Here is a 60,948-nt window from a genome sequence, read left to right as displayed (position 1 = left end):
TCATATTTGGCGAAATACAGACCTGCACTGTGCCCCAGTCCCGCATTCCATGCAAAGTTAAAACGGGACGTGCCATATTTCCGTCATTAAAAATATTTTCATCATCAATGATAGATATGCAGTGCAAAGAACTATGGCCATCGGCAAGTTGATGTTCTTGCTCGACGCAATCACGAGTTTGAGAGCCTGTCCCGGCCTCTTAGGGCCGGGGAGTATGCGGGGACTTCGAACATGGTGCCCGGGGCTAGGGGGCAGGGACTTGGTCGGGGATGTACCCCGGGATGTACATGGAAATAGTGCCCCACCCTGCAGGGACTAAGCCGGGACTGTAACATGACTGTAACAGTTTCCAAAATTACATCCCCGGGTAGGTCCCCGCTATCCCCGGCCCCTGGGGGGCAGGGACTACAATTGATTTGTGCATAACAATGCCTATGAAATTCACTTACTCTACATAGGGTAGCCAAATCAAGAATAATTGTAAAACAAAACTTTAAAAAAAACTTTAGTTTTTTCCAATTGAGGTAAAATGGAAAAAAAAAACACTTAGCTGCTTAACTGTGAGGCTCTGTGGAATTAAGGAATAAAACCGGAGATCCCAAATTTTACTATGCAAATTTGTTACTGAATTAAGGCACTTCAGGCTTAATCTTTAACATGGTATTTTGGTATACAATTGAGCATTACAATCATGCAAAAAGTAGAACTTCAAGAAAAATCCAGGGTGTCGCTGTGGAGCAAATCACACATTAAGGCTTTAAGTGACTCCTGTTTCAGAATCGTCCTCATTCCGCATTCATTATTAATGAAATATTCTTTGTGCTTCAACTTTCAAAAAACAATGAACTAACAAATTATAGACGTGATCTCAATCAATTAATTTTTTTCTTGTGAATAATTATAACAGTAACCAAACATCTGCCTCAATAAATTGATGTAGATTTCCTATTATGCAATTTTGTTTTCAAAAATATGCCCAAAAAATACATGTTTTGGTCAAAACGGACTAAAAATCAATAAGAAATTATATTTTCATCTATAGATCAAATTAGTAATATTCAAAAACAGTTACCGCTCCTGCACTAAATGTAAAGCCCAGTGTTTTTTTTAGAATTTTAACTCTTACAATCCTGGCAAAATGTGTACAAAAAGCAACAGCCAAACTACCAAAAAAAAAGAAAGACACCTTTGGATCGCCATACGATACTGAAAATATATATATATAGCCAATACGTAGCGTTATGCGCTTAACTGAAATTCACATAGCAATGCGCGGTTGTCTGAGACAGACTTTTTTATTTTTTGGCCTAAAGCCACCAACAGGTCTGTGAGACCCTCCAACATTGAAAGCTGGGGTGTGGGGAAGGGTCAAATACAGGGGGGGGGAGTTTGTGCTTCACATACATCTAATGCATGTTTCAAATTGCCTTTCCTGTATTTTTAATAGGCCATGCATTTCAATTGTTTAGTACTTTTTTTTTTCAGCATTGTAGTTAAAATGTGACATTTTTGGATTAAAAAATTTTGAAATACTGTGACTGTTGTCATGGAAATGGAACAGAACGTGCGGGTTACAAATTTGGCAACATAGAAAAGATTTTTCAGACTCTTCTGAACATTTTGATATATGATTTGTTCATTTCAAATCATCTGTCCAACAATGCAGAACTTCACAAGGCTGGCCTGAAGATATTACTTATTTTTCTGTCCATGGACCTCGCTGATATTATGTGAATCAGCCACTAGTTCGTTGTGAATAGGCATCAAATCTTTGAAATACTTGACCGTTTTCACACGCAACTCGAGCGTCGCATCCTCATCACATATGATGATGGCTCGAGGGTGCTGTTGGAAAGCTGATACTGGCCACATGTGATTGACCCCTTCCTCCACTGCTTTGTACAACGCAACGGATTTGCGGGCTCCAGTTACCATAACCATTACCTGTTTGTGATAAAAGTTACAGAAAACAGAAAAGTCTTATCTTGTGACAAAACCACAAGTAACTAAATGAAGAATTTAACTTTTCACAACACATAAAGTTGTTCACCTGAAATTTTCAATTGTTTACACTACAACCTTCGTCAGCAGAATGATGCAGTTCGTTGATCGATTTGACGACTCTTGACTTGTGACGTCAGAACCGATTTTTCTACCCATTTATATGTACACAGGTGGATCTGGATTTTTTTGTATTTTCGTTTCTTTTTAAATAACAAATTCTGGTTTTCCAGTGCATGGTGCCGCCAGGGTGATACTAATTTAATGCTTTTAAAAGGTATTTCTAGTATAATGGCTCTCCATTCGCCTTTGGAGAAGCCCATCCCTGCCAATCGAAACAAAAATCAAGCTGTTTGAGACAACTTGTGTTACTGTCCTTCTGTACGGGTGCGAGTCATGGGTAATCACCAAGGACATGGAAAACAAGATCAATGATGTGCAACATCTTGCTACAGAATCATGTTAAACATCAAGCGTGTGGATCGGATTCCAAATGAAACCATCTACAATTATCTGACCAACACCACTCCACTGGTTGCCAGAGTTAAGATTCATCAACTCAAATTTCTCGGCCATATACTGCGTCTTGAAGACAACGAGCCTGTGAAAGAATACGCCCTTTATATTCCACCTCATGGGAAGAGGAAACCGGGACGGCCACGCACACTGTACTTACAGTATGTACAGCACCTCCTGGGAAATACTGAAGGGATGCTGCAGCCAAACAAAATTGTTTCGATTGCCCAAGATCGCAATAGTTGGAGAAAGCTTGTAGTCGCAGCCGACTGATGATGATGATGAATGGCTCTCCATACACAAATGAACAAACACAAAGGAGGGGTCATTTTGCCATGCTTCGGGAGGAGTGTCACCCGCCTGCTATAACGTAGATGCATATACATTGGTTTGCCTGAAGTTCCGTAGTGACGTAGGTGCGTATTTCGATGGGCGTAGTATCAAATCGCACATGTAAATATAATTGCACAGAACATATACACACATGGTTTGTCCACACGCTTGTAATGCAACTGCAAAAAAGTATCAACGTCACTACCTAACTTGAGAGGAACTAAAGAACAGCATTTTATATTTGAGTGCCCCTCCCACTCACCTCTCTGGCATCCATGATTGTTCCCATACCAACAGTAAATGCCAATGTGGAAACCTCTCCATTAAAGAACCTAGATTGGGCAGCAATTGCCTCCGGACCGTAAGTAAGTTTCGTCACTTGTGTTCTGGACACAAGGCTAGATCCTGGTAAATTGCAAGATATGTAGCCATCTGGTCCAACTCCTGTAGTATCAAAATAGGGTACACTTACTAGGATCCATCCACAACATACTCATCCATCAAGGCACAGTTCTTTAACCCCAATACATTTGTACATTCATTGAATGACCTTTGAAAATTTGGGTACAAAAACTCATACTCTGAAACTTGAGGTCAAATTTTGCACTATGATTGTTTAATTGAGGTTATTGAACTATGCCATTGGGATGAGGCCATTGTGGTCCATAGTAACTCTCAATTGTGACAAGGTCAAGGGAAATGAGTCAAATGTCACTAATATTGATTTTGAGATATTGGCAAAGAAAGTGTTCAAATTCTTTTGTTTTATATTGTTTTCAGTGACTGGAAAATTGGTGTAACTTTGCAAAGAAAAGTCGTATCAACATGGGGTTTTCAGTTTCTGACAGCTCTAAATGCCTTCTTGAGAAATGTAATGTAAAACTCATTTTCGACCCGGATTTACATGCGATTAATTAATTCCCCTTGATCATGTCACAATTTATTTTGGATCTCATTACTATTCGTTTTGATGAGATATACTGTTCATTTTTGGCAAATAGTGGGGAGCAGGCATTTGCTTTTCTAAAATTTTAGTTCTTTTATGAAATTTCATGTATATCTTCAATACAAAAGGTCAAAATTTTCAATTGATGGTCGGCTTTTCATCCTAGTTACATACACTTTAAGTATAGATTATTAGATTTACAAAGTTTACTTCGAGGACTGTTAAATGTCAAAAATATCAATTGTCAGTAATTTGCCATAAAATTTGTATTATATTGCAAATGTTAAAAAAATCCAATATCAGAAAGGCAATTTGGTGTGTCTGATGTGCCCAGGGGTACTCAAGTTTGGTTTGGGTAGGGGCCGGGCATGCCACTCAGAATTTGAAGTGGACCCATCAAGTTTTTCACGAAATTTGGACCAATACCAAAATTCATGACTCATGCTGCCATAAGACACTCCTTCAGATGACCTAAAATCATTGGAGTAAAATTACAATACTCTAACGCATGCTGTTTTCTTAGACAAACTAATTTTTGTACTGAGGGTCATTTTGAAAGTGTCACCAAATAATAGACCAATCTGCCAGCTGTATTATTTGGAATATCCCTTGGGACTACAACCCGTCACAATATTCATCGGTTAAAGGCAAAATGTTTGAATTTTTCACAATACCCTCTTAGCCATAGGCTTCAACATAAAACATGTCAAAAGTCCCAAGTTATGAGATATTTTTCTCAAAATATCAAGAGTTAAATTAGGAACCACAAAACCAATTGTTTGTATTTATTTTTGTGCATTTTTGTTACCAAATATGGTCATGAAAATTCAGATATTTTTTTTTTCATTTTGAAACTTGTCGTCTGCAGTCGACACCTGTGTGGAGATGGTTATTAGGGAGGTAGAACTCACTAAAAATTGGTGACTTGTTGGGAAAATTTCTGATAATCTCTCACCCTGTTTTTTCATAATTTTTCATCAAATGTATCAAATTTGGATGAATTTTTGAAAATTTTGTATCAACTTTTATATTTTGACACAAAAGTTTTCCCAGTCTCACTGAATGACCCCCTTTTCTGGAAAGATTTTCCCAAATCTCATGGAAAGACCCTTTTTTGGCCTTCTCACTGAAAGACCCCCCCCCCCCTGTTTCGGTGTCTAGGCTCTCACCGAAAGACCCCTAGTTTCATACTGCTGTCCGCACATCCCGTCACTTTCAAAGTCAAGTCCCCTGGGGCCATTTACTCACCTGTAATACACAATTCAATTCCTCCAGCAGCCTCAATCTTTTCTTCATATTCCTTGCATTCTTTGTCTAGATCCGGTGCATTGCCATCAAAGATGTGAACGTTCTCAGGAAGAATGTCTACATGTTTGAACAAGTGATCCCACATAAAATAATTGATGCTTTCTGGGTGATTCTTAGGACAGTCTGTAAATTAAATGTGGAAGTGATAACAAGTTAACAAAAGACTTGGATTTGATCAGGGCACATCATAGATATTTGGTGTATGCTCCCCCAGAATTTTGAGGCGTCGGGTCTTTGGGAGCTGACGGCTGGGGCTGTCGAACCGGTAAAAGGGTTTCTTAGTATCTTAGAGTATCTTAGTATCTTAGGCGAATGCTGTATATGCACTGAAAACATAATGTCGTAAGTTCTACTAAGTAAAAGTTAGTAAAAACGATGTCTCGTTCTACTAATCAATGATTTGTACGGCATGACAAGCGATGCTATATATTGGTTAGGCCTGCTTAACTAACGTGCCTTACCAACGAAATGATTAATACGGCATGGGTTTTGAATTTCAAACCTGCCGTACTAACCTATAGGATCGTAAAAACGATGTCTCATCCTACTAATATTGGTTAGTTGGACAGGCCAACTAACTAATATTGGTTAGTTGGACAGGCTCAACAAAGATTAGAACTCGTGTGACTGGCGGAACGAATCAGTTGTACAAATGTGAGGTACGATGGTTGTGAAGGTGGAAAAGTATGCATACAGGTAATATTTCAAGTTATTTCTCTCAAAATGAGCACTAGATATTGTATTGATGGTGTAAGCTTCTTTTCTGTATGATCAGAAATGCTGTGCACATGTGCATTGTGGTCGTAGAGACTAAAAGTCATAACTGCGTCACATCGCATGTAAGCTTATACATGTAGCTTTAAGCTTACATGCGATGTGACACAGCATCGTGACTTTTAGTCTTTACGACCACAATGTACATGTGGCACAGCATTTCTGATCATACAGAAAAGAAGCTTACACCATCAATACAATATCTAGTGCTCATTTTGAAAGAAATACCTTGAAATATTACCTGTTAGCATAGTTTTTCACCTTCAAGTTTGTCGCTGCACAACCGCTACTCGGTCAGTCGTCTGCAAGCGTGGTCGAGTGCAGAACACATGATCGAAACAGCGGGAATGTTTAAAACATCGTAAAACCACCAGAGCTTTGTAAAACCAAATGGTACAACGAGTTCGTAAATGCTGCGATGACAGGGTTTACGAATTATCGATGCTGTACTAAATGTTGCATTGTCGTAGAACTTCCAAATCCAATTGGTAGGACCCACTCAACAACTATTATTCCTTCATTTACGAGTCTTGCATACGTCCGCTTAGTTACATATATCGTAAGACATCGTAAAAATTGGTAGAATGCGCTCAAGCAGTTTATTTTACTAATTTAAATTAGTAGAACACAACGAAAAACAAGCTTTTGTTTTCAGTGTGGGTGTTTTACTATCTTTACCCAAAGTTTGTTGAACCCTGTATCTTTTGTAAATACTTCAAAAACATTTTGTTAGACTATTTTGCAGCAAGTTTTTTAACCTTTAATCTATTAACATTTAAACATTTTGTACTCTTTATGTACCATTTAAATGTGTTTTTTTGTGTGTAAAAACGTTTATAAATCGTTTCAATTGCAGTGGTGTAGCGACGGGGTGAGGGTGGCTCGTACCATGGACGCTACCTTGAGGGGCGCACCGAATTGACGATTCAGCATCAATTATGCGCCTCCAAGTCACAATTAAAGACCGAAATTCATTGAACTTCATTTAAACCAAAATTACTTGGTGGTATTTGTGCAATGTTTCGCATGCTCAAGAAATTGGGGGGGGGGACACCATTATGTATCCCTGGCCCCGGCCTGGTTCCACAACCCCTAGCTACGCTACTGGTCAATTGAAAGATGTTGCGAATTGGGCTCTTCCATACAAAATCCCCACTACCCCTGTGAAAGATTTAGTTAAAATCTCCCACAGAGGGAGTATGAGTTATGAATAGAATCGACAATTGGATAACTTCCATTCGAAATACTCACACCAGTAGTGAAAGATATAGGTAAAGCCATAACACAGAGGGAGTGTGTGTTTCAAAATAATTAACCCGCACCAATTACATTAAAAAAATATACTCCCTCTGTTTAAGATATTTCCAAAATCTTCTGCAGGGGTAGTGTGGATTTTAAATGGAATAGCCTATTACAACTTACTGACATATTCATCCATGTTAAATGTCTTGACATACTTGAAGGACAGCACACCTTGTTGGTAGAATTCAACCAGCTTCTTGTACATACGCTTTGGAGTACGACCTTAATAATCCATAACAAATTGGTACAAATTACAAGAAGTGAGGCAAATAATTGATAAATTTATCATTTAGCATGTTTAGAGATGAACTTAAAACTGCATTATGGTTCAGCGCGCGGTGGAGATTTCGGTCCGTGATGGAGTTGGATTTTGTTCAACTTTATAGCATCGCGCTGTGATATCGCAGCCATGCACGCTTGTGATTGGCTGCTGTAAAATCAAGGTCGGCAAAATGACCATAAAAGGAGATGCAGACCCCACATGCTTTTAAAACCTCGCAGCATGACGCGATGAAATTAAAACGTTCATTTTAATATCATTGCGCGATGCTGCGAGGTTTTAAAAGCATCGCAGCATCGCATCGCGCTGCGATGTGGAGTAAGAATCGGACTTAACACTAAAACAACTTTCTCTTCATCCTCTTTCTGCCTTCCACTTAGGCAAAAGTTGGGCTTTATATTCAATTAGTACAAGAGATAAGAAGTAAAGAGAGAAGACATGAATGATACAGAGAGAGAGTAAAAAAGAGAGAAAGAACGAGAGAGTGAAAGGAAGAGTGACAAACAAACAAATGAACAAAATAAAATGATGGAAAGTCAAAAACAAACCTGTTGGAACTCCGAGGACAAAATATTTGTCCGGACCTGGTTTGAAATCTAAGATGCGATTCCTCACATATTTGGCTGCCCATTCACTGGTTTTGTCATAATCGTCTAAGATGACTAAATGCATGATGAAGCCTTACTTAAATCTGTTGAAAAATAAATAATATTATTTTGATCAACTTTCTATTTATTAGCTCAACCACCAAGTTTCAACCATTTTTATTGAAATTGATCAACAAAAAAAAAGCATTTTGAGCATTTTTGCCAAAATATGACCTCACAGATGAATTGTCAAGCTTTTGTCATCCTCAATGTACACTTTAGACCAATAATTTAGTTAGCAGCAGGGCCGTCGCTAGAGGGGGTGTGACACCCCCCAATACACAATTTTGTCGGCAAAAATTGACTGTTGTCGTCAAACATGAACCATGTGATTGTCGGCAAATGTAGTCAAAGCTATGTGTGATTGTCGGCAAATTGCAAGAGTCCATCTAAAATGTTAATGTGTTACAAAATTGTGCTGTTGTTACGTAAGATACGTAATATAGCTATTGTTAATGTGATTGTAGTTACTCATTAATAAAAAAATTGTCAAACAATTTTTTTTTTGGCCCCTACGTTTTAGGTTTTTATTTTTTAATTTTTTTTTTTTTTTTTTTTTTTTTTGCTCTTCACTTTTTCAAATCAGCGGAAAAAAAATGGGTCAACCTTTTTGGGCTGTTGAGGACGGGCGGCAAAATTGATTTCTGTCGGCAAAACATGCTCTACACCCCCGAATCATATTGGTCTAGCGACGCCCCTGGTTAGCAGTTATGAGTGCCAAAAGTTTCCGTAATTCCAGGGTTAAGGGAAGGGGTATGAACGTTTGGACAGTAGAATTTTGAACTCGCCACTTTTGAATTTTTCAATGAACTCATTAACTTGCACAATGGGCAATGATCATCAATTCATACATACTCACGATATAACGACGTTTCTGATTGGATTTGCGCTCTTTTTTGCTGGTCATAAATACCGTTTATGACCAGTACATGAGGGCATAAACAAGCTGCGCCACGCAGCGTTGGAACCCAATTAACACGATCCACGATTTGCTAGTGTTGCGTATCGCAAGATGTCACCGCGCCCATCTCACGCTGGCGCAAAAGATGACGCCAGCGTATCACGCGTTGACTCCCGGCCGTTGACCTCATGAGCCGAGCTGCTCCTGCAAGTAGGCCTACTCATTTTCTTCCAATTTATGAAGGAAAACGGTATGGAAATGTTATTTAAACTTGTAAACCCTTATTATTTTCATCTGTATTGAATTGCTAAGAATGTTGGCGAGGTATGGACGGGGTTCATTCATAGGATTTCGGGCATGATCGCTGTTTATGCCCTCGGCTCACGCCTCGGGCATAAACAGCGATCATGCCCTCAATCCTATGAATGAACCCCTAATTTGCTTCCCGTGCTACCCCTATTATCTATCCCAAACCTGTACAGAGCATTACATACAGTCGAAATGAACTTTGGAGACTCAACGCCGCCCCTCACAGTCACACCATCAACTCTGATCTAAAATGTAAACTGTTGGATCTTGGCATCAAAAGGCATGTTAAGAGGTCGCAGAGCTGGATCTCACATGCGTAAGAATATCCCAGTGCATATAAATCCCCATCGTGCATTTAATGACTCAGTAGACCAACAACACAGTTCGTGGTCTAGAACTTTAACGCCCATTCCCAGAGCAGATAGAGATAACCCTGCGAGTGTCCAAGGTACCGATACACAGTATCAGCAGAGCTGTTTTGACTCCCGGCATTCTTACTAACCAATGCACAGTCTTTGGGCAACAAATCTGATGAGTTTCAGATTCTGCTTCACCACCATTCCATTGACATTGCAGCGGTCAGTGAAACCTGGTTCCACCCTGACATGCCAGACAGTAAGACTAAGATTGATGGTTATCAACTGTTTTCAAACTGTCGCGAGCACATTAGAGGGGTGGTGTCGGAATATATGTTCGATCGGATATTTCTGCTCAGGTGATAAATGACATCCAAATCCCTGATGAGCTTGAATGCCTTTGGGTTATGTTACGACCAAAACGTACACCTAGATCTGTGTCTCTAATTGCAGTTTGCTGTGTTTACATTCTTACCGACTCCCCCTACCAAGATCTACTTCAATGCCATCTGAATGAATCAATGGACTACTTGAAGACAAAGCATCCAGACATGGGATTCGTTGTGCTTGGGGATTTCAATAGAATGAATGTCAACAATGTTTTACATGCTCATGACTTGAAGCAATTAGTTACCTTTCCCACCCGTGGTGATGCAATTTTAGATATAATTATGACCAACATTAGTTCTTATTTTGAAAACCCTCTTGATGTGAGTCCCATTGGTAAGAGTGATCACACATGCATTGTCTGGAAGCGAATAAGATGTATCGCCAAGATAAAACTAAGACCGTCACTAAAAAGGTTCGTCCCATGAAAGACTCTCAAATTAGAGAGTTTGGTAGTTGGGTTCAGAGTCAAACCTGGGATAATGTCACCAATGCCTGAGGCACTCAAGACAAGGCTGATGCACTTTATGGCTATCTAGACAATGCGGTCGAGTCACTCTTTCCAATGAAGACTATTAAAATACATAGCAACAACAAACCATGGGTGAATTCCAAAATAACAAAATTAATTGAGCTACGACAAAGAGCCTTCACACCGCAACGAGCTACAGAATGGCGTCGGTTACGTAATCGTGTTCAGCGGGAGATTTTCAAAGCAAAGACTAATTATTATGCAAATCGTGTCCGTCATTTGCAAAAGACTGACCCCATAAATGGCACCAGCAGGTCAAACTCATGACTAATAATAATAAATCTGAAGTCAACATACCCATCCCTGGTGTGGAAGATGGTGACCATGTAGGCATTGCCAATGCTATCAATAACAGATTTGTTTCTGTTTCAGATCATTTGTGCCCTCTCGATATCACAAAGCTCGAGGCCTATCTTCCTGCTCCTACACCGCCACCCATTTTACACGCATGGGATGTATATGCTGAACTTCAAAAAATCAAGCCATCAAAGGCATGTGGTCCTGATGGAATATCCCCTAAATTAGTCAAAGAATTTTCTTATGAATTAAATACCCCTCTTACTGACTTGCTCAATTGCTCGTTTACTGAAGGTGTAGTCCCAAAACAGTGGAAAAGAGCTGTGGTTGTTCCCATCCCTAAGACACACCCACCTAGGGAAGACAAATTACGCCCTGTCTCCCTGACGGATTGTTTTGCCAAAGTCAGTGAGAGTTTTATTACCAACTGGGTGCTTGAGGATGTTTCAGAGAAAATAGACACTCGGCAATTTGGTAATGTGAAGGGGGTGTCTACTGCCCACTACCTTGTTAGTCTTTTACATTTCCTACATACAGGTGCTGATGTTATCAACAACATTGGTACGGTGGTCCTCACTGACTTCTCAAAAGCGTTCGATATGGTTGACCACACTCTCATGATTGAGAAGTTTATTCATTTAGGGGTCAGGGGGCCATCGTACCATGGTTGTGTGATTTCATCAACGAGCGTGTGCAATGTGTTAAATACAATCAGTCACTCTCAGATTTTAAAGTTTTGAAAGGGGGCTCCCACAGGAACAAAAGTTGGTCCTCTTGGTTTTCAAGCCATAATAAATGATGCGGCCACTAATATTGCCCCAAATACAAAGTGTTGGAAATACGTGGATGACCTGACACTTGCTGAGAATCGCACTCATTCTACGTCTGGCAAGCTCCAAGAGGTTTTAGATGAATTTTCGCAATGGACCAGTGACAATAAACTGTGTTTGAATCCCAGCAAGTGTCAGGCCCTCCAGGTGTGTTTTAAAAGAGATGTGCCTCATCCATTAGCCTTGGGGATTAATAACACACCCCTTGAATATGTTAATGATGCAAAAATCCTTGGCATCTGGGTGCAAAATAATCTTAAATGGGACAAAAACATCATGGAAATTACTAAAAGGCCAACGCGAGGCTGTACATGCTGCGCATGTTAAAAAAGTTCGGTTTTAACCATCAAGAACTGATAACAGTTTATAGAGGGTATATAAGGCCTCTTTTAGAATATTGTGACACAGCATGGCACTCATCTTTAACTGCTGGCCAGTCCAAATCACTTGAACAGCTGCAAAGAAGAGCTTGCAGGATAGTCCTGGGCAGGAATTTTACATCTTATTCTGAAGCACTGCAGGATTGTGACCTGGACTCTCTCTGTGACAGGAGGGTGGATCATTGTCTAAGGTTTGCCGAAGGGCGCTCCAATACTCCTAGAACAAAGGATTTACTACCCCCTGTCAGGGGCAGGGTCCATGGTCGCAACCTCACGCAATAATGCTAACAAATTGTCCCAGCTTTTACCAGAACCTCAAGCGCTTCCAGAGTAGTCCAGTTCCATATTTTATTAGTTTATTGAATAGTTAGTTTTTTTTCACATTACCGCTCAGGGCTGCCCTGCTAACTTAATTTGTTCAGCCCCTATATGCCACTGTTGATTTTTATGAAATTTTATCCCTCTTTAATTTTTATTTACATAACTTATTTGATACTGATGTGTGATAAATTGTGTAATGAAATGTGTCATGTGCAATATTGTAATTTTGATTGTTGTATATATCATATATTTTGATGTGTTTTAAAATTGTAAGTTTACATGTAATTCAGCCTTAGGGCTGCGATATGAAATAAAATAAACTTTACTACTACTACTACAGTATTTATTGTGGGACATTAGAGCACATCAGACATATCGAATTGCATTCTGAATACGAACAATGGCCTTCTGATATCAAATAATTTTGATTTTTTGAAATTCGCAATGTAATACACATTTTATGGCAAATCAGTAAAAATTGATATTTTTGATATTTAACAGTACTCAAAGTAAATTTTATAAATCTGATGATTTATATTTAAAGTGTATGTAGGTGGGATGAAAAGCCGACGATCAATTGAAAATTTTGACCTTTCGTATTGAAGATATGAATTTTTCCCCCAAAACACCACAAAAAATTAGGTCTTTTTGGGAAAAAAATCCATATCTTCAATATGAAAGGTCAAAATTTTCAATTGATCATCGGCTTTTCCTCCCAACTACATACACCTTAAAAGGGCATTTCGTGATCCACAGCCTCATCCCCCACTTTTCTCAAAAAAAGTTGAGATTTTTATATCACTGAAACCTCTGGCTACATGATGTTTATGTACAAAATATTTCTTGCAGATTAATTCGTTTAGCAAAGATATCGTGAAATTTGAATTTCGTTCTGGTGCACCAGAACGAAATTACAACGCATTGTCTATGGAGCAGTGTAATACACATAATCATGCATAACTCGCAAACGCATAAAATCGGAATCAACTGAAATTTTGGGAATAGGTTTTTTTCGTGGATATGTACTGAAAAATGACATAAATAGAGAATGCTAGGATCACGAAATACTCCTTTAAGACTATATCATTAAATTTATAAAATTTTACTTCGAGGACTGTTATATCTCCAAAATGTGAAAAATATCAAATTTTAATAATTTGTCATAAAATTTGTATTATATCGTGAATTTCATAAAATGAAAATTATTTGATATCAGAAAGACATTCTTCAGTATTCAGAATGCAATTCGATAGGTCTGATGTGCACTCATGTCCCACACAAAATGCTGTCGAAACGCTCAAAACGCTCATTCCAGTTCCCTTAAGACTAACCTTAAAATAGACACTGATTTCAATTAAGTCTCAATCAAGAAATCAAGCAGACTTTTTGACCAAAATGTAGATTGAAAAAGTCAAAACCTCAAGTGTTCTTTACGATATTTTTCAAATATCATTTTATATCATTAAATGAAAGAGCACACTTATATTATTCATATAGTGGTGTCATTAGAATGAACAATGGCCAATTCTCTTTAAATTGCAAATCTTGTGCAAAAAGTTACTGATTTTGCCCGTTTTGTTATACGGTTGTAAATTCAATGAACTAGGTCTGTGACTTTGCTAAAGAGCACTACAAATTGATATGAAGTTAACTATTTTACCAATTTCTTGAAAAAAGAGCCAAAAACATGCATTTTTGCCATGTTTTCTGAAATCAAAGGTTTTTGAACAAATCTAAGCATTCAAATCTTTGGTAAATGCTGAAATGTTACTTAAATAATTTGGATTGAGCTATGTTTCATTGGGTTTATTAATCTAAAACAGTGCTTTGATTTGTCTGGAATGGGGTATAGCTTTTTGGGGCTACATGCCCATTGAAAGTGATGGCAGCCCACACAATCCCCCCACACAAATAAAGTTCTGTACATTCATCATCAACATAATCCACACTACACCATATAGGCCTAATGCAAGGAAAGCTTATAAAAGTGTTTTTCATACACCCCCTGCCTATCTATATTACTATAGAAATCCTTCCTAAGAAAAATGAATGTGCGCGTGGGCTTTGAGACATAACAATTTTTTTTAGCTCAAGTTCAATTTGATAGCCATTTCTTTAACAAAATTTTCAAAGTACAATTTGATACATTTTGACATACCCATTTCTTTAACAAAATGTTCAAAGTACAATTTGATACATTTTGATATACTCATTTCTTTAACCAAAATGTTCAAAGTACAATTTGAGACATTTTGATATAGCTATTTCTTTAATAAAATGTTCAAAGTACAATTTGATACATTTTGATATACCCATTTCTTTAACAAAATGTTCAAACCACATTTTGATACATTTTAATATACCCATTTCTTTTAGTGCTGTAATCGATAAGCTTTCTGGGTATCGATATGTCGGGAGGCAAACATCCGACATGTCGATACTATTATCGATACTCACGCAGTTTGAAACACGGATTTGAGTTTACCAATTTTATTATCAGTAAGTTCCAGAAACAAGTTAACAACAAGTGTATTGAAGCCTAACAGCTAAAACTACATGGATCATGCATCAAACAAACGAAAGTGGAATTGGGAGACGGTAATTTGAGTATTTGACGGTAATTTGAGACCTGATTTGAGATAATCTAAGCATGTGTGCCATGTCGTTTGTGTATCGATACTGACATTGAGTGTTTCGACATGTCGGATGTCTATGTATTTTCCGACTATCGATACTTACGACAATCGATTACAGCACTAATTTCTTTAACAAAATGTTCAAAGTACAATCTGATACATTTTTGATATACCCATTTCTTTAACAAAATGTTCAAAGTACAATTTGATACATTTTGATATAGCTATTTCTTTAACAAAATGTTCAAAGTACAATTTGATACATTTTGATATTTAACCAAAATGTTCAAAGTACAATTTGATACATTTTGATATAGCCATTTCTTTAACCAAAATGTTCAAAGTACAATTAAATACATTTTGATAATATAGTCATTTCTTTAACAAAATGTACAAAGCACATTTTGATATAGCCATTTTTTAACAAAATGTTCAAAGTACAATTTGATACAGTTTGATATCAAACAAAAGCTAACACTTCTCCCTAAAAACACTTTTCATCATTAGGTCAACAGATAATGCAATTCAATGTTATAGCAAGGCGAATGTGGTAAATCTGTTGAAAATTATCTATCCAAGCACATTTTTTGACCAAAATGTAGGTTTTAAAAGTCAAAATCTCAAGTGTTCCTTACAATATTTGTCACATTTTATGTCATTAAATGAAAAGGCATATTTATATTGTCCATACATTCGCGTCACTAGAATGAGCAATGACCAATTAAAATTGCAAATCTTGTTCAAAAACTATTTTACTATTTTCGCCAGTTTTATCATATGGTTGTAAATTCAATGAACTATGAATTTGCTAAAAAGCACTTACAAATTGATATCATATCAACATCCAATTTGATACACTTTTGATATAGCAATTTCTGTATCAAAATGTTCAAAGTACAATTTGGTAAGATTTTGACACAGAAATGTTTTCAAAGTCAAATTTGCTACCCATTTGATATAGTATCAGAACCCACAAAAGTACTTGATACACTTTTGATATAGATTTGATACTATCAAATTCATATCAAAAACATTTTGATATAGTTTTGATATACTGAAACTATATCAAAACTATATGAGTGGATATTCATATGTAGTGGTAGATAAAATGATTAAAATCTGCTGAAGACGCTAGTTGAACTGGTGAAAACGTTCCAGGTGAGCGAAAAATAGTGTAGTGTTGAAGTTAAACTCTTAAAATCATTATATCAAAACTGTATACTCCTAAAAAACAGTTTTTGATACAGTCTTGATTAAACATTTGATATAATAGTTATTTCTGCAAGGTAGGGTTACATTAGTAATTGATTTTCTTACCATAAAGTTCTTTTATCTGCCGTTTCTTCCTTTCACTTCACTGTCGCTAGCTGACACAATTGGAGTGTCACAAAATAAATTTTGTGAGTGTTTGGAAAGATTGCTCATGTAGGCAATAAAATTCCCTTTAAAAGGGAAAGCCAGCCTCAATGTAGAAGAGGTCTTGTAATTAGTTTTGGTCAATGTGAAAGGCATTTTAGGATCACGCTTACATCTACATGACAGTCCACCAAACCATCAACGATGAGAACATGCACACTGAAACAGCAGAAAACATTAATTCCTAATCTCATGTCAACTCTTTTAATTCATTACATGTACTCCAAATTGTTCTGGTCTGTTTGTTTTGTTGTTGTTGTTGTTGTTGTTGTTGTCGTTGGTTTTTTTGTCTTTTCAGCTTTTTACCCACGATATCTCAATTTCCAATTTTGTAATACCAGAACTTACTTTAACTCAATATCTTCGCTTAGGAATGTCCGATTTCACTGCTTTCGATATATACACTGCCGGTTTGAGTTAACTTACATGTACATTTTATTTTAAAATAACTTAATTAATTCGCAATGTATAGTTTAAGCCTACTATATTATAATAGATAGTGGCCAGCACATTTATAAAGGACTGGTTACTCACTACAATCTTCACTCTTAAACTGTGTTTTTCTGAATGTGCTGATCATGTTGATTGCTAGTCGGAAACTCTCCTGCGAAGCTATGGACATGGCATCTTACATACTCCATTCTATAACAGTCTGCCTAGTGCCTTGTGTGTTTTCTCTTCAATCATTTTGTTGAATGTAATTTTATGAATCAAATAGTTATGTGTCATTTTATTTATAATAAAGAAGTTATTAAATTAATAAAGTAAGACAATTTATTTATCTATAAGTGCATGTCAAATGGGGTACATTGTTCAATACTATATGCATAAATTATGCCCATATTATAGCTAGGCCCTAAAAACTTTATTTTGCATCGGATTTTTCCCGTTGAAAAGACAAAACTGATGTTTATGATAGCAACCATTTCATCAATAACATTTTGAGTCATTTTTATCCATAAAACGACACAGGATATGATAGATAACTACTTTCACATCAATATGGTCCATATGATCACAGATTGTTGAGAATCTGTGATATGATCCGGGATATGATGAAGATTTTGATTCTATAGATCTGTTATCAACATGATATCACGCTGTTCAGTGGTCAAGGAGTAAGGACCCCGGTCAAGGACACTGATATGACATCATAGGTGATGTCAGATTTTCTTCTGCTGACCATATGATGCTATATATATTAACTATTATTGTTACATTTAGGCCTTTAAACTTTTAAAGTCATAATTAATTAGTTCAAACATAACTTTGGTAATACTCACTGTTTTGTTCGTTGAAACGGCAAAACATACTTACTTTTCCTAACAAATCGAATTAAAATATTTAAAAAAAAATTTAACCACAAGAAGTAAAAAAAAAAAATCATTCCAATACCACTAAAATATAATCTCTTGAGTAAACTGACCCCAAACCTGAAACAGGTACCAGCCCGAATGGGCTGGCGAAAACATGTATAAGTAAGATCACTACTGCCTAGTTTTGTACAGAACTTACTGCCCTGCACTCATCAGGTGAAGTCGCTAGGATCCACAACATGCGCATCTATCAGGGCAGTTCTTTAACCCAAATACATTTGTACATTTTGGGTACAAAAACTCATACTCATACTTGAGGTCAAATTTTGCACTATTAATTGTTTAACTGAGGTTATTGAACAATGCCATTGGGATGAGGTTATTGTGGTCCATAAGTGAGTGATACACAGAACTGCAAGGCCGGACTGCAAGGGCAAGGATGAATAGGGGGTTCAAAATATTGTCCCTGCCATTATCATCTTACATGTGGCCATCTTAACCCATTTTCAAGTTCAAGAGGTAAATTGATTTTCCAGCATGTCCAGTAACCTCAACTTCATAATTCCCAACTTGCTCCTAGAGCTTCCTAGCTGTTTGCTGGCAGCCTGGCCTCGGTGCCATAACACCACTAGCCATGGATGCCAGCTAACACCCATCTCTCCTTGCCACACATACCCACAGAGACCCGAGCAACATCCCTACATCACAACACAGATACCCCACAGAATTCTAGATCAGGCATCCCCCTTCATCACTGAGCAAATAGCAAATAAAACATCAAAGCAATTTACAACGAATCTACACCATGTGCATGTGTCTACTATTTTATTTTTGTGATTTCGCACCGGTAACATTCGGCGCCCCGGCCCCCCAACTCAACCCAAAATTGGCAACCATGAGAGTTACCAAAAGCGCGGAAAAGGGTGATTTTTTACCAGTAGCAAGGACCATGAAATTGGCAAAATAGGGGGTATTTAAGTGGGACTGTCCGCGAAATTTGACTGTGAAATCAGCAAAATAGGGGGTATTTAATTGCACTGTCGCGAAATTTGAATAAAATGGGTACTTGAGAAAATCTAGTAATTTTTTGACAATATTTAGTGCCATTGAAAAAGGGGTGTTTGAAATTCTAGTCATTTAAAATGGGTGTTGGAAATTCTAGTCATTGAAAACCACAAAAAGGGGGTTGTTTTTGGCCAAATTTTGTCCTCGATTTTGTATGAAAAAGTGGGTAAATTTGATGAAAAATCATTGCAAAAGGGGGTGTTTGAAAGATTTGGTAACTCTCATGGTTGCCAACTTTTGTGTTGAGTTGGGGGGCCGGGTTCGGCGCCCAACTATTGGTGGGGCTTCAACTGATTACATGTATTTGCCTTGGATCAGGATTTATACTGATTTTACAGCAAGTGGAAAATCAACAAGTGGAATATACAAGGTGTCCCATAAAAAGGTTACATGTAGAAATTGAACCACATTTTGTGATGGCACAACAAAACAATTTCATTTTTTCAGATATTATTTATTTATCCTTCTTCTAATTGTTTGCTAAGTTTCAACTCGGTATCTTAAAACAAGTTAACTTATGAGCACAAGATAACAGGGGTGTCAAGAGTGGCTAACCATCAAAATATTGCACATCGAAAGTTGCACAAGCACACCTTTGTTTTCAATTTTTTTTTATTACCTTTTAGGCTTTTATGTCTCTCTTATTTTTCATTGTTAAACTTATTGCACAAAAGAAACTTATTGAAAAATTAAATATTGTACACTGAAAATTAGAGCTTCTCTATAATGACCATCTTCCTTTAATTGTTGCCACGAAGCGTCAAGAACACGTTTTTGATGAAAGAAGTTCTGCACGCTATATCTCCTGCCATCAACATGTGAATAACAATCTTTTGCATTTTAATAATATGCATTGCTATAGGATTTTGTTGACTTGAAATCACTGCTGTTCAAAGTTGGAAATAGCTGGTATCGCGTAGCAAAATTATGCTACACAATTTTATCAATTTGCTACACAATTTTGGAGTTAAGTAGCATTTTTATGCCATAGTCTTACACACTGAAGTATGTGAATGTACCAAGAGAATGAAATCAAATTTTGCTATGCATAAAAAATATGTAATTCCAACACTGCTGCTGTTTGTTTTTACATTTCTGACTCTTGAAATAAAACTGAACAAGTTTTATTCTTTGTTTATCAGAATAAAATACTGCATCTGCCATGCTATGGCTGGCCCTACTCAAGTGCCCCGCCAAATGCACAGTGGCTATGACGGTGGTATAATAAACCTTGTGTTGCATGATTTCACGTAAAGAACTTGGTCAGAAATGCCTAGAATGCGGGCTAAGTACGTAGGTTGTGAACTTGACATTCACAGGGATACTAGTAGAGGGTACATAGATTATGCCATGAAAAGGATATTTATATTTGTTAACAGTAACTTAGATTATTTTTAAAAATCTACATGTAACCTTTTCGCGTCTGGTCCCAGACGCTGATATAGTGTCTGAACTAAATCCCCAGTGAGTTCCAGTGACACATTCTAGAAGTTATCTGTTATAACTCAGCTGAAGATATACATACAGTGTCTGAGACAGAGACGGGCAGCATGCGTACCTGGCCTAGGTCGATGTCAGTGAACTTTCTCCATCCCACCATTTAATAGATGGCGATATGAAACTAGGCCAAAAAAATATATTGTTGTGTTGCCCTCAAGTACACAACAATTTTTGTGGCCATATTTTGTGACAGGGATTGGTTTAAAAAATATGTTAACCCTTAATAAATTAATAAATGGTGACAGAAAGAGTTTTCAGTTTTAACTGAAAACTGATAAATTAAATAAATAAATAAATAAATAAATAAATAAATAAATAAATAAATAAATAAATAAATAAATAAATAAATAAATAAATAAATAAATTAATTAACTAATGAATGAATGAATTAATTAATTGTCATCCAAGGTCAGAGGTCATCAATCAGAGGTCATCCTTGGTCAAAGGTCATATGGGGTCAATGGTGTCAAAAAGTATCTATCAAATTAGAGAAAACACCTGTCGCTGCTATATTACTATTCAAACAGTTTAGGCCTACTAAACTATTCAAACAGTATACAATCAGTTAGACAAATACTATTTGCACATTCACTTAAGTCTTTTTTTTATAATTGTTCAGACATAACTCAAGTGCATCTTATATCTCTAATACCACTATAATTGTCAAGATATCAAAACTTTCTTATCATTTTCATATTTAATTACCACTAACTACAATTATTTTTATATGTCGAATAATAAAACGCCATGAGAGTACATATTATACTAGTAATCTGTTTCCATGCCCACAACGCACCCAATCTTCTCTTTGGACCAGACGCATCCCTTTTTAAAAGGATTTTTATTATGGGACACCCGGTATTGTTGGAATATCCTATGCTGGTATGGTATCTGTTTCAACTGTATTGTAAACTGCAAGGTAGCTGCAAAATCGTTGAAATTTCCCGTTGTATTATTTTGGGTACAAAACTCATCCTCTAAACTGCAAGGTCAGATCTGGAGCTGTGATTGCTGAATGGAGTTTAATGAACTTTGGCAAATAAAGTGAGACTATTTGGGCTCCAGTGACAGAAACTGGGGGGGGGGGACAGGAACTGGTCACTAAACATCTGGTGAAATTATCATCTAGTGTGAGAGGACAGTCCACTTAACCGGCTGTGAACTCTAATGCCAAGTTCAGTAGTTTCAGCAAAGCATTAGTTTCAGTAAAAGTAGCTCGGGAAGTAGCTATAGTACTATTCCCCTGGGAATTGAGAAGGTTGAAGCAAGTCAGCATATCATCTACACCCTGGTTTAGTCCAAGAAGTTTTGACTTTTAAAACCTAGATTTTGGTCAAAAATGTGCTTGGATAGGTAGTTTTCAACAGATTTACCACATTCGCCTTGCTGTAACATTGAATTATGTTATCTGTTGACCTAATGACGAAAGTGTTTTTAGGGGGAAGTGTTAGGTTTCGTTTGATATATAAAAAATTCTGATTGGATGAAGGGAACACTTGAGGTTTTGGCAAAAAACAATCACGGATGTCTATTTTTCACTAGATCTCACACAGCTCTTATGATACTATGCACTCAACCGTGTAGGATAACATAGAGCATGTTTCTACAGGCGCTCCGCTAAGATACTGCTAAATGGATAACGGTATCTTACCGTTATCTTACCGTTTAACCTGCTGTTTCCACAGACAGGTTTTTGCCGCCGTTGGCGTGTTCATACCGTTTAATAAGCTGAATGACATCATGTGATGTCCCTCTACCCAGGGCTACGAAATCACCGGTATCGTGGTACCGGCGTTCCCAGAAAAAAAATTCAGAGTCGCAAAAAAAAAATCAAGACGGAAAAATAATCTTTAATATCATTTTCTGAAGCCCTGAAAATATTCTGTGAACACGATCACTCGTGAAATATTTTCTGCGAACTTTCTGCGACGATAACTGATAAATAAAACTAAACGCCAGTGACAGGAATGAATATACACTGGCCTCAATAAAAATTCCCTTTAAAAGGGAAGGCCAGCCTCAATGCAGAAGAGGTCTTGTAAATAGTTTGGGTCACCGTGAAAGGCATTTTTTAGGATCACGCTTACATCCATGTTACATGACAGTTCACCAAACCAGGGCCGGATTTACCATAGGGCCAGATGGGCCCGGGCCCAGGGCCCCCAAAATTTGGGGGCCCCAAACTTGCCCTGTGCAGGGTACATCTTCCATTTAAGCCGAAAAACACCATGTTAGGGTACAAAAAATGCAAAATTTTGCGCGCGCGCACTGGTCCATTATCACTGATTATATAGCAAATTTCGCGCGCAATTATCCTAGTAAAATCTAAACACTTGGCAACTTAGGAGCACATGCCTTCTTCACGATACGTTTGGGGCCTCCAAATTTTGGCCTGGCCCAGGGCCCCCAAAAAGGTAAATCCGGCCCTGCACCAAACCATCAATGCTGAGAACATGCACACTGAAACAGCAAAAAGCATTAACTCCTATAACTCCTGTCAACTCTTAATTCATTACTCCAAATTGTTCTGTATTTTTGTCTTTACTGCTTTTTACCCATGCTTATTATTAAAATCAAGAAATACACTGCAGTTGTTAGTTAATTCGCTATGTAAACTCAACTTACATGCACATTTTATTTTAAAATGATTTTATATTATTTCGCAATGTATAGTTTACTATAAAGTAGATAGTGGCAAGCACATGATAAAAGGACTGATCATTCACTACAATCTTCACTTTTAAACTGTATTTTTTGAATGTGTTGATTGTTAGTCCGAAACTCCTGCAAAGCTATGGACATGGCATTCTGTAATAGTCTGCATTGTTTGTTTTCTCAGTCTTCAATCATTTTGTTGAATGTAATTTTATGAATCAAATAAAAAAGATAGAAAGTGGCCTCACTTTAGTTATGTGTCATTTTACAGTATTTATAATTTATAAAGTAAGACAATAATTTATTTATTTTCTATAAGTGCATGCCAAAATATGGGATATATTGTTCAATATTATAGCTAACCCCTAAAAAGAAATCTGTTGGGATGTGAATTTTGGTCCAGGAAGGTGTTCCATGTCAGTGCATTTTGCTGTTGTGTCAGTTGGTCAACTGCTTGGTTACTGACATGTGTTTAGAGTAGAGTATCGAAGTAATCCTGTGTGCAATTTTTGCTCATTTTTATGGAGAGGATTTTAAGATATGACCTTGTGAAAAATTATAAGTTTCTTTTTTAAGGCAGTTTAGCATAAGTAGGATTCGTTCCCCAGAAAAGCAGGTTTTTCATTGATTTGCCAAGGGAAATAATTTTTTTTCTTGCATATTGTTTTGGAAAAACTTCAACTGTTCACATCTTTGGAACTAAATTAATGTTCAATAACTAGGATTTTGGGTCCTTAAAAGGGGGGATCAAAAAAATTCAGTCCTTAATAGAGGGGGATCAAAAAAAATTCGAGGGTAAAATTCCAGAGTAAAATGTACAAGAAGGCATGTACTAAAATTTTGCACGCTCCGCTGGCACAAGACGAATGTTAAGTATTCAATTTTGTAATCTCAAGCTACAAATCAACAAAATGTGCGACTTTACAATTTGGGTGTAACATGACTCCAATGAGTAATAACTCCAAACAGTCATTTTTAGCTAATGTCATAGGGGTAGATCCGGGGTGGGAGGGGCATAAATCCCCCAATATATTGTTAGGGGATGGTACATATCCCCACAAAATTGACGCCTGTATATGGGTTTCTAACCAAAATTAACCCCATATTTAGTCATTTTAAAATAAAAAGTGCCAATTTTTGTGCGCTTCGCGCAAATTAATTCTAAGACTGCGCTGGGGCTTTGCCCCTGGACCCGACCTGTTTAATAATTGTGTTCATACTCGCGCTCTGGCTCCACGCTCGCAGAAAATATTTCAAACAACAGTTCACGTTCCCAGAAAGGAAATTATTTTTCGCTGCCCTGCCTCTACCCTAACATGCCTAATATTGGTTTTAGTTATTTGCATCGTACCAACAAACATGTTTTAAAAGTGTCACTTTGTCTTACCTTTTACTCTAGTATGGCCAGAATGGATTGTTTAATGGTTGATTACTGCTAAATAATCATTTTTCTTTGTTATATATTGCAAATCAACAGAAAAGTTTGACATTTTATATAGTTTGTCAAAACACATATTTTGTGGCATTTACAAATTTCTGTTCTGTGAGCAAACCCCGAATTTCGTGAATTTTTCTGTTTTTCCTTTTGGACTTGTTTCACAGGCTGTTATTAAGGTTTTTGTCATGTCGTCCGTCCAATTTACCTGTTAATTAACAGCCATTTTGCCTGATTTTGCTCAATAAACGGCAAGTTACCGCTTCGGTCTGTTTCTACAGAAAATCTACCCGCTTCGTCAATGGCAAAAACCTACTCCAACGAGGTTTCCGTTGGCGTTGAAAAGGCGTTGCAAAAAGGCATTGGAGGCTGTTTCCACAGGAGTGATTAACGGTTTTATACCATTTCCAAAACGGTATTTGGCTCTGTAGAAACACGCTCATAGACAGTAGCTGTGCTGGAAATATTTGTGTACTCGGGTGTATCGAGGTGGAAACTGTGTGTAGATGCATTAATAGAGGTTATCCACTTCACTCATGTGTGACTTCTAACAAAAGGCGCTGGTTCCCGTAGTATTCCTCATTCAAACTAATTCAATGCACGACCTCGGAGTTACCTGCATGACTTTGGCGGGCTATTTTGAAACAGTCATGGTAGTAGGTACTTCTTTTGAAAGTCCTAAACAAGGTATAGAAGTCGTTGATAGGATATGCAGCTTATAGAACACGGATAACCTCTATAAGAGATGGCAGTTTTCGTATATTTTCTGAAATCAAAGGCTGGGAACATGTATAAGCATTCAAAATCTTTGGTATATGCTGACCCCCCCCCCCCCCACACACACACACAAAAGTTATGTACATTCATACTGAGAAATCCACACTACACCCATATAAAAATGTAGATATATAAAGCTAGGAAAGCTTTATATAAAAGTGTTTTTCATACACTCTCCATACCAAGTGAGGTCTGCCTATCTAATAATAACTGTAGAAATCCGTCCTTTGTTCTCGCTTTGTATGCGTATTTATTGTTGACTTCTTCGCTTTGAATGGGGAAACCGGTGGCATAGATTTCTCGTTGGCATGGGGGAATGGGGATGGGGGGGGGGTGAATTTTCTTGAAGTAATGTGAATCCAGCACCTTTTGGCGACAAAATAAGTTTATGAGGCCCAAAAAAATAATGATTTGTCTCAAAGCTCACGAGTGGTTTGAAAACAAATGCAAAATGCAATTTTTTTTTTATTCCCAACTTTTTTCATGGTATTTGGAGAAAAAAATCTGATTTTCGCTGAATTTTTCCGGAAAAACTATTAAAAAAAAATCTCACGAATTTACAAATGCAGCGTGCGAGCTTTGAGACAAACATTTTTTTTTTTTGGCCTGATACAAATGAAAAATGTTGGCATTGAAGCAAAAGTGGTGAAATATGGTTCAAAAGCGGGATAAATTCGGGCGAAGTGCACAAAATTTGGCACTTTGGGGGCTAAAATGGCCAAATATGATAAAAAAGTATATGTTAATAAATAATATTAATACAAGCTAAAACTGTTGGGGTTCGACACGAACCCCACAAACATAATGCACCAGGAATTTTTTTTTGGGGGAGGGCATTGAGGGGCGAAGTGAATTTCTGGGGGGGGCAAAATCAACAAATTTTGGGCAAAATGCCGTAAAAAGTAGAAATTTTAGCAATTTTGGGTTTTTACTGGGGGGCAACAGGTGGCAAGAATTCTGATGGGGGGGGGGGGCATCCCCCCATGGCGCTGCCACTGCTCACAAAACTAACCGAGTGCATGGAAAATCCCATATGGCTGAGCGGTTTTGCCGGCTCTTCCGACCATCATGCCACTCGCCGCCTGTCCAAATTGATACATTTTGATGTATTGCAATTTCTGTAACAAAATGTTCAAAGTACAATTTGCTACCCATTTGATATAGTATCAGAACCCTCAAAAGTACTATATCAAAACTGTATACTCGTAAAAACAGTTTTTGATACAATTTTGATATACATTTGATATGAATTTGATATAGGCCTAGTTATTTCTGCAAGGTAGGGTTACATTAATTGATTTTCTTACCATAAAGTTCTTCCGTCTGCTCTTTCTTCCTTTCACTTCACCGTCGCTAGCTGTAACAATTATAAAAGATTGTCACAGAATTAATTTTGAGAGTGCTTGCAGAGATTGCTCATGTAGGCAAAAACATGTATAAGTAATACAAAGATCACTACTGCCTAGTTTTGTACAGAACTTACTGCCCTGCACTCATCCGGTGAAGTGATCTAACTATAGCCCTATCACAGAACTGCAAGTGCAAAGATGAACAACATACTCATCTATCTAGGCACAATACATTTACACATTCATTGAATGACCTTTGAAAATTTGGGTACAAAAACTCATACTCTGAAACTTGAGGTCAAATTTTGCACTCTGATTGTTTAATTAAGTTAGTGAACTATGCCGTTGGGATGAGGCCATAGTGGTCCATAGCGAAGAGCAAGGATGAACATAGATGAACATGGATAAAAATATATGTATTTGTAATTATGTGCAAAGTCACAAAAGTTTAAAAGGACAAATATCGAATCATGAATGTTTTTCATGTTTAAACATAGATCTGTGGTTTAAAGGAGCTCAACAGAGCTGCATGTGAATTCACGACCCATCAAATGTCAGTTACCTTAAGGGGCTGTGCAATAATTATGAGCCCGGGGGAGGGGGGATTTCAGACAGTTTGCCAAAAATTGCTTGCCCCCCATCAGTCCACCAAAAATCACTTGCCCCCCCTCCGCCCCTCACGGCCTGCCAAAAAATCTTTGCACATGCCAAATTTTTGGATCCCAATTTGCAAACCTTAAATGGTCTAAATACATGTTGCGAGTGCAGCAAGCAGGAAAATTTGCATAAGCGTTTCCATATTGTTTTCCAAAGCCTTATTAGAGCATTTTATTTTACAAGGTGGCATGAATATAAGTCAAAAATCGCTTGCCCTCCTCTCAGCTCCCCACAATTCCCCCCCCCATTTTACCCTACCACCAGGGCTCATAATTATTGCACAGCCCCTGATTGATGGCAGTAGACTAGACCTTGCACTTTACGTAAGATATGTGCGAAATAAAACTCATTTACCCATTTATAGGGGGTTATGGGAATTGTGGGTAACATTTGTGAACTCTCATGTACAAGAAAGCCATGTGTTTAATTGTATAATGCATTTAATATTGTACAAGGCATTTTCATTTGGTATTTAAATACTACTATACAACCACTTGTCTTTGCTAGGGATTTGATTTTGCTAGAAGCCTTTGACAGTTTTACATTAAATTGTAATTAGAAAAATTGTAAATTAAATTCCCACAAAAATGGTCATTGGCAATTTTAATTATGAAATTACGTACTAGCTAAATTAAATAGCTTTACAATAAATAGTGCATTGGCTATCTTAATTCATTTGTGGAATTTTATTTAGGCCTATATTTTGCAAACAGCTGCAAATTATCCAAATAATAATTGCATGCACACCGATGAACCCTTCAACTCAGTATCTCATCAGCAAACCATGTCTCCAGAACTGCTGCAACAGGGCACCACTTTTCAGCCTTAAAGAGGAAACCCTGTCAGAGCTGTTCTTATGGGGTGAACCAAACTTGCCTGGTTATCACATTAATCAGTGACAAGGTTATCTCTGAATTAGACAGGTGCTTATTGCTAAAATAACATAAAAACATCAATTAGCATGTCATAGGGCCGTAGCAAGCGGGGTGGCCGGGGAGTTTTGAGAAATTTGTTATGTTTTTCTTTATAGCTTTAATTCAATTTGGTCATATATTTGTAATTTGGCCGCCCCACATTTGTGATAGCCACCCCACATTTTTCAACCTTGTTGCGGCCCTGTAGCATGTGTAAACTTCAGAGATAACCTTGTCACATAGGCAGGTTAACCTCAGAAGAACTGCTCTGGCAGGGCTTCCTCATTAAAACAAAATTTACTTCTAATAACTTACAGCATTATACAGTTAAAATTGTACATTCATTTTCAAAGGTGCTTGAGCTTTAAGGTTGCTTCACCTCCTTTACCCCTATGAAGGGCAGATCACCCCAGACTCCCACTTTCGTCCACATCACCTCAAAATAATTTGTTCCAATAGCCTGCTCATCAGTGACTGGGATTAATGACATATGGAATTTGTACCAACTACCAATAGGATGAAGTAGTCTTTATATATGTGACGTGTCATGTCAAAAGGAGACACTTTTGGGCAGGATCGTAAATGGAGAAATAGCCAAAAATCCGCTCGGGGGAGATTTTTCACAATTTGGGTTTGTTGTGAATTTGTGATGTAATATTAATGTTTAAAATATTGTCTGATAGTTTCAGACCGGAATATAACTGGCATCTTGTATTTTTTGAGACATTTTTCTAGGGAATTCCTACTCTCAACATGGTCAATAATATTTTTAAAAGCCGATATCTCAATTTCCAATTTTATAATACCATAACTTACGAACTCAATATCCTCGCTTAGGAATGTCCGATTTCATTGGGGAAAACGGCATTGTGGAGCAAAATATCTCTATATTTAAGATATGTAAAAACCTCAAAATTGATAACCTGCCCAAAAGTGTCTCCTTTTGACATGACACATTACATATGTCATTGTCATGATTATGTATGTTTAAAGTTCAGAGGAAAAATCCCCAGTTGAATTCCCCTGATGGGAAAACATGGCAATACAAGCTGTGATACCCATTAGTTTCCATTGATAAAATGAATGAACTTGACACATACCGGCAAATGCAACACATAATCCATATAATTGATAGATAAATTGTATAACAAGTCATAAACTATATATTCTGGACATTTCAAAAGTATCCAATGTATGGAAGATGCAAGCTGTTCAATAAACATAAAAATTGACGGGTACCAATCATTTTGATACATCCTGAGGCAAGGCCACTTTCAGGCCCGCTTTCAGGGCGGCGGCGGGTGGCGGGTAAATCTTTGACAAAAATGGGCTAAAAATGAGCAGCCAGCATCCCACAGGGGTCAAGTGTGGGGGGCAATACTTCTCACAGGGGGCAGCTGCCTCCCGTTGCCCCCTGACTACACTACTGTATTTGAACTTAACTTGGCCAGTAACCTTCTCTGTCAAAACGTATATGTATTACTATTGTTTCAGTGCGAGAAAGGGAGATATCTGAACAGATTGATCATAGTAAATAAATAAATTTTGGATTTATATAGCGCCTTTTTCAAGATCTTGAAAGATTCAAAGCGCTGTAATTTCGCTGCCATGGTGAATCATCACAATCAGATCGCATCAACTTGGCCAGATGCAGCCAAATCTGGTGCAGACATATCCGCACTTAGGTTGTAACATCCACCATATATCTGTCCAGCCCCAAATTCCATTGGGTGAAGGAAGTTTTTGATAACCAAACAACTAATCACCGATTTTTTTAAAGCTTCAGGAGGAAACCGGAGATCCCAGAGAAAACAAAACCTGTGAGAGCGAGCATGGAATCGGGATAAACCAAATGCACATATGTGACCATTCACCACAACTGAGCCCGGATGTCGCCAGTGCCACTATTGAGATATGTTCCATTGAACTTAACAATAAACAATAGGAAACAAAGGATTTATTGACTGTTTTATTGATTTTTCACTACTTAAATGTCTAGTACTATAATAGACATGATATACATCATTTTAAAGCTAATTTCAAGCAGAATATTTTGGTTGAATATCTCAAAAATGATGATTGGCGACTTCAGGGCTCAGTTGTGCTGGATGGTCACATATAGTCCTTGGCGGCCGGGGCTTGAACCTGGGACCTCAGTGGTGCAAGTGTGCGGCGAGGGAACTACCGTTGCGCCAAATCGCGCTCCCTGTTCAATTCTATAGTGCCATATCTTGATAAAATCATATCAAACAGTCAAAAGTCTGCATGGAACCAGTTTTATGATGGAACAACTTATACATGATGGGAGTCATTCTTTCTCTTTAAGGGATTTTTTTATTTAAACTGCATGGTGAAATTTTTGAGAAAGGTTTTTCACCTCACAATTTAAAAGGCTAGTCTGGGAGCTGTGAACATCAAAAATGTGTTGAGATTGGGTGCCAGAACTTTAATGATTAAAACAGAAATGCACCAGAAAAGAGAAAGTGCATAACAACTTTGTGAACACTACCGGTATGTGAAATTTGATAATTTGAATTCTTTACAGTTTACACTTTTGTGTGTATACACTTATTTTAGATACTTATTTACAATATCTTAAAATACTTACCCCACCCCGTACTTTTAATAATATATGTTCTCAAATATATATACTCAAAAAGTCCCCATTTTGACCCCAAAAGTCCCATTTGCAAGTATATAGTAAGTGAAAAATAGAGGTTTTTTTTTATCCTTTTTGGTCCAAAAAGGTCCAAATTTTACCTCCCCCAAATCTGCCATTAAATGAAGAGAATGTTGTTCCTTAACTGTCTGAGTACCTCTAAGTGTTATTTATTGACCATATTGACAGTGGAGTTCGGGGACACTTCAATATGAAATGGATATACAGCGTGGGCCAAAAAGAACTTTACCCAATTTGGAAGGTTCATTTCTCGGAGTTTAGAGCAGCTATTCTCAAAAGTGTTATACATGCCAAATATATATCTTTCTAAGAATATGTGGTGCAAAAATGAGAGAAAACCTAGGCGAAATGTCAACCGTGCTAGCATGGTCAACCATGGTCAACCATGGTCAAAACATGGTTGACCATGGTTAACTATGGTCAGCGATGATCACCCATGGTGGCTTGACCATGGTCAACCATGGTTGCCATGGTCACCATGGTATACCATGGTCGACCATGCTTTAGCATGGCCGAGCATGGTCAGCCATGGTCTTCACCTCACTTGACCATGGTTGACCATGGTCACTTTTAAGTATACCATGGTCAACCATGCTTTATCATGGGTGAGCATGGTCAGCCATGTTCATCACCTCACTTGACCATGGTTGACCATGGTCACTTCAAGTATACCATGGTCAATCATGCTTTAGCATGGGTGAGCATGGTCAGCCATGGTCATCACCTCACCTGACCATGGTCACTTCAAGTATACCATGGTCAACCATGCTTTAGCATGGTCAGCCATGGTCATCACCTCACCTGACCATGGTTGACCATGGTTACTTCAAGTATACCATGGTCAACCATGCTTTAGCATGGCTGAGCATGGTCAGCCATGGTCATCACCTCACCTGACCATGGTTGACCATGGTCACTTTTAAGTATACCATGGTCGACCATGCTTTAGCATGGCTGAGCATTGTCAGCCATGGTCATCACCTCACCTGACCATGGTTGACTCTGGGTAGTGAATGAGAAAAAGCGCCCTCTGTTGTTATTAATCGTATTTAATGCGTATTTACAACATTGTGAATAAATATTTGACACCATAGAATATAAAAACTAGTAATTTGATAAGTTAAAATAAGATTTTTAACGGAATAAATCTAAATAATATGATTATGCAGTTTATTCCATTAAATATTTACCCCATAATTTTTGACCATGGTTGACCATGGTCACTTTAGATAGACCATGGTTGACCATGGTCTCTGGCCGTGGTGCCATTTTTCAAAAACATGGTTGACCATGGTCAAAAACATGGTTGACCATGGTCAAAAACATGGTTGACCATGGTCAAAAACATGGTTGACCATGGTCAAAAACATGGTTGACCATGGTCAAAACCCTGGTTGTTGAACTATGGTTGACAGTGGTTCAACCATGGTCAAACATGCTAAGTTTTAACCATGGTTGACCATGGTCACTTTAGATAGACCATGGTCAAAAGGTTAACCATGGTTGACCATGGTCTCTGGCCGTGGTGCCATTTTTCAAAGCATGGTTGACCATGGTTTGACCATGGTCAAAACCCATGGTTGAACCATGGTTGACCATGGTTAACCATAGTTCAACCATGCCTTTTTCGCATAGGAAAGAAGCTAAAGTAGTTTTACGTCAATGGGTCGAAAATCACTTTGTCCACACATAATTCAATGGAATGTATCCGATTACTAACATTACGGCATTGCGTTAGGCGTGTATATTATTTGTAAACACCATCGGCTTGTCATTCAAAATGTTACATGCATGAGTGAATTACTATCTAAGATCTTAATCCTCATTAGTCATGCTAGATGAAACAATGTGCCCGAAATTAACATTAACATTAACATAAAAATTATTAAAACAGAACAGAATTAACATAAACATTACTAAAAAAAGAATTAACATAAACATTATTAAGCGAATTCCATTTTTAATATTAAACTAATGTAACAATTACACAATGACATTGGTTTCACCTGATGCGATTTTTGAATTTGAATATTTTGACTGCATGGATTTCTAGACAGGGTTTCAAGGTGTCAAGATAAGGCAATGTACAATACAACACAGAAAATTTTGACAGAAGTAAACTAACGAACAGTGTGTTTTATTGGACGTGCTGCGTGAATTCGAATTCGCTTCCAGAATGTGAGAATTCCACCCAAACTTACCATAAGCCTACATTAGAAGTAACTATAATATGTTGAATAAATAGATGTAAAGAACGGAGTGGGCGTAATAGAACTGGCCAAACTCCCGGGCCAAACTCCTGCCTAATACTCCAGAGTCTGCCAAAGTTTACCTCGCATTATCATGAATGACGTTTCAAATTGTTGTTGCATATTTTGAAAGAGTATTTGATGTATTTAAAAATAAATTGTGATTGTTTTGTTAAGTTAAATTCAAATTCTTTGTCATTCGCGAGAGTAAACTTTGGGTACATTATTGTATCTAGCATGAATAGTGAGGATTAAAATCTTGGATTGTAATTCATTCATGCATATAAAACATTTATCACTTTCGAATGACAAGCCGACTGTGTTTACCAATTAAAAACATCGGTCGATGTTTTGCCACAAGTTTAAAAAATAACGGTTAGTTCATGAAAAAGAAGAAGTGAAATTTAGCCAAACGCGACAAGGTTTATTTGCCCGTAAGAGAGCTCTATTGTTCCGCTATTGTATCCGCTATTGTATCCACTATTGTATTCTATTCATAAAAGCTACTGCAAGAATCGTGGCAATCCCTGATATTGCTGGTGTCTACCGCTGGCGTTTCGCATTTATTAACATTCAAAATGATCCCATACTCTTACATTTATAGTCTTATTCGTGCTTTTTATATAATATTCAGAAATTGCAATTATGAAAAAGTGAAAATATATTACCATCGAAAATATATCATACTTAAATTCTATAGAATCTATAGATACCCTACCCAGAAGTGCCCATTTATTTTCTAAATTTTTGAGTGAACAGGATAATGCGATTGATTTTCTTACACTTAAAAATACGGCCAATTCAGAGAGAAAATCTTGTTTCTCGTATAGGGCCTACTAAAGACAATTTCTTTTTGTTGGCTGGCCGCTGAGCTACATCTTTTTACTAATTATAGATAGGTCAAAACGTGTTCCCATGTTGAAAGTGTACACGCTATTTCTACTTGCTTTAAAGAGAGCATAATTGAATGAAGACGATTTATTTGTGCCAGGATTTCATTTAATATAACTATTTTTTTATTTTAATAATAGCCCATACCTAACAAGAACATAAGAAAATATTGTAAAGGCCATAAATATACACACTCATGCATAGGGAGACAAACATGATAAAGTTAATCTGTTCTTTTCATTCTCGTTCATTAACCTTTGGAACATTTCACATGCATGATGTTCAGTTTGCATCAATGCCTTCTCGGCAATCTAGGGCCATAGGCCTATAGTAATTTAAATCATGAAGCCGTAGAACGATCCGATCTGTTGGTCAGCATAGATATTGAATAAAATTGATTCCCATCACATCAATTCAAAGCTACACCCTTTTTACCAGCGACTTAAAATGAATTGACAATAACTTGAAATTTGGATATTTTGAGATAAATCAATATCATGGGTAATGTGAGGGCGCTCTTTCCATTGGTGACATCCTCAAATCACCACCATGCCACCGAATAATGAAAAGTAATTGAACAAAATGGTGTTGTTCAACGATGTTTTAATATAAAATTATACACTGACGTTTCGTACAAAAGTACTTTATCAAAGTGAGCAAAAATAGAGAATGCCTGCGAGCGCGGAAAACAAAAAATGAGAAATGCGATGTTAAAGGTGCGTACTAGAAATGGCGCAACACGCAAATTAAAGCAGCGCGAGCGAAGTACTTTTGTACGAAATGGCAGCGTATAATTTTATACATTATATTTGGCTAACAAACCAACACTGCCAAATTCGACTGACGTATGTACAACGTGGGAAGCTATGAGGAAATCGAACACTTGTTGTCTGATCATGCATGTGTTTATGGCTCGGATAGGGGTTACTTAGCAGTTCTCGCTCCCCGTGGTTTATTGAATACACTCTATATATAGTCATCAATATGTCGTTTCCAGTCCCTGGCTGAACTATTGGGTTCAGCTATTAATTTTTTTAATAATTCTTTTACCCCATGCAGCTGATTGGGGTGGTTATGGGTTGTTAAAACCACAAACCGCGAAATGAGGATATCGAACTAGTTTGCCCCGCAGGGCTTAAAAGAAACACAAACCGCGAAATATGGATATCGAACTAGTTTGTCCTGCAGGGCTACAAAAAACTGCTAACCGCTAAATATGGATATCCAACTAGTTTGCCCCTCGAAGCTTAAAAAAAACACTCATCGCGAAATATGGATATCCAACTAGTTTGCCCATAGGGCTACAAAGAACTGCTAACCGCGAAATATGGATATCCAACTAGTTTGCCCTCAAGCTTCAAAAACCACTCATCACGTAAATATGGATATCCAACTAGTTTGCCCCGCTAAGAGGGCTACAAAGAACCATTAACCATGAAATATGGATATCCAACTAGTTCGCCTCGCATGGCTACAAAGAATCACTTACTGCGCAATATTTTTTACCTCAAAAAAGAATTAATATCTACCAAAAAACGTTTCAAAACGTAAAAAGGGCCAAAGTTAAAAAATCTTTCCTGTGTGGCTTTTCAATTTTTTTTAAACTTGGTCCCATTTATGAAAGTTTCTAAAGACCCACACTAAGTCATCTTTAGGCTACTTGTTTGTTTTCTTAGTTGTCAGTGTTCATTTTGTAGAGTAAATGAATTAATGTTCGTGCGTGATTGACGTTTTTCCGTAAAGACGTTATAATGTATTTTGATTTAAGCAAAAGTAGCAAATACTCACTTTGTTAAATTCTTCATCAGCTTGTGCGATTCTGCGCCTCATGTACAGATGTAGGGCCTATATGTAGCAGGTTGACAGACAGTCAATTTGCTAAGTATATATAATACTCTACTACTCGTTATGAACACGCAATATAATAAAACATAAACCTTCAAAAGTTTTTGATAATACATAGCCTATGCTTTTGAATAGTCTTAAACCTAATTAGGACTCGTTCTTCATGTTATTACTACGTTACTGAATGGGACCAAGTTTAAAAAAGGGTGAAAAGCCACACAGGAAAGATTTTTTAAACTTTGGCCCCTTTTTACGTTTTGAAACGTTTTTTGGTAGATTACATGTATGCCTAATGCAATGCTGATGGCAATCGGATACATCCCATTGAATTACATGTGGACAAAGTGATTTCCGACCCATTGACGTAAAACTACTGCCATTTTGTTACTTTAGCTTCTTTTTCTCTATTTTTGCACCACATATTCTTAGAAAGATATATATTTAGCATATATAACACATTTGCGAATAGCTGCTCTAAACTCTGAGAAATGAACCTTCCAAATTGGGTAAAGTTCTTTTTGGCCCACGCTGTAGGTGTAGGGTTGGCACTTTCAATGTAAGGGGCATTCGTTGAGAGCAAAATATAAAAAATATGAGGTCATTGGGTGAGAGTATAAATTTTGGCATTCGGTGAGAGCAACATGTACAAAATTTAGGGTCATTGGGTGACAGACGGACCATTTGGATCTAATTTAGGGGGCATTGAGTAAGAATATGACCTTTTTTAAAATGAAGTCTTTGGCTGAGAGCCTCGAAACTTGAACTTTTAGTTCTAAATGGCTTCAAATGGCTTTGTTATTGTCAAAATAAGTAACATTGCTATTCAAATGGATAAATAAGGGTCTTTGGGTGACAGACCGAAAGGAAAAATAAGGGGTCTTTGGGTGACAACGGTGCGGAAAATGAGGGGCAGTGGCGTAACCAGACCTAACCTTCCGTTGTAGTTGTAGTATATCGCACGCACCACGAGCGATATTTTCCTGTTTTATTTTCTTCTTTCACCCTTCTCTTCTTCCCTATTTTTCCTTTCCTTTTCTCATGTTTCTCTTCTTTTGTTTTTTTCTTTAGTTTTTTCTCCTTTCTCTTCTTTCCTTTTATTCCCTTTTTTTCCACTTCCTTTTCTTTCCTTTTCTTCCCTCTTTTCTCTTCTTCACAGTTTTTTTTTTCCTGTTTCGGGTAAGCTTTCCCCCAGCCCCCACTGGTTTCTTCACTGAAGGAAGTCTTTACAACCCTATATATTTTTGTGTCGGGGGAGGGTGAGCTTTCCCCCAGCCCCCACTGGTTATGTACGTCACTGAAGGGGTTCTTAATAGCCCTATAAGAGTCACTTCCAAAGTGGGAGTGCCCCCACCCCCGGCAGTGGAGCAGATTGTTAGAAACTTGATTCTGAGATACAATAGTTGAAACAGAGAAACACACAAACTTAATTGATAAACATTCATGATTCATAACTATCATATAACTCGGTTGCATGTCTTTGAACCCTTTCAATGGAGTTTATGAGACATTTTGCATATGGTTCCAAATTCCAGATCTGTACTCAAATAGAGAATTTTGCAAGTGAGAGAATTATTAATATCATAACATGACCCGGTAGACAAATCACGCCTAGCATGGGATTAGCCTTACAATTTGTGTACATCCATATCAAAATGATGCACTTGTCAGCTGCTACATGTGTCTCATTTTATGAAATAGCTGGGAATAAATACCAGACTCATCTCAAGTGGAGATCACTTCAAATCATCCCCAAGTCACATGGTTTAGAATGTTCTCTGTATTCCTAACCCATGTGACTTGCACATGGACGCGACATGTTTAGCCACCACACAATCTCGATGAACTCTGAATAAAAACAGTGATCTCCAGTTTTATTATAAAAACTTAAATTTTACTGAAATTAAGGGGTGGGGTATGAATGTTTGGACAGTATTTATTGTGGGACATTAGAGCACATCAGACATATCGAATTGCATTCTGAATACGAAGAATGTCCTTCTGATATCAAATAATTTGGATTTTTTGAAATTTGCAATGTAATACACATTTTATGGCAAATGATTAAAAATTGATATTTTTGATATTTAACAGTACTCAAAGTAAACTTTATAAATCTGATGATTTGTATTTAAAGTGTATGTAGGTGGGATGAAAAGCCGACGATCAATTGAAAATTTTGACATTTCGTTTTGAAGATATGGAATTTTTTTCCCAAAACACCAAAAAATATTAGGTCTTTTGGGGAAAAATCCATATCTTCAATATGAAAGGTCAACATTTTCAATTGATCGTCGGCTTTTTCCTCCCAGCTACATACACTTTAAGAATATATCAATAGATTTATAAAAATTTACTTCAAGGACTGTTATATATCAAAAATGTGAAAAATATCAAATTTTATAATTTGTCATAAAATTTGTATTATATCGTGAATTTCAAAAAATGAAAATTATTTGATATCAGAAAGACATTCTTCGTATTCAGAATGCAATTCGATATGTCTGATGTGCTCTCATGTCCCACAAAAAATACTGTCGAAACGCTCAATACGCTCATTCCAGATCCCTTAAAGCACTTCAGGCTTAGTCTTTTACATGGTATTTTACACCATTGGGCATTACAATCATACAAAAAAGCACAAATTCAACAAAAATTGAGGGTGTCGCTGTGGAGCACACATTATGGCTTTACAGAGCATGTTGGTCAGCAACGGTGGAGAAGATCCAATACATTTTGCATCATCAGCAAATAATGCAATGCTGGTATTAGGCGAGATGGCATATCCTTAATAAAAACAATGAAGAGCAGGGGCCCAAAGATGAACCCCTGAAGGACACCAGAAGTGACTGACAACCAACTGGATTGAACGCTGTTGGGTTGATAACCACCCTCTGCAACCTACCCTCAGGTAGTTATGAAACCAGGCAAGGAGTGTGCCACTGATGCCAGTACACTTATTATATTTTTTAAAAACCTCATTTTGCATTTAGTTTTTTAAGCCACCTCGGGAGCCACCTACAGGATCTCATTTTGCATTTAGGTTTTTTATTGCAAAGTAGCAAAACTTTCTTTATATATGGCCCAATTCGTGCCTGGAAAAGACTATCCCCTCCTCTTACAACCTATCGACAGGTCTGATATAAGGTCTATAATGAGGTGTCACCAGGTTTGCAAGAGATAATAATACCAAATCTAAACACCACATCACGACCAAGCTCACATTGGGCGCCCCATTCCTTTTTTTATTTTAGAGCAAACAAAATATTAGACTCAATTACGTCTTGTCCAATATTATAAAACTCATAGGTAGACCAGTAAATTTGGGCTCAATCAATCCACTTTTAATCAATGGGGATGCATTTGTCTCTGCCTGAAACTCATTGAAAATGTGCATAACTTTATTAAAATTGCCCCCAAGTTGGCAGAGCAATTCTCACAGGCCAAAATGGCTATTTCCTTTTCCTTGACATTTAAGCCAGACTCCTCTGCATTAAAGCCATATTGTAACATTTGCCGATGGAGAATGGCCTCAATATCTTTTTAAATTCTGGTTTTTACACAATTACATAATGTTCTTTAGTAAACTAAGCTGCTGTAGTTTTGTCAAAATTTCGAGATTTTGAATAAATCGTCTTAACAAGACTCTTTATTATTATGATGGAAATGTTAGTAGAATGCGTACGCGATGTTCATAACACAGTACGTACCCCAATACGTACATGGCATGCAGAACAGTCATGTACACACACATCAAAAGAGTAACATGCATTGGTGCTAGTAGTAAATTCTGATTTTCTTTGCTTGATGACCTCCGTTGTTTGGCTCAAAATTAAAAGGGGACACATCTGAGAGTAAAAGCTAACATTTTATGGAAAAGAAATACCAATCTATTTTTATGAAAATGTTACAATATGGCTTTAATTTGTTGTGGGGTTTGCCACTCCTCCTGCACAATGGGTTATTCCATTTAAAATCCACACTACCCCTGCCACAGGGGGAGTACCGTATGAATTTTAAATAGAATGAGCACATTAGGCAGCTCCGCTTGAATTTCATACACCCTCTGAGAAAGATTCAACCTGTATCTTCCCCTGAGGGAGATGGGAGAGTGAGTTTCAAATGAAGCTGCTATAATGTGTTAATTCCATTTGAAATTCATATTACCTGTGTGACAGATATTTCCAAAAACAGGGGTAGTGTGGATTTTAAATGGAATAGCCCAATGAGTCTTTTTATCTTCCCAGCTCTATGATAGCATGTACCCATTTATACATCTTAATGGAGAGAGGCAAGGGTTAAGTACTTCAGGTTTATATGAGGAATTCAGGATGGCACCATCAGGGTTCGAACCTGCAACCTTCCTATCATGGGCGTCAATCCTGGGGGGAAGGGGGACGTGTTCTCCCACCTTTTGGCAAATGGCCCATTTTTTGTTCTTTTCAGCCACGTTTTGACAATTCAGGCCGATTGTCTCCCCCACCCACCCACATTTCATGCCGGATTGGCACTAATGCTTCCTATCAAGAGACAAAGCTGTACCGCTTTGCCACCATGCCTGCTAAAAGCTCAGAATATGTACCCAACACCTGGGCACTGTATACCACCATACAAGTAGACACACACCTGTGGTTGCCACACCCCAACAAATATTGCCCCTGCCCCCATGTTGCCATCCTTGGTAAATCATCCCAATTTTTAAAGTTGACTAAAAAGGGACCGTAAAAAATTGCAATTGCTTTTCTCAGAGTATCAAATTAGTTGAAATAAATAAATATTTTCTGTATTTTAAGAACATGTACTATGTGCATATTTCATGACCTTTTTTTGCTTTAAAATTAATCCCCCCCCCCCAAAAAAAAAAAACACCAAGTTTGGTTCCAGTAGCTTGTGTGTATTGCATTCTGGGAGCCATTTATTGCACATTGCTTTTTTTTATTTCAATATTTGTGTTCAAAAATCATTAAAATCAGACCAACAAACTTGTTGTTTTTTTTTGTTGCCCAATGCTTTGATTTGTATCAATTTTAGGGTGTTATGTTCCACCATATCGCTGATGATTCCTTTAAATTTCACTGTTTTTTGTGGCGCCCTCTACGGAGGGGCCACAATATAGGCATGACTTTGTGAACGGCTTCTAATTTCACTCTTGCTAGATTGCCTTCGCAATTGTTTTGCTAAAATTATGCCCAGCTCAGAAATAAAACCACAATTTGCTTGGATTTTATTTTATTATTGTTTTCTGATATGACAGCGTTCGAGCTTTGACTTACGTTTGGCGGACAGAATGGTGGGAACTTAAAGTGAAAGATATCCTACTTAAAGGAACATTTTCTGGGGTGAAATTTTGTGTAGAAACTGAATCTGACATAAAAATGCATAATTGTCAACTTGAAAATTTTCCCCATAGCACTGTACAGGCATATTTCTGCCAGAAGTCCTCAAATTTGAAAGAAAAAAAAAAAAAAAAAAATAAGTCCATCAAAACTGGGACTCTCAGGGCTAAACAAACATAAACTTGCTCTAGAGGGAGGTCTTGGCTATAGCAAGTTTATATTTGTTTAGCCTTAAACCTCACAGTTTTGAAGGACTTATTTTTTTTGCGAAGGCCTTTATTTTTTTCACACCCGCCGAAATGTTAGGGGTAGGGGTAACATATTACTACTTTAATTTTTGTCAGTACATTCAACTGTGTCACGTTTTATACCACTATTTAGCTAGTGAAATACTGAACATAAAGACACAAAAAGCATCTCAATAGCTAATACCATTGAGAAGTTATGGCTTTTTCAAGCTCAAAATTAGGCGAAAATTTCATTTTTTCCCAAATCAATTGTCACCCTGACCTCCAACTTTCTAACCCTGTTACAAAAATAAAGAAACAGATTTATCCCATTTGATGATTTGAATATCACAAATGTACCTTTGTCATATAATTAGCATAAAAAATTAGGCACTACTCAGTAGTTTTCATGTTCATACACTCACAGGAAATTAGCAAGTCAAAATTTTTGTCACCCCAAAACGGCCATTTTCGGCCAAAATTGGACCAAAAAATGAATTTTTCTCAAAATCTGTGAAAAATAAGGGGTTTTAAGTGCCAAAATCTGAAAATATGTGACATTTTACACCTAGAAACATTTAAGCAATCAAGAATTTTGACTGTTTTCACCCCTAAATATTTTTTTCACACGCGTGTCCGCCAAATGTAAGTCAAAGCTTGAATGCTGTCATATGCACGGGATAAAATGGTGAGCGTATATTCTTTGTTTAAAATACAAAATTAGGATTTATAAAAACACCAAATAAATCCTGACCTTTGTATGCGTTCAACCAGTTTACCGTGTGCCTTAGAACCCGATAGACGGTGACATTTGACCATACACTAGGATCCACAACATGCTCATCTATCATGGGAACAGTAAAAACCCTAATACATTTGTACATTCATCCTTTGTACACAAACTCATACTCTGCAACTTGAGGTCAAATTTTGCACTATGATTATGTAATTGAGGTTATTGGACTATGCCATTGGGATGAGACTCTTATGGTCCATAGTGTTAAGATCAATTAACGAGCTTTCTTAAACTGATGGCTTTTGTTTGCTAATTACCATAGAATCTATATAGCGGTTACTCCATGATTGGATTAAGTAAATAACTAAATCCTGTTATATATCCAGCAATGTTTGCTTATCTTAATTATTGTAACAAACTGTAGTGTACTAAATGGCACAAGACAGAAAAGGCAAACAGACATTTAAAGTTTTAAATTAGAGAGTTGACAGGAAGTTGTAAGAGTTAAATTGTTATGGATATATGATTGGTGTAAGCGCGAAAATGTTGAATGTCATATCAAAGTCATCCGAGGTGAATTAAGTAATGTCAATCACAAATTGTTACAGGTCATTTGAGGTGGACTAAGTTTATATTTGGATTGTCAGAACACCTTCCCCAATCAAACACATTTCTCTTGCATTTGATCATCTTCTACTCTTCCCTAGAAAAATCATTATAATACCAAATCTACACACCATGGAATTCACCATATCACGTCCAAGTTCACATTGGGCGCCACATTCCTTTTTTAAAGGAATTTTTATTCTTTATCTTCATTTTATTCTTTAACCTTTGTCACAAAAAGCTACATGAATAAACAAAGTCAAGTGCATGATATAGGGTTGAACTTTTGTGCTTGAGCTTCAAGCTTATACAATCATCTGTAAATTAAACTGTAAATATTATTATTCCATTTAAAATCACACTACCCCTGTGGAAGATTTTGGAAATATCTTCTACAGGGGAGTATGAATTTCAAATGGAATGAATGATTAGCAGCTCCATTTGAAACTCATTCTCCCTCAGAGGAAGATTCAAGTTGAATCTTTCTCAGAGGGTGTATGAAATTCAAATGGAGCTACCAAATGTGCTTATTCCATTTGAAATTCATACTCCCCCTGTGGAAGATATTTCCAAAATCTTCTACAGGGGTAGTATGGATTTTAAATGGAATAGCCCATTGATCAAGGTCCAAATTGTTGATTAAAACCTATTCTTTATCTGATTACAACCAAGTTATTTATACATATCAGAAATTTCCCACAATTTAACTACTTACGATGCCAAAGATGTGTCCGCTAGTTTTATACGGTAAGTTTTTTAGCTCGCTATAATGAGTTTAAGTAAAAAAAAATCACACGGCTTCTTTCTTTCTTTGTACATATATATTATAGAGTATATTACCATAACCACTCGGGTATAAACCCACCCCCCTAGATGGCAGATTTCACTTTAAAAATGGGGGATGGGCTTATAACCGGGGAAGGGCTAGTGCTTGAATTTAAAAATAAGAATAATCATCTCCCATTTGTATATGCCCAATGAACCAGTAATTTCTATCATTTATGTCAATTTCTTAAAATTATAAGTGTGAAATGTTAATTATCAACAGATATTTTTTATATTTGTTCTTAAAGGAGTATTTCGTGATCCTAGCATCCTCTTTTTATGATATTGTTCAGTACATATCCACGAAAAAAGCATATTCCCAAAATTTCAGTTGATTCCAATATTGCGTTTTATGAGTTATGCATGATTATGTGTATTACACTGCTCCATAGACAATACGTTGTAATTTCGTTCTGGTGCACCAGAACGAAATTCAAATTTCACGATATCTTTGCTAAACGAATTAATCTGCAAGAAATATTTTGTACATAAACATTATGTAGCCAGAGGGTTCCAGTGATATAAAAATCTCAACTTTTTTTGAGAAAAGTGGGAGATGAGGCTGTGGATCACGAAATGCCCTTTTAAATATGAGAGCAAAGCATTGATTTGATTTAATAACTTAACCAAAATTTAGTACTGGGCTTATACCTGAGTGCATCCTTGTTCCCAGAATGTTTTGAAAAATAGGGGGTGGGCTTATACCCGAAGGTGGGCTTATACCCGGGTGGTTATGGTAAATGTAAGTTTGAACTTACAATTAAGTTTATAACATCATATCAATTAAAAAACGTTTGTGTTCAAATAGTTTATGTTCACTTGATAAAAACAATTTGCAACTTTGCATTATGTTACTGCTCAAAATTAACCAAAAAACTAAATTTTCACCCATTTCAGATCTTGATTTGAGCCAAAAATGTCTGATTTGATATATCATGAGTATCTTGGAGGTGGAGCAAGTGGTAGTGTCTACCGCGTTACATGGAAATCCAAAGAATTTGGCACCACTGAAGCTGCTGCAAAGAAGATTCGAACTGATCCTGAAATCACGCCCCAGCTAAAACGTGAGATTGAATTCCTCAAGACTCTCAATCACAAGAATATTATTAAGTATTATGATACAGTTCTGGAGAAGGAACATGTAGTTATAATAACTGAATATGCTGCCAAAGGATCCCTTTATGATTATCTCAAAGATAAGGACAAACTTCCAAAACATCTGCTTCATCGATGGATCTTTCACTTAGCTCGCGGAGTTAACTATCTTAAGAAATACGGAGTGGCCCATCGCGATTTGAAATCGCCCAATTGCATTTTAACAGCTGATGATGTCTTAAAGATTTGTGACTTCGGTATCGCAAAAGAACTTACTAGTACGAAGACGACAGAGAGTACAAAAGGAAGTATTAGATGGATAGCGCCTGAGCTTTTAACTGAATTGCAACTGTCACCGAAAGGTGATATATTTGCTTTTGGAATCATCGTTTGGGAGATGGTGTCGTGTAAAATACCATATGAAGGAATGCGCACTGAGTATGTGATGTATCAAGTTATGATGAAAGGTCTTCGTCCCACGATTCCTGATGATTGCCCCCAATTCTTGAGAGAGCTGATGATGCGATGCTGGCATCAAGATCGCACCCAGAGACCAGAAAGTTTGGAAATTCTGAGAAGCGTGTCCTGTGAATACAGACCCACATTGGTGGGAGAAAATCTCACTGAAGCTGATGGTAAGTACTAGTACATGCACTTAAGTAGATGCTCTGCTCAACAATTTCATCCCCACACCAGATCTACTTTTCTTCAATGATGCATCAGTCAGTACCCTGTGAAATAGTAAAGATGAAAGATGCCTCACTTGCATTTGTAAACCAAAACGTGTCTAAAATCCTGTATAATTTCTGGATCATATCAAAAGTGATTGAAATACCATCACAAACTATAGGTGGGAATACATCATGTGATATCGACCATCCTCCTTTAAATATCTCATATACTTTTGTTTCAAAACCGAGGCAATAGGTCAGTCCCAGGCCCATAGCGAGGTGGATGCAATAGGCCTTCTACCAAAAGGTCCATATTGTTTGTTAAAATGTTTCCAAAAGATTCTAATTGAAAAGAAAAATTCACAGTGGATCTACTTAAAAAAGAAAACATAAGTTCACTTTTTAGATGCAAGTTGATTTTTTCCTGATATTAAAGGTCCCTGTTCTCATTGTCCAGCACCCTAAAATCAATCCTGGCTGCAAGATAGCCCCTTGCCAGGATTCCTGGTCAGGTTAGCACTTGTTCAGTGTCTAATGGACCATGACAGGTCCTATCTAACATTACAAAATACACCAGTCCTCATGTGCACAGGGATGCCAGTGGCCTGAAGTAACCATTTGCAGGAAAAGCCAGAAAATGCACGCAAATTTGAGCTATAAAGCCTCAAAACGGACTGAAAATAAATAAAAGTGCAGAAATGGAGCTACAAAAAGTAGGAAATCAGGCATTTGCCTGAAAACTGGCATCCATGTCATCATGTCAGTGCAAACATAGGGGGGACCATGAATGTCCTATCTTGCCCTCGATGGCCATGTGTGCTTCGCACGCACCCCTCAAGGAACTGGAACCAGTTCTAGGTCAGGTCTGCACTTTGCCAGGCCTGATATAAAGAGTGACGATCCTTGCACACACTTGCTTGGAGGGGACCATGAGTCCTGGCTCAGGTGTTCACAGCCAGGCCTCGAAATAAGGAGGGCCCAGGCCCTCAGCCCCCCAAAATCAGAAAAAAGATACATCCGGCGGGCCAAAAAGGCCCGAAAAAATTTACCATTTTTCTCACTTTTTTGCGGGATTCATAGGTTAAAACCAAGGGCCCAAATTCGGGCCCACAAAAAATTGTGAGGGCCCTCAAACATTTAAGATCAAGGGCCCAAATGGCCCTCAGAAATTCTGGCTTATTTCGAGGCCTGTTAATCACAGCTCAGCCGAGTCAATTCAGGTAAAGCAGGACACATGCACCTTTCCAAAATAGTATTAACAACAACAAATAAAACAAACAGAAAATGCAAGTGAGTCTTAAAGCAACAAGCATGTTTGGTGTCAATGTATTATGGGCTCATAAATTACATGTTTCCTAAATTGTAATCAAAGAGATTAGATTTCATGAGTCCAGACTCCATCATATTTGCATCATATATTCCCCACTCCATATATTTCTGAGTGGACTTGGAATGGAACAGTGGCGTAGCTGATGGGGGAGGGGGAAATTTCCCCCTGGCAAACCCTATTTTGGCCCCCACCCCCCTAGCGCAAGGAAAAAAGAGGAAAAAGGAGAGAGAGAAAGGAAAAAAAGGGAGGAGAGAGGGATAGGAGGGGAAAAGAGATGGGGAATGGGGAATCCATACGATATACAATACCATACGATTAGTGGTGAGAAAGCAAAATGTGTTGCTTTTAGGGCGCTATCGCCTATAACCATTATTTTTTTGCTCTTCACTTTTTCAAACCACCGAAAAAAATATTGGGTCGACCTTTTCGGGCTGATGAGGAAGGGGCGGCAAAAATTTTTGTTTGGTGGATTTAGGCCTTGGGCCCCCGCCCCATGGCTTGCCCCCTGGAAAAATTCCCCGCTACGCCCCTGGAATGGAGGGGGGGTGTACATCCAGATTATTTTCCGATGTGCCCAGTGAACTTTGATTATTTAAACAATGTGTGCTTGTTTGTGCAGTGTATTGTGTCACCAACACGTTTCATGCCCCAACCGTCAATCAAGACATCAATAATTATTTGCCAGTTTTTAGTTAAGTAGCTAAAACTCATACGGCTCTTACATGTACCACCCCACTCGCCTTAAAAACACCAACTTTTAGAAGATATCTTAATTGTTTTGCGAATTTTTTTCAGGGAAAAATACCTTTTTTTAGCAATTTCACTTATTTTTTGCCCTTAACAATACCTGTTTTGCTCAAATGGGAATGATATTTCTAATAATAGGCCTACCTTTTCAGAGACAGATATGTGACTGTACACGACGAATGAGCCGTAAATTCCTCCCTGGTCAATTTTGTTTTATTTCGTGTTTAGAATATATATATCATAACTTCATAAGCTTAAAAATGGTATATCATTTGACTTCATACGATATCCAGAAGCAGGGTTATGGTTTGTTGAACTTCAACAAAATGGTAGCTTTTTCCGTTTCTACATGTGTCTCTTTTTCCACATTGCTGGTAATAACTTCAAACAGTCATAATTGGTGGTCATTTCAAATCATCCCCAAGTCAATTTATTTATTTATTTTTTATTTATTAGACTCTATACACTGGAGATTGCACAATATCATAATAACAGTTAAATATAAAATAGCAAAATACATTCTGAAAAGATTACAATAATATACATGTTTAAAATACGAATTAATACCAGTGCAGAGATTGGGACGAACAGGTGCGTATCACCTCTAAGACCGTCCCACCTCAAGACCAAAAATAAGCCGCCCTTGCCCAGTCCCCTCTCCCCTTTAAGTAGACCTGCACATAGTGCAGCTACATGAAGAAAACCATGTGCACGTACTGTTGGCTTCGAAATTTGAATCAAATTTTGAGTTTAAAAAAAACAAGTTCCTCTCTTGTTAATTGTTGGTTATACATACCTAGACAAAATACAATGCTTTGTAATTCACCACTTGAACAGGATTTAGGCAAAGCAAACAAAGACCAGAGCTATTTGAAAATTCTATAGAAATAGGTAGAAGCTTATTATCCTCTTCAGCAATAGGATTATTGATTGGTTTAAAAGATGTTTGACTAACACTATTAAAATCAGATACTTGTCACACCAACTTGAGGTACCTATATATACGACCTTCATGCACATTTTACACTGTAACTCAGAATACAATTTAGGACATTTACGGCTCATCGTGTACAGTCACATATATGCTGCGACCATGACTGAAAATGTTATGCACAATAAGGCCTAAAAAATTGTTTGATTGGCGTAACATTATTAGGGTACATGTAGGTAGGTCGGATTTTTTAAACTTTTAAAGCTGTCAATTGCGTTTGATCAGGGACAGACTTAGGTTTCAGTTTTCTACTGGCCTTCCGGGCCAGTGAAACGGCAAATCTACTGGCCCTGCAATAAATTTACTGGCCCAACTTTTTCAATATGTTCTACTGCAAAACGTTCCCATGCCCGTAACCAGGGGGCAGGTGGTGAAGAAATGACCCATTCACAGCGTAGCGAGCGAAAAAAATCAAGGTTTTCAGTCCTTGTCGGTCAAAAAAGGTCAAAATCTTGAACAAAAGTCCACTTTTTAGAAATCCTGGTCATGGGCCTGCACGTTCCAATGTGACTTTTAATGTTAGAGACTACCAATTAGGCCTACCAAACTTGACACATGTTACTTGTGTGTTAATATTATTTTATTCTGTGCCACCATGGACCCTAAAAATCTTTTACAGGATCTATGATGCCACTTTAATTCAAGCAAACCTGAACATTTTTAATTGTTTTGTACTGAGCATAGAGAGACTAGTCACTAACACAAGTTCAGTCAGTAGTCTTTCCTTAATCTATAGTTCCAGAAGTAGTATGTAGGCCTACATCGCCGTAAAAAGCGGCCGTGTATTTCCAACTTGCTTGCAACGCAAGGATAAGAATAAATTGACAAAAAAGTCATTAAATAAAAATATAAATTACACACAGGTACAGGTGACAAGTGGAGCAGAAACTGCGTCCAATTGTGTCCATCACTGATTATATCTTGCTTCAGTCATATCAGGATCAAAAATCTAGTGGCCCGCCGGGCCAGCATTGTTGGAAGTTTACTGGCCCGAGGCAAAATCAACTGGCCCCAGGCCACCGGGCCACTGCTTAAATCTGTCCCTGGTTTGATATAGGCATTGGAACTTTTTCTTCTTCTTTTTTTTTAAAATTTTTCATTTATTTATTTATTCATTTATTTTTTTGCAAAAAAGAAACAACAAAAAACTCTAGGGTCGGGCCTAATTTTAATCGGTCGGGTTACGCCAATCAAACAATTGTTTGTTTGTTTTTTGCCTAATTATGTTTATTACTTCTTTGGCTAACACAATGGAGTAGCTGGGGGAAGCTTCCCCCACCTGTCTTGACCCTCTGTGATTTTTTACAGCATTTTTTGTACTTTTTAGTCTATTCTGTCACATTTTGTCAATTTTTGGTACTTTAAAAGTTACCTTGCCCCTCCCCCTTCCATCTGAAACATCCTGCCTGACTGGCTCACAGTTCAGATTGGTAATATGCTGATGGACTTCAAGCAGCTCATTAAAACAAAATAATGATGATTTCATGATTTATGCATGTGTTTGGTAAATGATAAACATCTTTTTTTCAATTTTGGGAATGTGTGGTTAGAAAATGTCCTGCTTTTTGTGAAAAATATTTTGCCAAATATCCAATAAGCATGCTTACCAGTGGAAGGAGCCAAAGATTTAGACAATTATGTGCTTGTTTGCTTTATGTGTGCAGTCAGCAGTTGTCTTTGTGGGGTGGGGGATTAATTGAAAACTTGCCCAGAAAACACAAAATTGTACATTTATTTTGGGCAAAAATAGTGTATTGAAAATCAGCCTGGTAAACACAAAATTTCAGCATAATTTTGGGCTAATATTGTACAATTGAAAAAAATGTCATGCTTCACACATAATTATCACAGTAATACAGGACCAAAATGATTATGCACCAGGATTTTTTATGCCTCCACTGGAGGTATTATGTTTTCCGGTTGTCTGTCCTTCCATCTGTCATTTTGTCCGTCCCAGATTGTGAGTGCAATTTCTCCGAACCGGTAAGATATATAGTGATACGCGTTTTGGTGGAGAGGGGTCAGGGTTGGATTTACCTTTTTGGGGCCATGGGCCAGGCCAAAATTTGGAGGCCCCAAACTCACTGTGAGGAAGGCTTGTACACTCAAGTGGCCCAGTTGTGGTTTACAAATAGGGGACTAGTACAATAAGATTGACAGTGGCAGCAGAAGCATTACAATTTAGGTAGTAGATAATCATATATTATTCCAGTCAGGACATTTGCACTTAAAATAACCCAATTTCAGACAATTATAGCCCAAAATGAAGGTGAATTTTGCTATGTAAAGGGCCAGTGGGTGCAAAGCGCACAATTATTTGCAATTTTACCAGATGTTGGTCCAAAACACATGCACAGGGCAATATGGGTTAACTTCACTGACATTTTGAAAAATCTTTTCTGCAGTTGCACTTTATGCAATATCATTTCCATTAAAATAGATTTCTTCAAAATGTTAAATTTTATGTCCCCTTTTAAAGTTTGAGCCGATCTGATGGGGTAAAAAGAATTACTATATAATTCCAGTGCATATCACTTATCAGTCTGTCAATGCATGTGTGTACCAGTCGGTCAGTTATGACTGATATCAATTGGCTTGATGTGTTTTGAACATCCAGTACATTATGTGTGTACAGTGTTATGAATATTTTGATCAGAATTTTGAAAAAAAAATAAGGATGTCCACCTCTACAAATAATTATGACAATATTGTTATAAGCATGTTGATTTTTGAATGTTATATTATTTATCATATTTATTAAGTTGTATCAAAGTTGTATCATTGTAAGTTGCTTTTTTATAGCTAATTCAGTAATTGAGTGCACATTGACATTATTTTGTTTGGGAATATTTCTTCATGTTTGTTTGTATTGAATTGATGATCATTCTGATTTAAATCATTCATTCATTTAATATTCACAAATGTTAAAACTTATTATTCCATTATCTTCCCACATTACAGGGCTGGAGTGGAAGTTAAAACATCAGATTGTATCACATGGAAAATTGTGTTTTGTGGCTAGTGATCATCTGGCTATCTGTAGCGCACACAGTGTAGAGGTACATCATGTGAGCAGGGAAGAGACACATCTACTGTATACCCTCAGATCTAATGAGTGGGGACATGGTGTACACCCATGTGGTTCAGCAATGAGTGAGTCTGTACCTGACAGTGTATTGGTAGTATGCAGTAATAAATCTTATGTGTATCAGTTCCCAATACATGAAGCATCAAACCATGTAGAGAAATATCAGATTTATAATGGGAAAGGGTATCCACTGTGTATTGCAGCTAATGCCAATACAGCTGTGATAGGTTTACGTAGTGATGCACTGGTGGTTTGTAATCTGCCAGGGTTCACACACCAAAGGATTGTATCCATTAGTTTCACTCCATATGATCTCAGTATCCATACAGAATACCTGGTGGTAATGCGAATGAGTAAGATGGTAATCAAAGCATTGAGTGATGTAGATCAGGATCTGTGTAGTATACAACCACCTGATGGTTGTGAATTAAATGCTGTATCCTATAGAAATGATGCAAGGCAATTATATGCTGCATGTTATCATAGGGGGGATGGGAAGGGGCATGTGTACAAATACATATGGGGTGGCAATGGCACACCTAGCTATCATAACACTGGATGTGTCATTGAGGATGTGGGTGATGTGTGGTTTGGAGGGTTGTCTGTCACATCAGATGGGATGCTTGCAGTGAGTGTCCGTTATAGAGAAACCAGAATATTCAGTTTAGAATAATTTAAAAAAATAGTGTGTCTTATTAAAACTTCCACATACATGTATAATCTCAATATTTCATATAATTTATGTGCTTTTCCTAACACTATTTTCTGAACATTACAGCAAAATGTAATATTTTCTATTCAGGCCAGTTGACTAATTTTCTTCCCTTTCTCACATTGAGAATCAAATAAAACTTCTAGATCTCTATAGCTTGGAAACAAACTGTTTATTTTTTATTATTATTGTGACCCAATAGACAGCATTGAAAGCAGGAAGTACAGTGGCAACTCATTAAAATGAACTTTTTCAAACTAATTTTTTTGGCATATTTGTACTGTTTACACATGTCCCAACTTACACCTAAATGGAATCGGCCTTCGGGGCCTCGTTGTATTTCAGTGATTCATGAAGTCCTGTTGCATGGACAGGGAAGATATCCCTATACCACCACATGTTGACCCCTAACATGCCTAACCTCAACCCAGGAGGGAGAGGGTGAAGGGAGGAGGGCGGGGAGAGCCAGGGCAGTGGTCTTTGATTTTGGTTGGATTTCCATGCCAAGGAATGGGCTATTCCAAAAAATAGGTGCACACCCCCTATAGAGGAGTAAATTTTCAATCAAAGAAATGTCCGGATTTCCAAGTCTGCTTTCTAAAATCGACTGGAATTCCAGTTGCCAATGTTACTGGAAAAAGCTTGGAAATCCAATCAAATGAAGGAAAAATCACGGAAATGTTAAAAATGAGCTCTCAAATTGAGGATTTCTGATTTTGAACTATTGTTCTGCTGGATTTTATTGCCTTTGGGCACTTTAAAAGTCTGGATTTCCAACAGTCACGACTGGACAAAAAGTCTGGATATCCGAACTCCTCTATAGGGGGTGTGCGTCTATTTTCTGGAATAGCCCAATTAATCACTATTACATTGTAGTCAACATTATCAAATTTACCTTGATGGAATTATTACGGAATTGCTTTAAACAAAGCAACACTGCCATATGCTATATTCAATAAGGGTTTTGCATGTGATATTTGGTACAGACTCACTCACTGCTTCACCACGTCGCCACGCACATAGATGGAAAATACCTGCAGATCTCATCAATCCTATTCCTGTATCTGGCAGCAATGATGGGATCCAAGGAGTTATATACATCGTCACTGGGCGGGAAAAAACTCGTATGTACTTTTTGCCCTTGAACATGGATGAAGCAAACCATTCAATATAAAGTCTACACCTACAAGGCTTTATCCATTTTCAAGGGCCAAAAGTAAATATGAGGTGTTTCCTGCATGTACTTTTGGCCCTTGAACATGGATGAAACAACCTCTTCAATATAAAGTCTACACCTACAAGGCTTTATCCATGTTCAGGGGCCAAAGGTACATATGAGGTTTTTCCTGCCCAGTGACGACATGTAGAATAGTGCTGTGTAAGGGCTGCTACAGACTTTTTAGTGGATGTAGAATATTTGATAACACATCATGGTTATTTAATCTATTCCCATTCTATTTCCAATAACTTGTATGATGTAAAATCGATAACATATTTCCACCAGACATTCGACATAACATATTAGCAATTTTACGTCATCAAACATTCGTTAGAAGTTAAACATTACTGGGAATAGATAAAATAACAAAGACATGTTACATCGAACATTCTATGACCAATATTTGGAGTCTGTATGGCCCTTAAGGCCTTATTTGATGTAATTTGTATAATGTTGCGATGTTATTTGTAAATGCCTCACTGACTGGCTTTCAGTCATAATGTTATTAATGAAGAGCAGAATGGATTTAGACAGAACCAGAGCATGTCAACAATATTTGTACATATATTTTCCTCTGTTGTACAAAGCATGAGTATGTGTAAAAAATATGATTTGTTTGTTTCAGTGTGTATATACAAATAATGTGACGTTATTTTTTTTAAATGCCTCACTAATTCGCCTGAAGAAAATAAGTGTTACTAAGAGCAGAATGGATTTAGAAAGAACTGAGCTTGTCTCAAATATTTGTCAAAAAATTATACATGTAAAAGAGATGATTTGCTTATTTTGTACATGCTAAAAGTTTTTTTTTTTGCCTCACTTGTAGTTTAAAGTAAATCTATGTGTGCTCTTGACACAGCTCAGTATGTCAATACTATAAATATATCATCAGGACTTTAACCCTATCAGGTCTGGTTGTGACATAGAAACATAGATAAACACACTTCTTAATAAACAAGAATTGTCTTTAAAAAAGATATAAAGTTCACAGATGATAGGAATTGTTTTGAAAACAAGTTTCATCCACTTTATGATTTCTAAGCTAAACCAAATTAACATGATTACTGTTAACCTTTGACGAGGGTGTACTATTGTGATGTTGCAAAGTCGGAACTAACATTTAATGCGTTCGGACCTAAGTACATAATAAATTTCCTCCCAGTAACAGCAAATTGCCTCAGCAGCCAATCAGAGACAGTGCCTTTCAATGCAGTTTATATGCAATGCACACTTATAGCTTAAAATACACTCATGTCAAAAGGAAAAGATGTTAGGACCCAATAGTTTTTGTGATTTGAAATTCTGTGCTGCACTGGAAATTGGCCTCTCTCTAAGCAATGTGGATTTTTACCCCTAATGTACATATTTCGTGCCAAATTTCAGCAAAATTTGTTGTTATACTGCTTTTTATTTTTGCTTTTTTTAATGTAAACTTTCTAAAGTGAATCTTTTTTGGTTCCTGTATTCCCATGATGATTTTAATCAGAATTATTCAGTGGCGTACCGTGGCCGCCCCAACCCCGGGGCTGAAGAAAATTCAATTTTGCCGCCTTCCTCAAAAAAAAAAAAAAAAAAAAAAAAAAAGCAGCACATTTTGATGTATAGTACCATTTTTCCACCCTTTTTTATTTACTAATTCTTTTTACCGCCCCCTTCGCCCCTTCTTCTTCCGCCGCCCCTTCATTTTGGCCGCCCCCTGCTTCTACTCCAGGGGGATGGTGCCTACAAAGCCCCCCAAAAAATACGCATATGTTATTTGATTTAAAAATTGAACTGACAGATGTAACAATTTCTACTATTGGGCTGTTCCAGTTGAAACCCATACTCCCTAAGGAAGACATGATTTTAATCTTCCACACAGGGAGTGGGAATATCAAATGAGTTTACCTGGATGGGTGACGCCATTTGAAATCTACACCCCCTGTATGGGAGATTACGGTCATATCTTCCATAGGGGGTGTATGGATTTCAACTGGAATAGCCCAATTCATCCCCTGAATCTGCCATTTTCCCCAATGTGCCTAATTTTCTTAAAATCATTGGAACCTGATGGTATGTAACAATTTCTATTCATTCATTGCCATTTCTCTCCCCCCCCCCAATGGCTTTCATTGTTCACACAAATCAGTGGACCCTGATGATATGTCTTGCTTATAACATGATACAGAGTCTAAAATAAAACAAAATCTTCAAGAATCAGGCCCTTGGTTTTGAAATCTCAGGCGCTCATCAATTTAGAAACTTTGTTATACTGGTCCACATTTTGTGACACTTTGTAAGACTCAAATCAACAACAAGTAATGCCATGGATGAATTTCTACTGATTCATTACTATTTTCCCCGCCGATGTTTTTCAAAACATTTTCTTTCTTTTTTTCACCAAATCATTGGACTATAAGCCAAAATCTACAGGAACTAGGCCCTTGGTTTCGAAATCTCAGGTTCTCATCAATTTTGAAAACTTTGTTACACTGGTCCACATTTTGTGACATTTTATAAGACTGCTAATCCACACCAGGCAATGCCATGGATGATGCTGAAGTGAGCACTTGTCTTGCATTCAATTTACATTATTATGTTTTCATTCACTCCTATATCAAAGCAGAAAATCAGAAAAGCGGTTAGAAAAATACGAAACATGCATTGATTGTGTATATTGTGCACTCCACGTACTATGCGCAGTGTTTCGAGGGGGTTCGTGTCGCGTAGGATCAATTAATTTTTCGGGCAGGTTGATACATTTATATTTGCTTCTATTTTCCAACATTATAAGAACAGGAAAAATAACTTTTTTTTTTCTTCTTCTCGTGTATGAGTAAGTTAATGAAGGTGTATTACTTGTTGCTCTGAAAATTAGACAAAATAATGCACTTGCCCTGATGTTGTTCTGTCTAATGCACTCCCCCCCTTTGGGGCTCTTGCATTAGAAGCATCAACATCAGTGCGCGTGCATTATTTTGTCCAATTTCTCTCCCAACAAGTAATATGCGTTCATTAACCATTCTCCAAGTTCTCCATTCTCCATAAACCAAGTTTTGTTTTTCAGCTATGATTTTATGCTCACATGATTAACTTATTTTAAAATTTTTAGGGCTTTGTACAAGTGCAGAGCTCTTTTAAAGTTTTCATACATTATTTTTTTTATTATTACTACTATTGTATCTTTTGTATAGGCCTATGTGTATATTTTCAATTTTGATGTAATCACTGTAATATGCATTGTTTTCTAATACTGTACATTTGTTATGTGACTATTAAAAAGATTACACTATATCTAAGAATTCAACAATTCGAACATCCTAAAAAAGAAAAGGAAAAAACAAGCCCAGAACAATAATAAAATAAGCCCAACAAGGTTGAATTTTTGTTTTTAAAAAGACTGTTTTTGGAGGTGAATTTGGCATAGGATTGCTGGAAGGATCAGCCAAAGAGTGGTTCTGTCCATCCTGTGAGATATCTTGCCCCTCCCCAATATTCCATTTAAGATGAGTACATTGCAGACTACATCAAAATGATTGTTACCCAACAGTTTCCATATTATATTTTACAATTCATCAAATTGCAACACAAGCTATAAGATCCAAATAATTTACAATTTCTGAACCATTTTTCATACAATAAGTATCTCTCTCTGCATAAAGCGCTTCAGACTCCAGTATTGTACGTACAATATTGTATGTACAATATATGCGTTATTTAATCTATTGCCATTCTATTTCCAGTAATGTTTAAGTTCTAACGAATGTTTGATGACGAAAAATCGATAATATGTTACATACAATATCTAGCAGAAATATATTATCGATTTTACGTCATCAAACATTCGTTAGAACTTAAACATTACTGAAATAGAATGGCAATAGATTAAATAACATTATATATTGTACATACAATATTATACGCATAATAAAAAGTCTGTATACTGCTTTAGGCTAGCTTCAGACTCCATATTGTACGTACAATATTGTATGTACAATACTTTTAAATGACGTCAAAAATTATTGCACGTGCAATAAATATACGTGCCACGACTAGTTGAATCAGATTAAATAACGGCGCTATAACCCTGACGGTTCATTGTTTGCTAAATCCAAGCGAGGACACCAGAAAATCTATGCAAGATAAATTTCTACTGCTGCTGATGAAAAATCCTAGAGTGCGTTTGGAGGTTTTTCTGCACTTTACCAGTAGGCCTAATAAATTCATAAAAAAATAAAAATCAAATAAAGATTTAGGGTGAATGTTTTTAATCACTGCTCATCTGATCCACTTTCCCAGGAAACTAAATACCGATACTCCTTAGTTTTTCCCTGACTTTCCAGACATAATTATGAGTAAACATCAAATTTAATGTTTACAAAACAATAAAATATATATACATTCGTTTGCATTTTGTACATAAATATTAATATTAATAATGTACAAACATTAAAAAGGGGGCCTAAGAGTATGTCTATTTTAATCATATACTAATTCCGCCATGCCCAAACATATTTTATATAATATGAAATACCCAAATTCCAATCAAAAATAAAAACAAATTTGTTATCAAATACACTAGGCCTATGTTGTATTACAGGAATTTAATAGATGGTGCATTTTTATAAATAAATTGATTAACACGGGTAATGGACGATAAATATTTGGCAATACCGGATTTACCACAGAGCCAGTGGATAAAGAAATCAATTACAATTAAAACAAATTAAATGAGAAAATGAAAGCAAGGACATTTTGGTGTTCAAAGTTCCGGTTCAAAGTATTGTTTTAGAATGCGAAGAGTCCTAAATGTTATCCTGGCCCAGGACACTGATTAATGTAAATTCGACCCATAGTTATTTTATCTACTTTTGCCACCATTCAACCTGTTCAATGTGATTTGTGCCTATTTTTAATACAATTCGAAATCTGGACGTATCAACGTTGTATCGGTCCACAAACTATGATCCGAGACTATTTCATTTGACACGGTTGTATGGATTTCAAAAGATCGGTCCTATAATAGATATCGATTAGAGAATTACAGCATGAGGCTTTGAGGATGCCGTAAACCTCTTGACAATCAACCAATCAGAGAGACATATTTCAGATATATGTTCGTATAATTGAAACTCCTTCAACTCTGAAATATATATTTCAAGTAATCGCGTTTCACGTTTATGGATGTATTGGGATGATCATAAGTAGGTCTATAACATACACCATCATAACATGCCTCAACGATATCAACATGTAAAAAGCTGTTGCAAATTCATAACACAACGTGTTATAATGTATAATGTTATATGCCAAAACTTTAAAAAACAATAAAAATATCGGTATCAATCAAATCAAAACCAGAATAAATACATACAAATAATACTTAAGAAACTGACTAAATCAATATATGACTAAATGTCGGTATAAATGAATCGCTAAATCAATTAATCAATCAGTAATCAATCAAACAATCAATCAACCAATAAATAAATAAATAAATAAATAAATAAATAAATAAATAAATAAATAAATAAATAAATAAATAAATAAATAAACAAATAGGCCTAAATAAATAAATCTATAAATAAATAAATAAAAACTGAATGTGCCATTTATATTATTATTACAATTTTAATATTATTATTATTATTAGTATTAATAGGCCTTTTAATATTAAAGGCCCTTTCAGTGATTTCACAGGAACATTAAAAAAATGGAAATTTGTCAGAGTTGCTTAGAAATAAAGAATAAGTCTACAGAATTTCATTAAACCACTTTTCCCTGAATACATCGACAAATTAGTCAAAAAACAGAAGTTTTAGAAAGGTTTTCTACTTCAACTCAGATCGACTCGAGAAAATCGAGATTTTCACAGTACAGCGCCACCAATCGACTGGAAAACTTCCTAGTCCAGTGTTTCTAACACGGGGAAGTAGAGTCTAAATTGATTTAAAACAGACGCTTAATTTTTGTAGTAGAAAACAAAATAAGCAATTAAAGGTCACCGAGGCAAACTAACGGTCAATTCAAATATGAAAAACAGTTAAAATTGTGTATTTTGTTTAAAATAGTAGCTACTGATGTAATAAGTAGTAGAAACAATACGCAACGCGTGTTGGTACGGTGGAGAGTGAGCTTCTTTCGATCTCGAGTCGGACTTTTTGTACTGTCAGTATCAAAAGTCCAGAATCATGCAAATGCTTTATTTTGTCTAAAATACACGGCTTTCGACCGAACCACTAGCAGGCTATGTTAGCACATCTATGCCAATTACAAAGGTACCAAAATCTGAATTTTGATGATTTTTACGATCGTCCGGATGAGCAAATCACTGAATGGGCCTTTAAGTACAATACAAGAAGACATAAAAGATGTTCATCATTCCCGTACGAACACTCACTAAATTTACCACTCTTAGAAATTTGGCAACTCCGTATCAATTAAAGCCTTAATGTACGATCTTTTTAAATTTTTAGATTTTTCTTTTTTTCTTCTAAAATGATAATATGCAATCATTATGAAAGTTCCCAATACATTTGGACGCTTAAAAAACATTGGGAATTTGCAAAGAAACAACATCATAAACTTCACCTCTATCACTCAAACATCTCGCACTATTTGGATTAGGACAGCGAGTGCGGCCTCAGAGTTAGTCTCCTCTGGCGGCCAGTTTGGTTACGCTCCCTCCACATGTGGAGGAAGCGTAACCAAGCTAGTTTTGTACGAGACTACGGGTTGCGATCGTGGCCGACATAGAGTCACAATCTAAAAAATTATGACTTTATGTCGGACCAACAGAAAATCGTCCCGTTTTACTACAAATAGGACGAATTTGACAGTTTGCTCATAGATTTAAGTTAGAACATGTGTAAGTATTACAAATATGCCAAAAAATCGGTTTTGAAAAAAATAAAGGTAAATTCTGAAAAAAGATCGTACATTATGACTTTAAGCAACCAATGATTGTAGCAAAATATATATTTTCCCGGTACATACTATTTATTGCACGTGTAATACTTTTTGACGTCACGAAAAGTATTGTACATACAATATTGTACGTACAATACGGAGTCTGAAGCGCGCTTAAGATGTGGTTATTACTTTAAACAATCCTTTCTATTACATTAATCAATGGTAAAAATTGTACAATAGTAACAAAATAAGTGTGTGTGTGTGTATTGTAACATACATGTAAGCAAACCTACAATGCAGGACTGAAACATAATTGTGTTCAAATCATTATCATAAAATGTGTATGAATTGTATCATACAACCAAGACTTCCTTTTCACTTTGAGTCGATTTGTTCCTATATATCAGTTAAAGTATGAATAATTGTATCATACAACGAGGACTGTGTTTTCACTTTGTGTTGACCTGTGGGGGCCTATATATCAGTAAATGTGTATGAATTGTATCATACAACCAAGACTCTGGTCCACTTTGGGTCACAGCGTGCCTACATATCAATAAATGTTTATGAATTGTATCATACAACCAAGACTCGGGTCCACTTTTGGTCGGGTGTGCCTACATATCAGTAAATGTGTATGAATTGTATCATACAACCAAAACTCTGGTTCAA

General features: G+C 36.9%; 1 protein-coding gene across 1 annotated transcript; it reads right to left on the bottom strand.

The window, feature by feature from the left end:
* Positions 1–1,215: 1,215 nt before the first annotated feature.
* On the bottom strand, positions 1,216–26,714 carry LOC140168975 (glucosamine-6-phosphate deaminase 1-like). Its single transcript, XM_072192280.1, has 6 exons — positions 26,528–26,714; positions 8,009–8,151; positions 7,301–7,402; positions 5,045–5,227; positions 3,113–3,294; positions 1,216–1,944 (listed from the first exon to the last, which is right to left on the bottom strand). The coding sequence occupies exons 2-6, from the start codon at positions 8,130–8,132 to the stop codon at positions 1,693–1,695; spliced, it is 843 nt and encodes a 280-aa protein (XP_072048381.1). The 5' UTR covers positions 8,133–8,151; positions 26,528–26,714; the 3' UTR covers positions 1,216–1,692.
* Between the last annotated feature and the right edge of the window lie 34,234 nt (positions 26,715–60,948).

The sequence above is a fragment of the Amphiura filiformis genome, chromosome 14, assembly GCF_039555335.1.
Source record: "Amphiura filiformis chromosome 14, Afil_fr2py, whole genome shotgun sequence".
Taxonomy (NCBI): domain Eukaryota; kingdom Metazoa; phylum Echinodermata; class Ophiuroidea; order Amphilepidida; family Amphiuridae; genus Amphiura; species Amphiura filiformis.
This window is presented reverse-complemented; position numbering and strand designations above follow the sequence as displayed.

Coding starts and splice junctions, on each gene's coding strand:
- LOC140168975 (XM_072192280.1), bottom strand. CDS start 8,132: ATGCATTTAGTCATCTTAGACGATTATGACAAAACCAGTGAATGGGCA. Junction 3,295..5,044: donor AATTGAATTGTGTATTACAG/GTGAGTAAATGG, acceptor TTGATACTACAG/GAGTTGGACCAGATGGCTAC. Junction 1,945..3,112: donor CAATCATGGATGCCAGAGAG/GTGAGTGGGAGG, acceptor TATCACAAACAG/GTAATGGTTATGGTAACTGG.